We start from the raw sequence: 72,089 nt of genomic DNA on the forward strand, positions 1-72,089 counted from the left end.
ATGCCGAATTACTGCAGTTGCATTTTATAGCTGAATAAGAATTAGATGGGTGAGTACATTAGACAGGAGGTTTATAATACATATGCTCATACATATGGTATTGTGGAAAGAATGCCATTGGAAACAAAGACGTAAATTGTGCTGTGCAATTCCATATGGTTATTTATAAAAGTCCCAAGATTAATTTGTATTGCATTTACATATATTTTGTTATAGTGGAAAGTGAAGGAAAAGAAATGAAGTACATATTTCATTAAAAATTCATGTGAATTGGGCTGTTACCCAGGCCCTAATCCATAGCCTTGGGATTTATAGCATGCTAGCCTTGTAATACGTATGGCCCTATTCTCTGCTTTCTGTCTCCACAAAGATTTAAAGCATGAGAGAAGAATTGTGCCTCCTGAGCTACCATAGCAGAGGCTAAGAACATCTAATCCCATCCCCCTTATGCTTCTGCATTTATTGACACATAATGAATTTAGCAGAAGGCAGTCACAGCTGGTTTCACTAGCTCCTGCATGGCAGGGAAAATTATTCTACACTTGTTACCCATAATAACAGATTGGAATTGTTTATTTTATGTCACCGCACTATGGTCAATGCTGAGGTTTTGGTGCAAATATTAGATGTGTGAACATCTCCTGTACCTGCTAGCAAGAGGCGAACACTACAGTCAATCTCCTTTCTCTATTATACAAAAGGACTCTTTCATGTCTGAAGATGATTGGGTGGGGAAAGTGCCTTATCTGGCTATTCTTCAGCACTTGGGATCTGAAAAAAGCTTTTGGTAAGTCGCTTTTAGCTTTTGTGTTTTCATTGTGGTCATTGTGATGCATGTTGCCTCTGACACACACAACATGACGTATGTCAGTGCCTACTACACAAATCTTATGCAATTCCTATCTGGTAAATAAACTGAGTGTTAGTAGCATTACTGATAATAATATTATTAATAATATGAGTCTAATACTGCTTTAAAAGTGAGCTACAGTTCTAGACTATTCTGTAAATCATTGATTCTCTATGTAGTAGACAATAGAAATAGTAGGGCTTTATAAATTGTAATATGTAAAGACTTTGTTGTTGTCAATGTTTGTTTCTTTTATTTTTATTTGCATGACATTTCTATGTTAATATTTTATGCTGTTTATTATTATTTATAAATAATAGCCATAGTTTTATATTTATTTCCATTTATAACAGGTTACCTAGAAAATCATTCTATAGTTAGATTGGGTGGCGGAATACAATATTACATTGCTTTATGTCTCAGCCATGTGAAATATGTAGAAGAATGTCTCACAGTGTATACAGAATATATATATGACTCTTTATATGCCACACTTTTGCATAGTTGAATGGTTTATACATGTCACATGATTGAAGTATTCTTAACCAAACATATCAAATACTGCATGTAATGCTTGTATGCAGGTGTACGCACCATTTTTATACACTGAAGATTTCCCTTCTCTTGACTTTGGCTCACAAAACAGCAACAAAAACTGCAACAAAAATTGTAGTTTTTCCACAATGTGTGGCATTAGCCCTAGGCTGGTTTCACACCGTGATAATTCAGTTATTTTCTGTGATCTACTGTATATTTCAGTCACAACACTGGTTCTATTGAGCCAAGCTTAGGTCAACATAGAACCCTAAGATGATCTAAGTTTGGCGTAGCAGGACTGCAAAGAACCTGGGTTTTATGGCTACACAGTACAAACTGTGTAAACCCTAGTGTAAAAAAAAACAAAACAAAACAAAAAAAAAACATTAAGGCATTCTTCACATGAACAGGTTCAGAGAATGACATACATTGACCCTATTTCTTGGACCAAACCCTGAGCTAGGACCTGGTCTCCCATCATCATCTTTATCTATGAATCTAGGAGTCCCTGGATTTTATGGCTATAACAAGGTCACCAAAATGCCGCCATGTGAAACAAGCTTTAGGCTATGCATGAAATAGTCCTTGTTGAACAGGGCAGTTTTATTTCTGCTGTAATCATTTCTGCATAAGTAGATAGTTGCCCACTGCAGAGACATTAATAACTTCTGCTCTGCAGGCGCAAGGAACGGTTTAAGCTCCGGAGATAAATGACGGCTTTAGAAAACAACAGTAATGTATTGTGTCATTTACTATTGATTTGTCAATCCAATTACTGGGTATTGATGTTTGCACTGTCAAAGGAATTTAAGTAAAACATAAGAAACAGAATATCTTCCATGTTCATGCCTGGCATTTCGATCATCTAATCTGGGTATGCTGTGTAATTGTTGAATTCATTAGGATGTAAATGAATCTGTTCCAATGTGAGGAAGTCAATGGTAGTTATTTTTCAATTGGTATATGGAGTATCGGGTTTAGATTTATTTCTATAAATTGAGGGGCTGATGTATAAGGGTTGACACACATATATGGATTGAACTGTATTAGCAAGTTTATTCTTCCCGGTTGAATACTATTACATTAAATTACAACAATTTATAATATGCATACCTAATCTCCATAAACACATGCCACATCTCTGTGGATATAACACAGGTTTCTACAATTTAAAATGTACATAAATATATACATTTCTTGAAGATTATAGTAATGGCAACACTTCAGGAAGGCAACTCTGTATAAGTTATGGGGTCATAGTGTGTCGGTATTCTACAGAGCAATTGCTCTTTGGAGCAATTCGGGGGCATCATTAGTTCTGCAGACTCAGACTGAGAACACAGCGTTATCTTGAGGTTAATACTGTACCTAGAAATGTTCTTGGAGGAGTTAGGCTTCATGCACACATACATTGCTGTTTTTCATCTATGTAAGATGGAATGGATGGCACACAGATGCACCCACCAGGGGACTACATTAATTATTATTCATACATATCACTAATTGGAATTAAAGGGAATGCTACTGCTCATGAATAATCCAAACTGCAAGATATCAAATATTCAGTCATACATGATATGATCACAAGGTGACCAACCATAGAAATATGCTCCAAAGGCTGTGACATAACCCACACAAGAGTGAAGAGTTGCCTAGATAACAAAAGTACAAATATCATCATTCAACATCTGACAGTATGCAGAAACCTGTGTAAGGCTAAGGCTACTTGTAGCTAAATGCTGTGGAGAAAATGCATTTAATGAAACACAGCTAAAAAGCACTGCAGAAAAAAACTCTGCAAAAGTGGAGGGAGAAATGCAATCACAAAAATGCTTGTATATTTTTATTGCTTTTTTTTTTCCACTGCTTTTGCATTTTGGCCTCCCCATATAATATAAGTCTAGGAGAAAAATAATAATAATAATAATAATAATAATAATAATAATGATAATAATGATCTTTATTTATATACTGCCAACATATTCTGTAGCACTTTACAAATCGGAGGACACATGAACAGACAATATGAGACATTACAATGTGACAAAGAAATAAACATATCAAACAATAGAAGTGAGGACCCTGCTCGCAAGATGTTACAATATTTATGCTGGTACATAAAATAGGACCTTTCGCCTCCTCCACCAACTCTGTGTGGCCTAACCTACACAATGTTAGAGCTATGAAGTAGTAAAGTTTAAGCAAAGATTCTTTGGTGTACCTGTAAGATTGTGTGGACGCACAATAATGACTCAGTCTCCATTCTTCAATAGGTTCTGTTCCACTGATTCCAGCATAATTGGAATTTTTCTCTAACTACCACTGTTCCTGAGCAGTCAGTACTGAACTGGACATAACTAATATGCTAATTAGACTCTCTATTGTCAAACAGGCAGTTCTAGACAATGTGCTCCAGCCCAGGACCACCCACTTCACAGCAGAAAACCTATTTAATATATTGGTTGCTCAAATGAAGAGAACTAGAGATGAGCGAGTACTGTTCGGATCAGCCGATCCGAACAGCACGCTCCATAGAAATGAATGGATGCACCTGGTACTTCCACTTTGACGGCGGCCGGCCGCTTAACCCCCCGCGTGCCGGCTACGTCCATTCATTTCTATGCGAGCGTGCTGTTTGGATCGGCTGATCCGAACAGTACTTGCTCATCTCTAAAGAGAACCAATTGCTTAGAGAAAGTGGGAACTATAGAAAAAAATCCCAGCTGCTTCAGAATCAGTGGAGAGGTGCCTATTACAGCATGCATAGAGTTGGACTTGGTAGAGGTGGTGAAAAGTTCTTTTTAACAAGCAGCATTTTTTAATGCGTTTTTAAAAATATTGCATTTTCCACAATGTGGGGATGAGATTAAAGAGGACCTTTCAACACATAAAATAAGTCCAACTGTATATAACAATTAATATGTGCTGCTCCACTGATTCTGACACAGTTGGAATTTTGTTCTCTAGCCCCCATCATTCCCAAGCAATCAATGCTGTTAGTTTTTTTTTTTTTATCCCTGATGTGCTATTTAGTCTCTGTACTGTCAGAAGGGCGATGTCAGGCAGGAACAGGCAAGAGGTGTGAGTCTGAGATCTGAAACTGGCTGCCTCTGATTGGAGCTCTGAGTCAAGCCCCCCGTCTGACACCACCCTTCTGACATTACATCATAATAGTACATCAGGAATCCAAACTACCTCCTCGGAAATGGACAAGGCTAGACGAAAAAAATTCCACCTGTGCTGGAATCAGTGGAGCTTGGCCTATTAACAGATGCAAAGAATTAGAACTGGTTAAGGTGGCGAAAGGTCCACTTTAAATAAAATCACATTCACTTTGCAGGAACTATAAAAATGCTTCATTATTTCTACTGCATTACTACAGCAGTAAAAATGCTGAATCTCCACAATGTGTGGCCTTGGCTTCAAATTGCTTGAAAGAGCCTGCACCAAGGTCGGGGAAAACTATTGCATGGAGATGAAGTTATTACTGAGATAGAATACTGTGAATACTGACTAAGGGTGCATTCACACTGAGTATATGCTAAGCTCTTTCTGAACGTAAAACACGTTCAGAATGAGCGCGTACAAAGCAGATCCCATTCATTTCTATGGGAGCCGGCATATGTGCGCTCCCCATTGAAATACATGGGCTGCTTTTTTCCTTATTCCTTTCAATATGCTACGCGCGTACCACATTGTGTGGATGCACATCTTAAATAAATAGATAACTGCTCTCCCCTTGGTCTGCATGAACACTTGTGTAGATTGGCAGGGAGGTATTCAACTGTTGTTCACACACGGCTTGGTAGATGTGTAACCTCAGCACAATATGACATAACGTTGCCCATTACTTAAGTTGCATTTCATATTGTGTTGTGTTTGCACTGTGTGATGTACTGGTTAGTGTGCGTCACTTTGGCTGGTGCGGTTTATCACACAGTTATCGCTTTGGAAAGTTTATGGAAACCAGGCTGCATAATGGTTCTTAGTAAGTAGAATAGAGTTGGTCTCTAGAGTTGCATTGTGGGAGAAGTTGTTTGTTGCTCTCCATCTCTAGGTACAGCCGATTGAGGTTAGGAGTTGTGTAGGCCAACCATGGCAAAAAAGGAAATACTATTTAAGGGCTCATTCATACGCTGGGTAAAGGAGGAGTGGTTGCTCTCTGTCCGAGGATTTGCACACAAGGCCGATCAGCTGGAGGCATGGACGTACATCAGGGACCCTGGAATGGGGGCAGCATCTGCACTCAACTTAGGAGTACCACAGATTTTCAGTAGGTGGGCTTTCGATACTTTGTGCTAGTGGAAGGGAGTTGTCTGTATCTGGGAGCCAGAGAGCTGCCCCCCATTGCATCCACCAAGCGTTGCTGCTCAGCTGGTATACTGTCTTGTCTGCTGTAGTGTGAACATCTTCTACCTGTGGGGGTGGGGTGGTGTGGATGGGTGACCGCCATATTGCACACCTTCCTATCAGTGCAGCGGCAGGCCACCAGGGGCACCTGTATCATACCTATTACTATTAACAAGTGTAATGATGTATTGTGGATAACATGACCTACATTTACACTAAATAAGCAATGAGCATGTGCACTTTAGGTTCCTTGCTAAATTATATAGACATTCATTTAGCTGTATACGACTGTCATTTTAACAACAGTGCATTAGCTTCTATCCTTATTATAGGTGACCTTGCTGAGCCTCAAAGTCTAAGATCTGCTCAATTTCCAGAGAAAACAATGATATGCAGTTTGCAGACACTGAAATTACACTTCAGAATTGGTCTTTTAAAATCCATTTGCTGTACAATACTTCAGATCTTAATTCAATTCCTCTTGCTGTTTACTAAGCCATTGTATAAATGGAGCTTAAATGAGTTGCAGAATGAAAAGAATATTATTGCCAGTCTGCTATTCGACTGACTGCTCTTATCAGTACCATTTATATAATATACAGATGTGGCCTGTAAAGTGTAACTTCAGTATGGAGGTACATAGGCTATGAATAGACAAAACTGACACCGATAGGTAACCTTAAACTGGCAAACTAATAGTGAAACTGTAGAGAGGGCAATACCAACCAGTCCAGATAGCACCTCAGGCCTGGTTCACGTCTACGTTCAATATTCCATTCGAGGAATCCGCTTGGGAACCCCCCCAACTGGAAACCTATAAGCATTAAAAAGTGGTTAGCTAAGAAATCAGATGGACCTCATAGACTATAACGGTTTCCACACAAAACAGGCGGAACGAAAAGTGCTGCTTGCAGGAGGAGATTCCAAGGCTTTTAATGATTGATCTCTCTACTGTCAAGTGGGTGGTCTTGGGATAAATAACAGTTTCATTTTATATTATAGATCATTTCAAACTTATTATGTGTAGTTTTGTTATAAATGTTTCATTTTTTTATTGTGTAACATTGCATGAGTGAATGATTCGTTAGATTTTAGAAAATTCAGGTTGAATCTAAGGCTAATATGTCACTGTGAAGGGTCAAAAAAGGGACAGTAAAGTGTGTGACAGACAAAAAGAAGAGGGCAATATACCGTGTGAGAGTCAGTATAGGGGGGCACTTTTTTTTCTGAGAGAGAACTTCGATATGGATATCTATCATTGTGTTTTTGAAATCAATGGGAGTTCCAGAAGTTAAATACCCTACCAATAATAATGTTATTTCATATGTCAGTAATATGCCATAACATTTCAAGATGGAAAACTCCTTTAGGTTAAGGTCCCAAGGGACGATCCATGCGGCGGGAACACATCGTGATTCTTCCCATAGCGCTTTAAACAGAAAGTTCTCTGAGTTTTCCTCCACGGACTTTCTGTTACAATTATATCTACGGGGAAGCTGCCGATGTTTCCATAGATATAATCGACATGCTGTGATTTCCAAAACTACGCCATTTTTGGAAATGGCAGCGTGTCCATGCTGCGGTTTCTACTGCAAAGTGGACATGGGATTCACAAGAATCCCATCCATTTGCAATTACTGTAAAACGCTGCGTGTTACAGTTGCAGGCAAATTGCGACTTTCCACGGGCCGTGATCATATTGCGGTTCTTTTCGCAGCGCTTTAAAGAGAAAATTCACAGAGTTTTCATCCATGGACTTTCTCTTCCCATTATATCTACGGGAAAGCCGCCGGCGTTTCCGTAGATATAATTGACATGCTGCGATTTGCAAAGCCACAACGGCTTTGCAAATCACAGTGTTTCCGCACTACGTTTTTTCCGCAAAGTGGGCATGGAATTCGCATGAATCCCATCCCCTTTGCTTGCACTGTAAAACGCCACGATTTTTCCCACAGCGTCTCCACTGCGGGCAAATCGCGGCGTTTATGTCCCATGGAGCCCTGGCCTTAAAGGGTTTTGCAGAATCTTAAGATAATTGAAACTGTGGATAGGTCATCAGAATTGAATCAGTCAGGGTCCGACACCCTGACCCTGCACCGATTAGCTGATGTGGCTGCTGGAAGTCTTATATAGGGCATATGGCCAGAAGCAGCCCTGGATCTATTTGAGTGAATTAGAGTGGTACTATAGTTCCAGGCACCACCACTACAGTGTATGGAGCTCTGTACATTTTATATAGCTTGGGGGCCATACTGCATACTATTACACTTCTTAGCCATGAAACTTAAGATTAACTGTTATCTCAACTATTGTCAATAGTGATGAGTGTTAAAGAGAACTTTTCATCACAGTTGGAATTTTCTCTCTACCACCCAGCATTCTCAAGCAATCAATGCTGTTAGTTTTGGTGCCTGATATGCTTTTCAGTCTCTGTATGTCAGGAGGGCGGTGTCAGGCAGGAGTAGACAAGGGCTGTGATTCTGAGCTCTGATGTTGGACGCCTCTGATTGGAGCTCTGAATCACACCCCCTGCCTGACAACGACGTGCTGACATTACTGAGCTTAAATAGCACATCAGAAACCAACACTAACTATACATTTTGCTTTGGAATGGTGAGGACTAAAGAAAAAATTTCAACTGCGTGGAATCTGCGAAGTGGTGTCTGTTATAAGATGCTAGGAACTTGCATTGGTGGAGGTGGTGAAAGGTCCTCTTAAAGTGAGGTTATCTATAGAGGTGTTAGATTCAAAAGTAGCAGGATATAGTACTTTGAAAAATATAGAGCCATGAAAAACATAAAAAAAAATAAAATAAAAAATCTTCTGGTGACACAATCCCTTTAAAGGTGGTCATACAGAAAAACATACAAAAAACCTAACATGTGTTTCATCTGCAAACCCATGTGTCTAAACATTATTGTAAAACTGTAGCAACAGTAAAGCTATATGTGGCTTTGCCACCATAGCTCTCCTGGCTACTTTGTGTATTGACACCTTAACCTTTGTCAGGAATCTCAGTATAGCTGTTGTTACTTTACAGTTACTGTGCAAATCAGTGAAGTTTCTGCACTTTTAAGTACTTTCCTTTGCTGATCCAATCAGCAGCTGAAGAGGGATATTTAAACTCTGTTCCTTCCCACCCAGGCAGCGCCGTACCTCCCATGAGGCGATCTGAAGCGACCGCTTCAGGCGGCGCTATGCCAGGGCCCCAGGGAGGGCGGCATTTTTGCTTACCTAAGCCAGTCCAGGACAAGCTGTCCTGGACTGGCTTAGCACCGAGCAGTGGATTGGGGAGGCCACTCACGCTCAGGCAGAGAGCAGGTCCTCTCCCTGCCTGCTCTCTGCCTGCTAACACCGCTAAGCAATGCTCCCTTCGCTCTTCCCCGCCCCTTCGCTCCGCCCCACCCCCTCCGCTCCTCCCCTTCCTCCCGGGGGGGCAGCTTTCTGTCGTCTGTCTCGGGAGGCGAAAAATGCAGGTTCACCCCTGCACCCAGGTGCTTTTTATTTGGCTGTACTTTAGTGAGGCCCCCATACATTGATCATTGGGTTTGACTGCTCTAATGGTAAGTTCATACATGTTTTTTTGGGCCGGATGTTGTCGCGGAACCCGCGTCAGAATTCGGCTCCACAAAATGCCTCCCATTGACTTCAATGGGAGCCATTCATTTCTTTTTTCCGCTAGTGGTCTTGTGCCACTCGTGGAAAAAAGAAGCGACCTGCTGTTGCTTGCTGCTGATTTCGCTGTGGACTCTGCTACAGCATCCATGGCGCGACACCTCCCTCCAACTAGGCCCATTCATTGGGGCCTAATCCACCGGCATCCAGTCGCGGCTAGCCATTTTTTTGACCAGATTCTGAGGCAGCCTCCGCGTCAAAATCCAGTCCAAAAAACCCAGTGTGAACTTATCCTAATACTGACCTTATGATTCATCCCACTAGTTTTGATCTGCCTTGTGAATTTATCATGGACTCTGATCAGACACCAGTTTCTGTACAGCACATTTATCTGGTTTCGTAGCTGGTACTGGTGAAGATGCTTAGGTGCTCAGGATCTATTTTTCAGCACTGTGTGAGATTTAAATAGCTTATTCTACTATTCTTTGTTGTCAGCCAGTTCGTACAATTTCTGATATTTGCTTCAGAGATACTATCATAACAGTATTCATTTAAATTATACTTCTGAGCATTTGCCACAGGCTCTCATGTCAGGCAGTTTCTAACAGTGTATTAATATTCAATTAGACTTCTTATTAATATACTACTACCAACTGCTTGGAGACAGAATCACTTGTGACAGTTTAGCAGCTAAGTATCCCCAGAATCAATTTTAAGATATTGCCAAGTATAATCAGTGGGAAAATAAATTAGAAACCGTAACTGGCAAATGTAGTCAGCAAAGTTCTATACTTGCCTTTCCATCTCAATTAAAAGTTATGGAGCGTATAATAACTCTTCAGTGAATTTAGACTGATAGAGTTGACTGCAGTAACTGCATTTATTAGTCCTTAGTAGAGGGGTATTCCCATCCTAAATATCATGGCATATGGCTAAGATTTGAGTTAACACACATTGGGTGTGCAGCTTCTGGGACACCCTGTGATCTGAAAAACAAGGATACATCTATTTGGTAGTTTATAGCAGCTTACAAGTGATAGGTGTTGAGCAAGGTATAGTCATGAGTCATCTACTGTATGTGAATCATACCCTGCTCAGCAACTGGCAAGTCAATTATGGTCTCAGCTTTTTTCACCCCTTTTACGCTACACAGGGACTATGGTGTTGCTGTACTTATGGTGCCTCTGTCCTTTTTCTGTTAAACATTTTTAATAGGTATTATACCACTAGTTGGCTCCTAGCCTGTATTACTGGGAAAGTTCTAAAAGATTACATACGCTATTTAAGATGTGTAAATGGTCGGGACACACCTGATGTTATGTGTCTCCACCTTAACCTAATAAAAACTGATATAGGTGCAGATGCGCTTCTAAGGCTCCATTTCCACGGAGTAACGCGCCGTTCATTCAGACATGTTTACACATGTCAGAGTGTGAGTGCTCAAAACAGATGCCATTCATTTCATTTTTTCACCGGATCATGTGCACTACACATTGAAATCAATGGGTTAAAAAGCCTCCCATTGATTTCAACGTGTAGTGCGCGTGAGCCGGCATACATTGAAATGAATGGCATCTGTTTTGAGCACTCACACTCTGTGTATACGTGTCTGAATGCACGGCGCATTACTCCGTGGGAACGGAACCTAAGGCTGAGTTTAGACGTAGTTTTTTGGTCCGGAATTTGAGGTGGAGGCTGCCTCACATTCCGGACCAAAAAATCGGTAGCTGCGACTAGATGCCAGTGCAGAGCAAATGAATGGACCTAGTAGGGAGGGAGTGTCTTCAGGCAGACATCCGAGGCTGAACCGGCCACAACATCCGTCTGAAGAATGAGCATGTCGCTTCTTTTTTCCGGGACCCGGAACAGACCATTGATTTCAATGGGAGCCGGTTTTTGGTCAGGATTTTGAGGTGGATTTCGCCTCAAAATCCTGACCAAAAAACTCAGTGTAAACTCAGCCTAAAGGCTGGAGCCCATCATCTTGTCTCCAGCAACAGCAGTATGTCTGCACTTATATCGGTTTGACCTGCATACATCTATCGATATTATGAATAACATCAGGTGTGTCCCGATCACTTATACATCTTAAATCAGTCATAGTGGAATGTATGTCTTTCCTACTTCAGCTTGTCCAGTATTGATAATATTTATCATGTAGCCACTTTTTTACTGATTGATGTAAGGCTTTAAGGTCTTTATTTGACATTTTTTGAAGTTAAAATATGTGATAGATTGACTTCACTTCTCTGGTCTTTGTAACCCCTTCCCGCCGATGGCATTTTTTGATTTTCGTTTTTCGTTTTTGACTCCCCTCCTTCTAAACCCCATAACTTTTTTATTTCTCCGCTCCCAGAGCCATATGAGGTCTTAATTTTTGCGGGACAAATTTTTCTTCATGATGCTACCATTAATTATTCTATATAATGTACTGGGAAGCAAGAAAAAAATTCAGAATGGGGTGGATTTGAAGAAAAAATGCATTTCTGCGACTTTCTTACGGGCTTTGGTTTTACGGCGTTCACTGTGCAGCCAAAATGACATGTCCCCTATATTCTGTGTTTCGATACAGTTCCTGGGATACCAAATTTATATGGTTTTATTTACATTTTGACTCCTAAAAAAAATTCCAAAACTGTGTTAAAAAAAATTTTTTTCTAAAAGTCGCCATATTCCGACGGCCGTAACTTTTTTATACGTAAGTGTACGGGGATGCATAGGGCGTCTTTTTTTGCGGGGCCGGGTGTACTTTTTAGTTCTGTGATTTTCGGGAAATGTTATTGCTTTGATCACTTTTTATTCAAATTTTTATCAGACTCAAAACAGTGAAAAAACGGCGGTTTGGCAATTTTGACTATTTTTCCCGCTACGGCGTTTACCGAACAGGAAAAATATTTTTAAAGATTTGTAGAGCGGGCGATTTCGGACGTGGAGATACCTAACATGTATATGTTTCACAGTTTTTAACTACTTTTATATGTGTTCTGGGGAAAGGGGGGTGATTTGAACTTTTAATACTTTTTATATATATATTTTTTTTTTTTTACTTTTTTTTTTTTTTTTGCATTTATTAGACCCCCTAGGGGTGTTGAACCCCAGGGGGTCTGATCACTAATGCAATGCATTACAATGCTAATGCATTGTAATGCATTGCAAAAAATCATCCTTTCTTTTGCAGGCTGCATAGACCAGCCTGCAAAAGAGAGGATTTGCAGACAAGCCTGGGAGCCTTGTTCAGGCTCCCGGCTGTCATTGCAACGGGGGGTCGGCCCTGGAGCATGCTCCAGGAGCCGTTGATCCCGGGCAAAATGGCGGCGCCCATGCCTTTGACCGCGGCGCCGGAGGGGTTAATGCCTCCAATCGGTCCAGGGACCGATCGGAGGCATTAGAGCCGGTTGTCTACTGCTTAAAGCAGTAGACACCCGGCGGCTATGGCGGCCGCCCGGCTCCCGGACGGTCGCCATAGTTACAGACCCGACATGCGCCGTACTATTACGGCACATGTCGGGAAGGGGTTAATCTCGTATATTGGATGCTTTAACTAGGTCCAAACGTGCTAGTGACATTGTCCGATCTCCATATGTGTAAATAAAAAGGAGGTTCATTTCATTGACAATATGTGATCAGGCATGTTGTGGTTTATGCACTTTTATCGTTAGATGATTTATTTTGTATATTGGTCATCTTTTGACCAAGGGTAACAGTTTTAAACTTGTCCATTAAAAGTTATGTTATCTCACTTTCTATGAATACTGACTCTGGTGTGATAGCACCTCCCAAACTAACCATAGTGATAATCCTGAAGCTATCCTGTGTTCTCTTTACCAAAGAGCTCAAAACTAGTGCTTGTAAATGATTCCCCCTGAATTATTCTAAATAGCTGTGTTCTCACTCCATGACTATATAGTAGTACACAGTGACAGCTTTTCCAGTGCTGTTGGAAATGTATGCCAAAAATACTGCAAGCACACAGCATCAACATAGAATCATTTCTAATATTATGCCAGCCATATAACAGAGTCTACCAAATGAAAATAAATATGCCACCTAGAATAACAGGTAAGGAATATCCAAACAAGATGTGATTGCTGAAAAAGAGGAACTTGCTCCTAGTGTCACTTTATGGAGGGTAGGTCCCTATAGCTTAATGCAAGATTTTCAAAGACATCTAAGGGCATAATCTGGGAATAATAGCCAAACCAGAATAACTCCTCCAAAAGGAAGAGACCAACAACCTCAAAACAAGTGTCTGCGATTGGCACCCTCATCCTCCTGGAGGAGTTTTTTTAGCTTGGCCTCCCAGATTAAACTCTTAAGTTTATTAAAAAAAAACAACATGTATCTATGTATCGTCTCTCCGCAATGAGACACATTACCCCTTCTGAGCCAGAATAACATGCATACAAGTACAGCACTCAGAGTAGCGCTATAATACAGTACTTATCTCCTCATTGCTTGTCTTGTCTACATATAGGGATATCTGAACCATCATTTATAGCAAAAAGTGAAGACAGATTATTCAAGTACTTATTCCAACAACAAGATTACCAGAAGTGGGTTCGTCCAGTTGAACACTTAAATGACACAGTGAAAGTGAAGTTTGGCCTTGCGATAACACAGCTTGTGGATGTAGTATGTATAGTAATAAATTCACTGACTTCTCAATGTCTAGTACTTTTCTTTATACAAAATTCACTGAAGGGAGAATAATCCCAAAAACAAGTACCAAAAATAAAAATAAAACTTCACCTTTATTTTTTTGCAGATAAAAAACAACAAAAAAGGTAAAAACACATCTCCGGCAAACCAGGCAATGGAAACGCCAGATATTTACTGGGTGTGCACTAACCTTTGTGCCACATCCCCTCGGAGGGTAGGAAAAATATGGGCGAGTAAATGTAGTTTAAATTCACCTATTCAGCCCTTTTACTAGGAGATCCTACCTCCCTACAATATACAAAGTATGTCCGGAGTATATTGGAACTGAATTCAAAATAGTATCAACCTCCAAAACCCAATATTATAGTGCAAATAGTGGGAGTATCCACTTCCTCCCTGAGGATACTGGCCTAACGCCACACCAACAGGAAGGGATAGCGGAAAAACTACACCACTGGGTATGGAGGATTCAGTCCATAGCTCCCAGACATACATATAACTACTGCAACTTTACCCTACGCGTTTCGTCTCATGCGAGACTCCTCAGGGGTATATAGTATGTCAATTTGTTGCAAACAAGTGGCATAAGCCACACGATAGTGCAAGTGTCTGGCGGTACGATGCACTGACCGCCGGCAGGACCGCTCCACAGACAGCGGTGAAGTGCCCTGTTTCTGCCGGTCTTTTTAAATCAGTAACCACGCCCCCCGATATACTGCTCAGCCAATCTGGCGTCGCCTATAATGACACACCAGTAGCTCCGTATGTTGATAGAGTACACACCCCCTTCATGAATAGCTACGTACTGACAGGTACCTCCCTCCTTTTCTCTTGCCATATTACATCGCGGCATTGTCCGTAACCAATTGTCCAGCAGTTATCTTGTATCAATCGTCCTGCTCTTGAATGATAATAATTTATTCGATGCACATGTAATGCTACAGATATTATCGTGATCCTCCCAATATGTGTTGATAGAGGACTACACATCAACATGTTTACACAGGATGACATCACACGCATGCGCCAAAACTTAGTCCAGAACCAAGATTGTATCACAAATGACTTAACACGCATGCGCGGGACTTTGTTACGGAACCATTAGGTAAGTCGACTCGTACTGGCGGAGGTATTGCATCAAAGCCTGTCACCATTCCCGATCCTTATCATGGGGGTGTATGAACGAGACTTGGTGAGTCATACAATCGGGGGCTATACACGTATACTGAAAACAGCAAGACAAGGGATATATTCACCAGGTATTTGCATGCTTACAATATAGCATTACTGAGTATCAAAAAGTATATCGCAGCACAGAACGGACAAAAAGATATAACCCAATGTATCAATATGTGTGACATCTAGTTTACCAAACACAAACAAATGTATCGAGATACCAATAAAGAAGGCTACAAAGAAGAAACGGAGCAATCGTTTAGAGGTATTACAACCAAAATAGGGAAAAGAAATGGACAACTATACAGGTAAGTCGCAACAACCCACCATGTTTTTAAATGAAACAAGAAAAATCCATTTGTTCATTAAGTCCCTTAGGGGATACTGTGTCCAATCTATATATCCATTGTGTCTCTTTTTGTAAAATGAGACGGTCCCAATCCCCTCCCCGCCTTGGTGGTCTAATCACCTCAATCACCTGGACCTTTAAACCTGTCACCAAACCTGCGTGACAGGTATTGAAGTGACGTGCTACTGGTGTGTCCCTTTCATTAAGCACATCACATACATGGTCTCTCACTCTCCTTCTCAGCTGTCTAATAGTTTTTCCTACATATAACATTGGACATGGACAGCTAAGGAGGTAGACTACCCCCATGGTCGCACAGGTGGCAAAATCCCTACAAAATAATGTTTTTCCTGTTTGTTTATTCCCAAACTCCTTATTTCTATCAATGAATGGGCATGCTGTGCACCTCCCACAGCTATGTGTGCCACCCCTCCTACCACCGGAGAGCCAAGTCTCCCCTCTAGGAATTTCAGGAAGTAGGCTATGGACCAGCCTGTCCTTGAGGTTTCGACCTCGTCGAAATGTTATATCGGGTTTATCACCCAACAAGTCGCCTATTTCAGCATCAGCTTTAAGGATGCCCCAATATTTTTGTAGCAGGGATCGTATCTCCTTATGACAAGAATCAAAAGTGCCAATCACCCTGCAACTTTCTGACCCTTGTATACGTGGTTTTGGGACCAGGAGTGTTTTCCGTTCTGTCTTTTGTGCCTTTCTAAATGCTCCCTGAATCACTGGTCTTGGGAATCCTCGCTCCTCAAACCTCTGTGACAATTCCCTTGATTCTCGAATGAATTCCGAATCTGAGGAGCAATTACGCCTTGCCCTCAAAAATTGTCCTACAGGGATCCCTCTTTTAAGGGGGGTTGGATGAGAGCTCCCCCAATTTAAAAGGCTATTCGTTGCAGTTGGCTTACGAAAGACAGTTGTGGCTATCTTCCCATCCTGCATTTTTTCCAACCTAAGGTCCAGAAAGGTCATGGAGTGGAAATCAAACTCCGCAGTAAATCTCAACCCTAGTGTATTGATATTAAGTTGGCTAACGAACCGTTCAAACTGTTCTTTTGACCCCTTCCACAAAATCAACACGTCGTCGATGTAACGACACCAGAGGTCAATATGTTCAGTCCACCAACTGTCATCGTCCGAGAAAACCACGGTTTCCTCCCACCAGCCGAGGAAGAGATTGGCATACGTGGGAGCCACAGGGCTCCCCATCGCCGTCCCCCTCAGCTGGTGGAAGGTCCGCCCCTCAAACAGAAAAATGTTTCTCTCAAGGACGAAAGCCAGCAATTTCATAACCAATTCGTTATGAGGTTGTAGCTGAATCCTTCTGGACCTGAGATAATGCCATACTGCCTCATATCCCTTTGCATGTGGGATCGAGGAATATAATGCCTCGACATCCAGACTGGCAAACGCACTCCCTTCCTCCATCACCACACCATCCAATTTCTTTAGGACGTCCATAGTATCCCTAGTATATGATGTAAGTCCCAGAACAAATGGTCTCAGTATATTATCCAAATAAATACTTAAATTCTCTGTAAGACTGTCAATTTGGGACACTATGGGTCTACCCCTAAGAGGCTGCAGCCCCTTATGAATTTTGGGCAGTGCGTAAAAAGTAGCCAGTACTGGATGTCGAGGAAACAAAAAATCCTTCTCTTGTTGGTCAATAAGTCCATCCTGCAATGCATGGTCAAGGATTGCCTTCAGTTCAGACCTGTATTCACCCACTATCTCCTTATTGATTATCTCATAACAATCAGTGTTTTTTAGCATGCTCCAACACATATCTGTATATCTTTCCCTGTCCAGGGCTACCACATTGCCTCCTTTGTCAGCGCATTTTAGGACTAAATTATAGTCCCTTTCCAGTGCAAGTAGGGCTTCCACCTCATTTTTACTTAAATTAGACTGGTACAATTCGTTACTGTCATCCTGTGTAAACATGTTGATGTGTAGTCCTCTATCAACACATATTGGGAGGATCACGATAATATCTGTAGCATTACATGTGCATCGAATAAATCATTATCATTCAAGAGCAGGACGATTGATACAAGATAACTGCTGGACAATTGGTTACGGACAATGCCGCGATGTAATATGGCAAGAGAAAAGGAGGGAGGTACCTGTCAGTACGTAGCTATTCATGAAGGGGGTGTGTACTCTATTAACATACGGAGCTACTGGTGTGTCATTATAGGCGACGCCAGATTGGCTGAGCAGTATATCGGGGGGCGTGGTTACTGATTTAAAAAGACCGGCAGAAACAGGGCACTTCACCGCTGTCTGTGGAGCGGTCCTGCCGGCGGTCAGTGCATCGTACCGCCAGACACTTGCACTATCGTGTGGCTTATGCCACTTGTTTGCAACAAATTGACATACTATATACCCCTGAGGAGTCTCGCATGAGATGAAACGCGTAGGGTAAAGTTGCAGTAGTTATATGTATGTCTGGGAGCTATGGACTGAATCCTCCATACCCAGTGGTGTAGTTTTTCCGCTATCCCTTCCTGTTGGTGTGGCGTTAGGCCAGTATCCTCAGGGAGGAAGTGGATACTCCCACTATTTGCACTATAATATTGGGTTTTGGAGGTTGATACTATTTTGAATTCAGTTCCAATATACTCCGGACATACTTTGTATATTGTAGGGAGGTAGGATCTCCTAGTAAAAGGGCTGAATAGGTGAATTTAAACTACATTTACTCGCCCATATTTTTCCTACCCTCCGAGGGGATGTGGCACAAAGGTTAGTGCACACCCAGTAAATATCTGGCGTTTCCATTGCCTGGTTTGCCGGAGATGTGTTTTTACCTTTTTTGTTGTTTTTTATCTGCAAAAAAATAAAGGTGAAGTTTTATTTTTATTTTTGGTACTTGTTTTTGGGATTATTCTCCCTTCAGTGAATTTAGTATGTATAGTACCTTTCATTTTTACATTTGCATGTCCAAGATGTCTTCTCCCTCTTTTATGTTTAATTGTATATTTCCATGAAATATAGACCTTAGTGTTTCTGATAACTTTAGACTTCATACACAGGGTGACCAGAAAGTAAGTACACAAAATGAAAGGGTGGACTTTAGCCAGTATATGAAGCGTTTTTTATTAATGAACATGTGACCGGAAATACACCGTGGCGGCGATGCAGGTAGACCGACACAGTGCATTTCTGCAGGATGATTTGCCGGTATTGCTCGAAGACGTGCCTTTGAACATGAGGGCAAGGATGTGGTTCCAGCAGGATGGAGCACCTCCCCATTTTGGCCACATCGTCTGTGAACACATCAATGACCAATGGCCAAATTGGTGGATCGGACGCGGCGGACCTGTGCTGCGGCTCTCTCGCTCACCGGTTTTGACTCCACTTGATTTTTTCTTGAGGGGACATGTCAAGTCCATTGTGTACGCAACGCCTGTGCCAACCCGCGAAGAGCTTGTGAGCCACATCCATTGAGGGCCATGCCAGGAGTCTGTGAATGGGTGCATCAATCCATCTCCTGGCGTTGCACTGCTTGCATGGAGGCAGGCGGCCAGCACTTCGAGCAATTCTTCTAATAAGTAACAGTGCTTAAACTCATTTCCCATTAAAGCACTTTCTCTTCTTTGTTTCTCCTTTCACATGGTGCACGAGGGATAGGAAACCGGCATCTCGGTCTACCTGCAGCGCCACAACGGTGCATTTCTAGTAACATGTTCATTAATAAAAAACGCTTCATATAGCAGCTAAAGTCCACCCTTTCATTCTGTGTACTTACTTTCCGGACACCCTGTATACAGTGGGGCAAAAAAGTATTTAGTCAGTCACCAATAGTGCAAGTCCCACCACTTAAAAAGATGAGAGGCGTCTGTAATTTACATCATAGGTAGACCTCAACTATGAGAGACAAAATGAGAAAACAAATCCAGAAAATCACATTGTCTGATTTTGTAAGAATTTATTTGCAAATTATGGTGGAAAATAAGTATTTGGTCAGTAACAAAATTTCATCTCAATACTTTGTTATATATCCTTTGTTGGCAATGACAGAGGTCAAACGTTTTCTGTAAGTCTTCACAAGGTTGGCACACACTGTTGTTGGTATGTTGGCCCATTCCTCCATGCAGATCTCCTCTAGAGCAGTGATGTTTTGGGGCTGTCGCTTGGCAACACGGACTTTCAACTCCCTCCAAAGGTTTTCTATAGGGTTGAGATCTGGAGACTGGCTAGGCCACTCCAGGACCTTGAAATGCTTCTTACAAAGCCACTCCTTTGTTGCCCTGGTGGTGTGCTTTGGATCATTGTCATGTTGAAAGACCCAGCCACATTTCATCTTCAATGCCCTTGCTGATGGAAGGAGGTTTGCACTCAAAATCTCACGATACATGGCCCCATTCATTCCTTCATGTACCCGAATCAGTCGTCCTGGCCCCTTTGCAGAGAAACAGCCCCAAAGCATGATGTTTCCACCCCCATGCTTTACAGTAGGTATGGTGTTTGATGGATGCAACTCAGTATTCTTTTTCCTCCAAACACGAAAAGTTGTGTTTCTACCAAACAGTTCCAGTTTGGTTTTATCAGACCATAGGACATTCTCCCAAAACTCTTCTGGATCATCCAAATGCTCTCTAGCAAACTTCAGACGGGCCCGAACATGTACTGGCTTAAGCAGTGGGACTCGTCTGGCACTGCAGGATCTGAGTCCCTGGCGGCGTAGTGTGTTACTGATGGTAGGCTTTGTTACATTGGTCCCCGCTCTCTGCAGTTCATTCACTAGGTCCCCCCGCGTGGTTCTGGGATTTTTGCTCACCGTTCTTGTGATCATTTTGACCCCATGGGGTGAGATTTTGCGTGGAGCCCCAGATCGAGGGAGATTATCAGTGGTCTTGTATGTCTTCCATTTTCTAATTATTGCTCCCACAGTTGATTTCTTCAATCCAAGCTGGTTGCCTATTGCAGATTCAGTCTTCCCAGCCTGGTGCAGGGCTACAATTTTGTTTCTGGTGTCCTTTGACAGCTCTTTGGTCTTCACCATAGTGGAGTTTGGAGTCTGACTGTTTGAGGGTGTGCACAGGTGTCTTTTTATACTGATAACAAGTTTAAACAGGTGCCATTACTACAGGTAATGAATGGAGGAAAGAGGAGACTCTTAAAAAAGAAGTTACAGGTCTGTGAGAGCCAGAAATCTTGATTGTTTGTAGGTGACCAAATACTTATTTTCCACCATAATTTGCAAATAAATTCTTACAAAATCAGACAATGTGATTTTCTGGATTTGTTTTCTCATTTTGTCTCTCATAGTTGAGGTCTACCTATGATGTAAATTACAGACGCCTCTCATCTTTTTAAGTGGTGGAACTTGCACTATTGGTGACTGACTAAATACTTTTTTGCCCCACTGTAACTGATATTATTTAATATACATGTTTCTCACTTTACATATTTTTCACACAGACAGCTTACACTTCAAAGCACCAGGTGCCTGTATTAATATTCTGTATATACTATTCTCATTTACTTTGATTTAGTTTATTATCTTTGTTAAAATGACATGTTACAGAGTGAAATGAAATCATGAATTTATTATTTTCTTAGAGAAAAAAAGTAAACCTTCTATCTTGCCTGCTGAAAATACATCAATATTTACAATGCACATATATTACATATATTTATATATCAGATTCATTAATTATTCTTAAAGTGACAGTTTTCGATTTCAGATAATCAATACATTATTATTTTTTACAGGATGAGAAAAATCAATTGATGACCACTAATGTTTGGCTGAAACAAGTATGTATTAGTCTTTACATTGGATTGATATCTTATCGGTGACATTTCATTATGGAAATATAGTGAGATCAACTAATTGTTGTAGGTCCAGTAGCTGAAACTCCTCTCGATCATCTACAGGTGCCAGGGAAATTACAGGGACATGGCACCCATTCATATGTATATATATATAATACAAAGCCACAGTACTTCAGAGAGGGAGCAGGTGTTTCTAGTGACTCCTCACTCCAGGGTCAAATATGGCACCTCTATGACTACTATGTGCATTAATCCTACTAATCCTACTAATATTATAAATGTGAAAGTTTGTGGGTTTGGATGTTTGTGGTTTTGGATGTTTGTTCCTCAATCACGCAAAAATGGCTGAACGGATTTGCATGAAATTTGCCACATACATAGATAGGAACCCCGATTACAATATAGGCTACTTTTTATCCCGGTAAATGACATCACTACATGACTGCAGTGAAGGAATTTAGGTTCACACAACACTAAAGGACCTGTGATGACATCATCACAGGTCCTTGAGCCATTCTAGGATAGGATCATACTAGTCAGTGGGCGGAGCTGCATGCTATTTTGTGGGCGGAGCTATATAGGATGAAGCTGCACAGTGTGAAAGCTGAACAAAATAGAGTCTCATGGAAGATCAGGAGACTACAGAACATGTAGGCTGTGTGTGGGCAAGAGGAGTATATCGGGTGTAGAGTTGGGTGTAGAGTTTCAGTGAGTATGATGGGGAATGTGTTGTTCTGCCTCTGAGGGGGGAGAACTTTGGCACGTTTCAGCAACATCCATTCAGCCCTTTGTAACACAGAAGCTGCTCAGAGAGTCACTTAACAAAATCCCTGTAATCACAATTGCCCGACATGGCAGAGCTTAAGAGTGTCTGTCACCTGAACAGTCCCTACTGAACTAACCGCAGTCAGATTACTAGGGTTTACATGAATAAAATGCTTTTCTGCTTCCTAATCAGTACCTTTCCCTATATGCTGATGAGCAATTAGGTGCAATGAGGGCATCGCCATTACACTCCTCCTAGCAAAAAGCCAGTGCTCAGTCCCTATTATGCTATTATTGACATGTACATTGCCTGGCCCAGTCAATGATAGTCAGGGCTCATTCACATCTGCGTTCACTGTCCTTATTGCAGGTTTCCGTTTCCTGCATAAAACAGATGCAGGAGACGGAAGCCTGCAGGAGACTTTCTCACCCATTCATTTGAATTGGTGAGAAAGCTGTCCGGCCGTGAGCGGCAGTGAGCGTTTTGCGCTCTCCGCCGCGAAACCGGGTTTTTTAATCCGGACACAGAGTCGGACATGCAGTACTCTATGTCCGGATAAAAAAATCCGGTTTCGCGGCGGAGAGCCTAAAACGCTCACCGCCGCTCACGGCCGTACCCAGTCTATGGTTTCTGTCTTCTGCCATGCAGAAGACGGAAACCATAGAACGGAGACATGAACGCAGGTGTGAACCCAGCGTAAGAAGGTAGCTGTCTGGTGTGGTGAGAAGCAACAGTGACGCTCTAGTTGCACCAAAAAAGCTCATTAGCATATGAGGAAAAAAGCTAATATTTCATCAATGGAGGTACCGAACGGGAAACAGAGAAAAGTTTTTATTTTTGTGAAACTGTTGTGGGGAAAGGCTCCCTTTAAAGGAAGCTTTGCCACCAACTTATTGACAGCTTTTTATATACTATTACTTCACAAACAACTCTATTCTGCTTTTGATAAGCTAGTAGTTGTCCAACTGATAATAAGGGGGCTATTTATTAGGAGGATTTATTATTGATAAGGGCAGTTGGGGATCTACTATTAATAAAGGGGGCTATAAATTAAATAATATATATTTTTTGGAGGGCCTATTATTAAAGGGGTTGGCCACTGTCAGACCAATACTGACAAACAAATGAACAATAAAAACATATACAATTTTCCAATATACTTTCTGTATCAATTTCTCACGGTTTTCTAGATCTCTGCTTGCTGTCATTAATTCTGTTACTTCTAGAGCAGGGGTAGGGAACGTACGGCTCTCCAGATGTTGCAAAACTACAACTCCCAGCATGCATACTTGCTCTGCTTTGCTTCGAACTCCCATGGAAGTGAATGGAGCATGCTGGGAGTTGTAGTTTCACAGCAGCTGGAGAGCCGAAGGTTCCCTACCCCTGTTCTAGAGGATAAAACTCTGACCGTGGTCATGTGATTTACAGTCCATGGTCATGTGATGAGCACACAGGTGCCATTCGTTATAGTCACAGCACAATAATCAGACATCTGCCTGGTAAACAGCTGTGCACCTGTGTGCTCATCACATGACCATGGACCGTAAATCACATGACCATGGTCAGAGTTTTATCCTCTAGAAGTAACAGAATGAATGACAGCAAGCCGAAATCTAAAAAACGTGAGGAATTGATACAGAAAGTATATTGGAAAATTGTATATCTTTTTATTGTAAATTTGTTTGTCAATATTCGTCTGAAAGTGGCCAACACCTTTAATAAGGCAAGTGAGAGAACTATTGTTAATAAGGAAGTCTTATATTAGTAAGGCTGGAGAGACTATTATTGATAAGGGGGCTATATACAAAAGGAGGGCATATTATGAATAAGGTAAGGGGAATTATTATTCATAAGTGGGAACTATTAATAATATGGTTGAGGAGCGGGTATTTATAAGAGGGAACTATGAATAATAAGGCCAGTGGGTGAGCTATTGTTAATAAGTGGAGAGTTTTATTAATGAGGCTGCGGAGACTGTTATTTAGAAGGGGGGCTATTTGTAAGAAGCAACTATTACTTATAAGGGGAAACTATTACTGATGGGAGGAGTGTTATTTATAAGAAGGAACTATTAGTAAGAGGTATTGATTTATAGGGGGCAGTATAATAACTCATAAGGTGATATAAAGGTGCTCATTTTTATTGGGAAAAAGGGGGTTGTTATTACTGGGGGCAGAATCACTATTTTAAAGGAGTTTTCCAGCCGAAAACGGATTTATTTTTTATACTGATGACCATCCACAAGACTCAGTATGTGATCTGTTGGGACAGGATAGGACCTCAGTATCTGATCTGTCAGGGTCCAACTTTATTAGCAGCCTCTGGGTGTTGAAAGCTAATAGTGGACAGAATGCAGAACCACTACTATCCAAGTACTAGGAGTGGCACAACAGTCCCATACCCTGTATAGTGGTGTATAGCACTAGCAGGGCCTGGCACCTGGAAGCTGCTAGAACAGCTGATCTGTGTGGGGGTTCAAGTGTCAAATCCTGACAGATCACATACTGATGACCTGTGCTGTGGATAGGTTATCAGTATAACAAAAAAATCAATTTGTGGCCAGAAAACCTCTTTAATTGATCTGATGTGTGTTAGGTTAGAAGTCTGTTTAGTGTATGGCTATGGTCTTTACATCACTATGTAGTGTAATGGAGGTCATGTACTATCTGTGTAGGTAATTTATGTAATAAAAGGCATTTTAGTAACTTGCTTGTGATGGGATAATAAAGCCTGGCTCCAGAAACCCCATTAACACTAAAACGAAGATGCCCTGAACACAGAGAAGCTTTCTGTGACATTGTGTGAATGTAAAACATACCATATATTGTCACCTGTAGCAAATGCACCAGTGGTTAACAATTACAGCAACCAGAACACACAATCCTACACAAAATATACAATCTTATAATACATTTTTGAAACAAAATATTAAGAACATCATATAACTAACACATTTTCACTTCTTTTATTCCATTAGGAATGGGTAGATGTCAAACTAAGGTGGGCTCCAAGCGAGTTTGCTGGGATAACTTCAATCCGTGTTCCATCAGATTCTATCTGGATTCCTGATATTGTTCTTTATGATAAGTAAGTGCATTAAATGCATTAGACAAATATTGAGTTGTGCCCTGATCACTACAGTAACACACGTAGGCTATTATCTGCTGGAACTGTAAAAACGTCAATGGGGGTTTTAAAGAGGATCTTTCATCAGTTGGGGCACCTGCAGTTTTATATACACGATCTGTACCCCAGTGAAGAGTTATCGGTGACGGTACCGTAGCTGTTCACTGTCAGACAGTCAGTCAGGAACGCCCTTCCTCACAGCAGTGCCTATAGCGCTGTACTATGAGAGCGGGGGGGGGGGGCATTCTTCCGTGCTCACACAGTACAGTGCTATAGGCGCTACTGTGTGGAAGGGCGTTCCTGACTGACTGTACCAGCACCAATAGCTCTTCACCTGGGGCACAAATCATGAAAGCTGACAGTGTGCTGAATTCAGCGTACTGTCTGCATTCTAGCAGTATATAAAACCGCATGTGCCCCAACTGATGAAAGGTCCTCTTTAAATGCCATCTATACAATATGCCAGGCTCAGACTACTCAGAATATCTAATATATACTAGTAAATACATCATACAATGGCATAACATAAAGTATTACATACATATAAGCATTATCTAAAAGTTTTAAAGACTGAAACATTTTTGTTAGAGGTGTACCTTATCATTTAACTGATCTCAAGGTATTCCACTGTTGGGTCTCCAGCGCTCACGCAACAGCCTAAACACTTTCTCAGTTTCTCTGTGTCACTATCTCACTACACAGTTTTGTTGATATCACTTTGCTGTCTGAGGTCCATGTAATACATGTTTATGCTGGGTCTACCATGGAGAGCAACTTTATTAATAGGTTGTCACTTTTTTACCAGGTAACCCTTTAAAGAGGGCCTGTCACCATGTCTGAGAAGTCCAATGACATACATCATGTAATAGGTGCAGTTATCCTGTGCATTTTGGTGTTTTGTTTATCCAAATATGTTCAGCCATTCCACAGATATAAGCTCTTTTAATGTTAATACAAATTAGGATATACTAGCCCAGTGGGTAACACTGTGGTTTTTCTGGAAGCTGGGTATCTGGAAATATATATAGTGTTTCTGCTAACAGTGTTACTATATCAACAATAAAAGGGCTTATATCTGTGGAATGGCTAAATGGATTTGGATAAACAAAACACCAAGATGCTTAGGGTGAAAGTATTCATTTTACTTTTGAGACTCAGTGACAATTGTTATTTTAAGTATACTTCCCTTTGGCATACTAGGCAGGAGAAAAAATAAGTTATATAGACAAGCTGAACAAAATGGAAAGTATATATTGTAGTTGAAAAAGTGAAAGCTATGCACAACAATAAACTGTTCATCACTGTCTTATATTTTAGTGCAGATGGTCGCTTTGAAGGCTCTGTGACAAAAGCCGTAGTGAGATATGATGGCACAATAAACTGGACGCCACCTGCAAACTATAAAAGTTCTTGTACAATTGATGTAACGTTCTTTCCCTTTGACCTGCAAAACTGCTCCATGAAATTTGGTTCTTGGACTTATGATGGATCACAAGTTGATATCATCCTTGAAGACTTTGACGTGGACAAAAGAGACTTCTTTGATAATGGAGAATGGGAAATAGTAACTGCTACAGGAAACAAAGGGAACCGAACAGATGGCTGCTGTTGGTACCCCTTTATTACCTATTCCTTTATCATAAGGCGTTTGCCCCTATTTTATACACTTTTTCTCATTATTCCTTGTATTGGATTATCCTTTTTAACAATTCTGGTTTTTTATCTTCCTTCCAATGAAGGTGAAAAAATTTCTCTTTGCACTTCTGTGCTTGTGTCTCTGACTGTTTTTCTTCTGGTGATTGAAGAAATCATTCCATCTTCTTCCAAAGTTATTCCTCTTATTGGGGAATACTTAGTGTTTACCATGATATTTGTGACATTATCAATTGTTATAACAGTTTTTGCCATAAATATTCACAATCGGTCTTCTTCAACACACAATGCAATGGCACCCTGGGTACGAAAAATTTTCCTTCACAAACTTCCTAAATTGCTATGTATGAGGAGCCATGTGGACAGATACTTTACACGAAATGAAGATACTGGTATAGTGAATGGACCAGAGAAGTCTAGGAACACGTTAGAAGCAGCTTTGGATTCTATTCGTTATATAACAAGGCATGTGGTAAAGGAACATGAAGTTCGCGAGGTATGTATGCCTTTCTATTAAGTTATATGACTCACAGTACACTTCATTTTTAGCTGGTTAGAAGTACCATGAACACTGTAGATGACAAATACGTTGATGCTTTGTTTAGTTTGTCATCCCATGGACTTTATCCTCCGATGTTAGATGGTACTACAGTAGACAGCACAAGACATACCATAACCTTTAAATGTCATCTGTACAGCAGGGATCAATAATATGACTATGAGCATAACTCCTAGCAGTACATTTTCCATGAAAAATTCTTGAATTCTGCTCTATAATGTTTTATTAATATAGTATAGCGTCTTATCAAAACAAGTGATTCTGTTCATTTTGCAGGTTGTTGAAGACTGGAAGTTTGTTGCTCAGGTTCTGGACCGGATGTTTTTATGGACATTTCTTATGGTTTCTGTTATTGGGTCAATATTTCTATTTATCCCTGTTATACATAAATGGGCAAATATTATTGTGCCTATACATATTGGTAATATGCATGGGGACAGGACTACATAGGTTTTTTTATTGTAACAGTACAATATTGAATGCATACGTCATATATTTGCTGCTGTATTGTATATTATGAAAATGAATGCTTTGAAAGATGATATTTTTATTTCAATAGCTTGGATATTTAAATAAAAAAATAAAAATATATACATTTTGTTGTAGCAATATTTTTATGCCTATTTCAGAACACTTCATATATTTTGGTAATGCTTAAAGGGGTTGTGCAGTTCTATTTTATTAATAAAAGATCAGTGGGGGTACGCTGGTCTTATGTTTGAAGGGGCTTCTGTTTGTGCAGGTACTGTATACATTTGTTTCAAATCCATGAGATTTACAATCCCAATTCCGAAAAAATGGGCATGCTTTGTAATATGTAAGGCCCGGTTCACATCTGCTTTTGGTAATCCATTCTAGGGGTCCCCATGCCAGAATACCAAATGCATTGACAAGCGGTGAACAGTGAAAGCACATGGATCCCATAGACTATAATGGGGTCCGTGTGCTTTCTTTGCGCTGTCCGCACTAGTCATGCGGACACGAAAGTAGATCATAGAGTACTTTCCTGTCCGCATGTTCCGTGCGGACACCGCATGGAAAGCACACGGACCCAATTATACTCTATGGGGTCCATGTGCTTTCATAAGCTCTCTGCTTGCCAATGTGTTTGATATTCTGTTCGGGGAGGGTCCCCATGCGGACTCCCCGAACAGATTACCGAACGCATAATCACATTTTATTAGAAGAATATATTAGGACATAGAACACATATTTAAAGTTGAAAATTAAACATTTTTGCATTTTATCCACAAGATAGGTCATCATATGAGTATATGATCTGTGTTGGTCCAACAAACTATTTGTGGTCTGGAAACCCCTTTAACTCATTTAGAAAATGAGGGAACCGACACATCTAAAAAAGATTGGGACAGGATTAAATAATGGCTGGAATGGTAAGTGGAACTAATGAAAAACAGCCAAGGGTCAATTTTATTCATGGTAGAAAGGCAGAATTGCTCATAAGTGAAGAAGGTCAGAGATTCATCAATCTGTGAAAAACTGCATCTAAAAATTGTTGAACAATCTCAGAAAAATGTTCACCAATGTAAAACAGCAAAGATTATGAATATCCCACTATCTACAGTATATAATATCAAAAGATTTAGAAAATCTGCAGAAATCCATGTGCACAAGGGACAAGGCCAACAGTAGATATTAGATGCTCATGGACGATCTATAGGCCCTCAGACAGCAGGCATGAATCAGTAATGCACATCATTGCATGAATTCCGGAATACTTCCAGGGGACAATTTGCTGTGCAATCCACAAATGCAAGTTTAAGATGTATCATGCAAAGAAAAAGCCATGTATCAACCTAATCCAGAAACAGCATTTTCTTCACTGGGTCAAAGCTAATTTGAAATTGACTAAGACATTTTGTGAAGTGAGTGATGTATAATGCATTGCTTTGCTTCTTTGATTTTGGCCTGATTTGCTAGAAATTTTTAGTTTGCATTTCCTGTGATCTCCTGATATTTCGAAGATCTCTTAGCTTTGTTTCATTTTTTTTTTTTATTTTGGTGTATTTTTTATTTGTTTTTCGTTTTGTTTTATTCTTGCTTCATCTTCAATAGTCTGTTGGGTGTCTTTATACTTTTGTTTTTTAATATCGTATATACTCGAGTATAAGCCGACCCGAATATAAGCCGAGGCCCCTAATTTTACCACAAAAAACTGGGAAAACTTATTGACTCAAGTATAAGCCTAGGGGGGAAATGCAGCAGCTACTGGAAAATTTCAAAAATTAAAGTGGTCGGAGTTTTTGGGTGCAGTAGTTGCTGGGAAAGGGGAGGGGGGGGGTGTTTTGGTTGTCTGTCTGCCCCTTCCCTGAGCTTGAGTACTTTTTTTTTCCCCCACTTGGAATGGTTTTATTAGTGCCTATGGCATGTGGAGCTTACACATCTTTAAAGGCACTATCAATGCTGAACAGTATATAAAGGTTTTACAACAACATATGTTCCATCCAGACAATTTCTCTTTTACGGAAGGCCTTGCATATTTCACATACATCATCCATCACAACAGCATAGCTTCACAGAAAAGTCTGTCTGCTGAAATGGCCAGGCTTCTGTCCAGCCCTTTCATCAATAGTAAACATTTGGTACATTGTGACATGAAAAATCTGGCAAAGAAGACCCAGGAGTAGCTAGAATCCTAAATAAGACAAGAATGGAGCACAATTTCTTTCCCAACATAGTAACATAGTAGATGAGGTTGGATAAGGACACAGGTCAATGAAGCCCAATCTATAACTGTACAGTGTTGATCCAGAGGAAGGCAAATACAAAAACACATGAGGCTGAAGCCAATGTCAAGAGAAAAAAACTGGCAATCAGTATACATTCCTGGATCAAATTGTCTTTACCAAAAAATGTAATATGAATTTAATATTTTTCTGTTGAAGAAAGGCATCCAGGCCTTTTAGAACTTGCAAAGTGAATTCACAACACCCTGTAGCAGTGAGTTCCATAACCTTGTTGCTATTACAGTAAAGATTCTCTGTCTATGTTACTGGTGAAAAGAGGGGATGCTACACAATGGTAGGCATGACCCTGCCCCAACTTTTTGGACATGTGTTGCTGCCATCGATTTCTAGGTGAGGTAATATTTTCAGCTTTTGATATGTGTTTTATGTTGTTGTGTGAGTAAAATATGGTTATAGAAGATTTAGATGTTGGAACATGAGTTAAGGGTCTTGAAAAGCATATTCAGGATTATTTACATCTATGAAGACAAAACTGAGACTGCAAAGCAGTGAATAAAGTGAAAATTGGGAAAAGATAGAGCGCTAATAGCAACGTTGTCCATAATATATACTGTACAAGGGATTGAGTTAAAATGGTTCAGTTTATTGATTCCAAGGACATAAAAATAGCTGCGCGTTTCAACACTGGGCGGGTGTCTTCGTCAGGCCAAACAGAGGATGTCCAGCAACTACCTTAGAACCATATAACACCTTGTAGTGGCATAGGAGGTGTATGTATAGTATAGGGAGAGAACTTCAGCGCCACAAGAAGGTGCTGATGTAAGTGAGAGTCTCCATTATTTTGCACCACTGCCCAAATTGCGGGTCAAAGTTGCAATTGGCTTGGTGGGCTCCTGCCTGGAGTCTATTATTTCCACCAATGGGTGCCAGGTCACCATTTTCTTCTTTTTTTCAGTTGAGTCTGCAAAGCATTTTACAGCTCCCATGAACTGGAATTGAGAGAGCAGCTGCTAAGATCCCCTCAAAAGCAGCTGTTTCCCTATACCAGCTGTTCCGTAGACTTGAATGGGTCATTGTTATGGTTCTGTGTATATTTTAAAAATAATAATTTTAAACAACAGAACCTCTAGTCTGCAAGACACTGTAGCGAGGTCCACAGGCTCAATGGTGGGCGGCTGTATGTCTGAACTATGTGCTACCAGTTAAAACTGCACTGGCAGACAAGTGATGCAATACTTAAAGTGAACTAGCTGCAAGAAAGCCCTGCCAGTTAACCTCACTGGACAGGTTCACAGACAGCTAAAACCGCCAGGCTGCCAAGGGTTAACAGTCACCCCAGGTCAGCAACTAAACATGCTCCTGCAACAGCCAGGAGAGTAAAGGAAGTTTGACAGTATAGAGGGGCTATCTGAGAGACCAAACCTGCTGCAACTCTACAGGCTGGAACAATGTCTATTGCTCCTAGCCTTGGTGTAAAGCTGTCAGCTCAGGATTTACTGGTACTAAACTATAAAGCAGATAGAGGATAAGGAAAACCCCACACAGAAGCCTAGTCTGACACCTGCCTTAATACTGGAGCTAGCCCTAACCTACTGTCATGAACAAACTTCATTCAATCTGATTCAAAGTGTGAGCGCCGGGTGGGCGTCGGCTCACACCATTTAAAGGCAAGTCCCCGCCCAGCAGGGACGGCGGCCATGACACCACCGGTCATGCCCAGTATGGCCAAAATGGGACTTAGTCTGTGAGCGGCTCCATAATGTCCGAGCACGCTCAGTAGGGGAGAAATGGCACTTAGTCTGTGAGTGGCTCCAAAATGTCTGAGCATGCTCAGTAGGGAAAAAACTGGACTTATACTCCAGTCGCCTCACTGCATGAGGCCGAGAGTGAGAGTCGGATTGACCCGCAGGTGGCGCTGTGCGCCGTGATGAAAACCTGCGAGACCCGATCCTAACAGTCATCCACTGCAGTACTAATGAATGACTGCTATTTAAAATATGACGATTGAGGACTACAGCTTGTGCTGTCAGATGGGAACAGTTGATCTACAGTGTTTTGGCAGCTGGATCCCAACCAATGTAAAATTAATGTCCTATCCTCCTTAAGAAGAGACTGTTACATCTTCTCCTTCCCTAGTCATTGAGGAGAAGGAAACTAGAGTGAACTTAGAAAGGCTGACAACCTGTTTCCTATAGTCAGATTATGCATTTTTCTGTAGTCAGGAGACAGACCATTACCCTTCTCACATTATGGACTTTGCGTGCACAACAATGACTCTGAGCATAATTTTAGATGGACCTCATAACTACGATCCAACCGATGAACCATGTGCCAGGATGGACACTTTTTCATGACCTGCACCCTGAAGTCTGAGCATTAAAGGCAATTTTGTGGTTTTTGAGAGAGTCAAAGCAGACTTTTTTGAGGAGGAAACTGCCCCAGCAAAGAGAGACACTGACTGGCTTCAGTGAGACACAATTATAGCCATCTTCCACGCTGTAGGCTCTCTTTTCTCTGCACCAGCCCTGAGGATGACCCTGGTTGCTGACATCTTGAGCCACTATTGCCACTGCCTAATAGTGGCTGAAAAATACCTTTTGATTACCAATGATATCCTAGGCATGTGTTAGGATCACATCTTCCATCTTGTATTCTGTCAGCCATTTTGTAAGCTTTTTCTTATATGAGCTTCATAAGGATGTCTGTTTAGAGTTTAAGAGACCCCTTTAGGGGATAAGGTGTGTGGAATGTTGATGGTTGGGTTGTAACTCCTTATCTGTTTGTGGTGAGAATCTCATAACAGGTTCTATAACCAGTTGACCCTTAGCCACAAACCGGACTGGACAGATAGCATGTGATCATTATCTCTCGTGCTGTGATATATACATCTAGAATTAGTGTAAGATGTTGGTTTATACATAAATATTGTAAATTCTTCTGTATGTCATGAGAAAGGTCATCCCAGGTTGGAGTATAATAATGAGATGCAGAACTTATCCAATAGTCATGTGCCACAGCTTATGTATAACCAATCAGGTCAAAGTCCAACCTGCTTATGTTTGTATAAATGCTAACTTTCTGTAACAATAAATCAGAATCCATTTTGATACACGACCACCATGTGTCTTGTGGTTCTCCAGGCTAAGATGGCGGAGGCCGATCTTGGCCTGTTAATTAATTTTCCTTTACAGACAGCATATCTCTGGGGTATTATGATTTTTCCTCAACAGAAATTGGCGCCCAACGTGCGGCTTGAGAGATGAGGAGACGATTTGCTGATCCCCCGGACGACCAGATTACAGGAGTGCTTGGAAATACAGATCCAACAAAGTCAGCGCTGCAAGGTAAGAACTTTAATCTTACCAGTTTGATCTGTGTTTCTAAGAACTTTTGTTTTCCTGTCCGAGTGTGAGGTAAACACATATGTTCCTTATATAGATAGCTCAAGCTTTTTGCAAAGAACCTAAAAGAATATATTGTCTGTAAAGGGGGTGGGAATGTTATACCTCATTCTTTGTATACTGTCCATGCTGTGATTTGATTGATACATCTGTTATAAAGTGTATAGGGAGGCATAGAAGGGAGAGTCAGTCTCCATCCGTAATACTGAGTGATTGAAAAGTCCTTGTTTAAGCACTAAGGACTGAGTAGAATCCGCGCAAGTACGTGTAAAGATTCAGGGGTGTTCGGAATAGGTTTTGCCTTGAGCACAGATACCGGAAACTTGTACATTAGAGATTAGTTCAGTGAAAACAGAGTGACTGTTTGGGAGATCCCACTAAGAGAGGTCAGCATGACCCCCAGAGTGATCTGTGTGACCCTGGGGAGAAATATGTATGACCCTCGAGTAGTCAAGAGTGACCCTCTATTGTCTTAATTGCCCTAGAGGGGTGGGAAGCTCACAGCTGACTGGCCATCAGCTAGTATGGGGAAGGGACCCTCTGAGAAAGGGTACACCCCATATGAACTAATAGAGAGAGAGAGAGAGAGAGAAGTTGCCGCCCAAGTAAAAGAAAAAATAAATAAATAAATAAATAAATAAAAAAATCCTTAAGAGAGCAGGGGTTCCTAAGATAGGATTGTTTGATAGTAAATGTTGGGAACCAATGGAGATTAGATCATGCAGGACAGATACAGGAGCATAAGTTACAAAGGGAAATATAAGCTCTGATTGAAAAAAAAACAGAATGGGAGGAGTGCAGAGTCAGCCGGTATGGAAATCAACCCAAAAGATAGTTTAAGGAAAGAGCAGTTAGAAATGGAGGTGAGAAACTGCTGATAAGATGTTGGATAGTTGGATAAACATTAAGTAAGGAATGGTTACAGAAATAAGGTATTCAGTGTTTGTATATTTTCCTTAGTATAAGGGAATGTATAGTGAGCCCTCACTCACAGTCCAGCTAAAGGATTAAATGTGGTCTGCATTGTGATGTTAGCACTATATATGAGTGGTGACTAGATAAAGATATAGGGAGAGTCCGCTGAAGTATATTGTGGCAGACCACTCACCAAGGTAGTAGATTCTGGGTGAAATCAGGTCTATAATGCTTTGAAAAACACCATGATTGTTGAAGCATTTATGCAAGGAAAAATGGCAGAAAAAGATCAGAAGCTCCTGTGTGTCTCTAATGGAGGTCAGGATAATTCACAATGAATGTCAGGCCTCCCCCCCCCCCCCACCTCCTATTGTCCTCTGTATATCCACAGCAGAGGTATACAGGAGACAGGTTTTGCTAGGATTCAACAGAAGGGGGGAGGGGAGACACGGCAGGTAGCTAAGATTTCAGCTATGAGTGATACAATGTAACATCATTGGTATAATGTATGGAGAATTAGGAATATATGGTTTAATAATAAGTGAACTGTATAGTGTAAGCTGTTTCTAACCAGTATTTGACTTTGTGTAAGATTATTGTGATGTGTTACAATGGTAAAAACTTTGATTGGAATCTTGTAAAGTAAAGTGTCAAAAAGTCTTGCAGTCAGCCCTCAAGGCAAATCTCAGATATAGTGTAAGAGTTTCTGAGCATCTGTAGCAACTAGATGAGTGGGGTCTGCCATGGAAATATTCGAAGACTGCACAGAAATATTAATATGTAATGTTGGTATCAGTATTGGCTGTTTAAATCATATTTAATGTCTTTAGAATTGGATTAATGTCATAAATTTTAGATAATCATCATTATGTTTATTTTCCAGTGATATACACATTGAGGAGAAGACGAAGGCATCTAAATCACGTTTTGTTTATTTTTCTTCAATATTGAGCTGTGCAGGAATTATAACTAACCCTGTGATTACTTGTAGGAAAAAAAAAAAGAATAAGATGATATCACTGTACAAAATATATGAAAACTTGACAAGTTCTTTATGACTTAATGGATGTGTGTTGTCTGGAGCTCCAGTGTGAAGGTTGCATGTATGTATGAAGTAAATGGGCCCATATGTGTTACATGTACATGCTCTGTTTGCCTATGTCTGTATTGTTACATTTTCAGTCTCCACAGGGAGCAGATGAAGATATTGATAGCCCCACAGAGGGTGGTGATAAGTAGATATGAGTTCCTTTCCATCGTTGAATATATATACAGTATATGTCTTCTGGTGAATATGAGATGTACTTGATATACCTTGTACATGTGCTATGTACTCAATGTTTATTGGTTATGGGTTTATACTATAAATCTATGAATGTTAACAATCGGGAATTATTTTGTGAAAAAGTTTTATCTAATTAATGAATTAGTTTGTAATTCTGGAATAATTAGAAGTTTTAGAGAACTGAATTTATTTGGGATTGTCTAAACAAGCTGCTGGGATATGTAGTACTACAGGTATAACAAGTTTGGGAAAAGCCAGCTCAGCTGCTTCCATGATAAGACACAAGGGTTGCTTGCAGTGGAAACAAAGATAACAATCTCAGACTGCAGTGTGTCTTATTTATGTCTTCTAATGTAAGCTTTGCATTCTGTGCTGCACTACAAGTCCCATCTAAACCTGTTAACAATAGTTTCAGGGGAGGAAAAAGTCAGATAACTTAAAAATAATTTTATTTTTGCTAATTTGGTTATGTAAATGATGAATCTATTGTTAACTCTGATAAGAGTTCTTTCATTTTAGATGATTCTCGATTTAGGAATGATGGTGGATTCTGCACCAGATATGTCATGGTCACTGAATATGAGGTAAACCAAGGGTAAAACCAAGCACAAGTAGAACCATTATGGAACTGTATGGGTCTCAGCTCATGAAGCTGAACTAGAAGCCATCACTGAGACAGGGTACAAGGCCTGAGGGTAGGTGTTTGATATAGTGGGACTATGGTCCAATCTGGAGAGCGAGAGCTTTCTGTAGGGTTAATGTGAAGCCTAAAAGGATTTCCAGGCTGTTCAGATAGTGATGGACCCTGCTGCTGCCCCCACACAGGTGGGTATAGTCAGAAGTCAGGACACACACCAAGGCTGATATGAAAGGAAGTAGAGGTAACATATGGGCAGACACTGCCACTAACACAGCTGCAGAGGCCTAGGGGATATACTTTATTGATAATTGGTCACTATACTAGGCCCAAAAACCCCTTTTAGCTCTCTTTTCAGGTTTTACAACACTGAAGCACCAAAAATGGTCCAGGACTGAAAGAGGATGTACAAGTCCTGATCTCCGGTGGTAAGAGAGTATTGTTACTGATAGCATTTGTCCCCACTGATGGCATAAGCAGCTCATTTCTAAGTGCACTGTTTAGTAGTAGCCATGTGTGACCTGGTGAGCGGAGGATGGGCGGCTGCAGGATTTAGTATCACTACTGACAGATATATGTGAGCCTGCATGGCATGTCGTAAATGAAAAGTATCTTTGAGCCAGGCCCAGAGCCCTTGTACCTGTTCCAGAGATTGCAGGATAACTATATGCTATAACTATAACTTTAGTAACTACTAAAGGTGAGACGGTATAAGTACGTGCTTGTGTGTATAGTGATTTCTCTTCAGGATGGCCTGGGGCATATCTGGTGAAGAAAGCCATCACAAACGGGCTGCAGATACTGAAGATGTAGTGTGTCACTTGCATTTGTATTTTCTGTAAGGTATCTTCCTGATAGAAGAATTGGTTTTAGCCCATAGCAAACTTTCTTTGGGTCAGCCCCTAGGTTACAGTTGTATTATGGTGTACTGACTGACTATGTGATGTCTTGGCAAAAACATCTGACTAATGTATGGCTTTGAGTTTTCTCCTCCCTCTCAGATTTTAAGTTAGTGGACGGGACCTATTCATTTGAACCAAGAGATTGATGACACGTGAGAAATCCTCTTGAACCAAGATTTGATGATTCGCCCCAAGTGCTGCTAACTACTAATACTTCTATGAAACTTGAAGGACAGAGTAACTGTATCCATGCTTCACATTGCAAAGAAGTCTCTACACAAACAGCGATGAAGATTCTCCTGATGTTACTGTTATAGATTATTCTGGTGATAAGCCTGCATAGAACATTTGACAATGAGTGGGACAATAAGTTTTTTTTCTTTAAACATCATATGATCTTGAATGAAGATTTGAATGTGTCAGACTGTAGGATATGTACTCATAGCCCCATATTAGCCTCAGTCATGTTATATATAGCTGTTTTCATAACACAACAGGAAGTAATGATACATAGTGTTTGAAAAATACAAAGCAGACTGAAAATAACAGGCCAGAACTATGATTGAGATTAATTTGGAATACAGGAACATATGAGGGGAATCTGGAAAGGTCCAGCAGTAGACGTTAAGTCACTGAAGTACCTAAATATGAATTCCTGTATCCAATTATCTCAAAATGGGGGAATTGTTAGGATCACATCTTCCATCTTGTATTCTGTCAGCCATTTTGTAAGCTTTTTCTTATATGAGCTTCATAAGGATGTCTGTTTAGAGTTTAAGAGACCCCTTTAGGGGATAAGGTGTGTGGAATGTTGATGGTTGGGTTGTAACTCCTTATCTGTTTGTGGTGAGAATCTCATAACAGGTTCTATAACCAGTTGACCCTTAGCCACAAACCGGACTGGACAGATAGCATGTGATCATTATCTCTCGTGCTGTGATATATACATCTAGAATTAGTGTAAGATGTTGGTTTATACATAAATATTGTAAATTCTTCTGTATGTCATGAGAAAGGTCATCCCAGGTTGGAGTATAATAATGAGATGCAGAACTTATCCAATAGTCATGTGCCACAGCTTATGTATAACCAATCAGGTCAAAGTCCAACCTGCTTATGTTTGTATAAATGCTAACTTTCTGTAACAATAAATCAGAATCCATTTTGATACACGACCACCATGTGTCTTGTGGTTCTCCAGGCTAAGATGGCGGAGGCCGATCTTGGCCTGTTAATTAATTTTCCTTTACAGACAGCATATCTCTGGGGTATTATGATTTTTCCTCAACACATGACAGGTTGTCTACACCTGCTGCCCCACATGGATCTTCAGTTCCTGCTGCCACTGCATCATATGCCCTATGGTATTATTTGTGGACACTACTTCCTTGCACCCCCTCTTACTGGAGAAGCAAGATTTCTCCATTTAAATTGATGCCCATTTTCCCTTTATTTTACTGAGAGTTTGGACACTAAGTTTTGACACTATCTTGTGCATTAGTGCCATTGCTTGTGATCTTGATACCTATTCCCTTTCATATACAGTATGTTGTGCACACCAAAAACTGCATATTGTCCTGACAGTGACTCCTGGTTCACATTAGCGTACGTATTCCGTCCGGAAGAGTCCACATGGAGATCCCCCAGACAGAATACAATCGCAATTGCAAGCGCTGTGCTGTAAAAGCACACAGACCCCATATACTATAATGCTCTATGCAGCCTGCAAAAGAAATGACGATTTTTTTTGCAATGTATTGCAATGCATTAGCATTGTATTGCATTAGTGATCAGACCACCTGGGGTTCAAGACCCTTAGGGGGTCTAATAAATGCAACAAAAAAAAAATATATATATTAAAAAAATGTTGTGTACAGTTTTCTAAACTGGACAATCACTTTTCATGATAGTTTTCAAGTCTGATCATAACCGATGTCCACCTGGTTTACAACCAAGGTGTAATATTATGTAGTGAGTATATCAGGTACATTAGTACAGCCACTACTGCAGACGTATTCCCTTAATGAATGCCCTTGTTGTTAGATGATTGCTTATGTCGTTTAGCTATTTTTGTTTCATTAACACAGATTGCATGTTAATAAGTCTCTGGAGATTTTATTCCTATGGTACCATGTTCATGTTATAAATACACTGAATATTTTGCCATTTGAAAATGTTTTATGGTCTTTTGTTTGCAGGCCTATGCTAATATGAATATTGTGTGCATCCATAGAATATATATTTTATGTTTTTGAATCAACTCTTTATATTGTATCTTATAAGTTAACTATGAATTATTTATAACATCTGCCCTTCAATTGCAGAATTGTCTTCTTAGACACACTGATACTTCAGGTACTGTCGTCTCCAGATTACTGGATTTAGGAATATACTAACTGCAAAGTGATGTTTGTCTTTTCTATATAGAGATTAAATGTTTGCATTTCCTGTATATCAATAGAAACACTACTAAAGGGCTTACTGAAATAGAAACAAAAGAGCTACAAAATATCAGAACAGAGACTGGTCATGCACATTAGATTTGCGTCAGCTGAAATTACCAATTTCAATCATTTCAACAATCAGCCATGTAAATTGTGCGAGCAATTGATGGTGGATTTTAATATCCCAAAAGAAGATCAGCCATGCTGGATATAATGTTTGATATGATTGGCTGCTTATGGCCAGTCATCAGTAATATTATATACTGTAGACTCACTGCAGTGTAGGGGTTTTCCCTAACAAGTAAACTGCCCCCTGTTAAGACAGTTTAGATGTTCAAGTTGATGGTGGGATCATTCATAAGGTAACATTTGTTCAATTTAGGTGCAAAACGGCTATGAAAAACATCAATTTTTCGCATCCATTTTTCACCAAGTGGTGGCTGTTTCCACGGATTCCACGTTCTATTTTTTGACAGTCTTTCCTTCACATCCTGTTTTTGCAGTCTGTTACAGTGTAAACAATGAAACATTTATATTTTTTTCAAAATCAATGCAAAGGGATACATTTTTATGCAAGTGTGTCCATTTTCTCAATGCATATGTCATAGCTGTGTGCATGCATTCTTTGGGCTAGCATAGAGGTGTGTATCATAGAGAAGAGTCAACAAATCATTCAAAAAAATACAGATAGAAAAATAGACACATAAATGGATGCTAGCATAAGGATTACATTTGCATACATTTTCTAAAAAACGGTAATGTAAAAAAAAGGTATGATATGTCATGGACTCATCTCTTTGAAAAACAAAAAGTGTAGCAGACTACGCTATTGTAGTCCTTGAAAAGAATTTAGCAAACAGAGTATTTCAAGCCGTTTCAGTATCCTGTTAAAGTGGACAGATACATTGGATACATAAAGTGGACAGATACATTGGATACATAAAGTGGATAGATACATTAGATACATAAAGTGGACAGATACATTGGATACATAAAGTGGACAGATACATTGGATACATAAAGTGGACAGATACATTGGATACATAAAGTGGACAGATATATTTTATACATAAACTGATCAGATACATTGGATACATAAAGTGGACAGATACATTGGATACATAAAGTGGATAGATACATTAGATACATAAAGTGGACAGATACATTGGATACATAAAGTGGACAGATACATTGGATACATAAAGTGGACAGATACATTGGATACATAAAGTGGACAGATATATTTTATACATAAACTGATCAGATACATTGGATACATAAAGTGGACAGATACATTGGATACATAAAGTGGACAGATACATTGGATACATAAAGTGGTCAGATACATTGGATACATAAAGTGGACAGATATATTTTATACATAAACTGATCAGATACATTGGATACATAAAGTGGACAGATACATTGGATACATAAAGTGGACAGATACAGTGGCAGTACATTAGGAACAGTCCATTCTAAAAATCCTTACCTGAAAACAATATTTCAGGCTAAACCAATTGTGGAAATTTTGATTAAAAGTTAATATATAGATTATAATTATCCAAATAATCCAAGTTATGTTAATCTGGTTAGCAGGGCACACATATATGTATCAGCTCACACATATGTATGTATGTATATTTATATCTCTATAGCATATATAGCACAATATTATTCATAGTTACCAAATGTTAACTTGACTGTTTTTCAGCATAACAAGATGAAGATGTGGGCTCTTTCTTATTTTATTTTCTTATTAAGGAAAATGTAGCAGCAGTTTATTACTGCCAGCAATGTAAGCTATCATGTAAAATGTTTATAGTATTCACACCATTATTTTCTATATAATATCTTTATTTTCTTTCATTCTCTACATCGGGGAGACCTGTCAATAGCTTTGATATCATTCTTTGTATACAGTATTATTCTTTATGTAGGTGTCTCTATAAGAGGGAGCACTTTTGTGCTCCCTCTTTTTTTTGGAGATGTCAAAGATGTCATTCTTGGGCTTATTTTTAAGCCTTTTTAGTATTGTGTTAATCCGAAACACTAACTTTTTGTTTTATAGTGTTTTTATTCTTGCAGGAACCAGTGAGCATGGAGACTGTGAATTTCACTTCAGTTACAGAATTCCTTTTGTTGGGATTAATGGAGGATCCCAAATGGAATCTTCTTTCTTTCTTCATCTTTTTGCTGACGTATATAGTGACAGTAGCAGGTAATATGTGCATGATCATTTTAATTTGCTTCTCTTCCAAACTTCACAATCCCATGTACTTCTTTCTGGGTCACTTATCTTTTTCAGACCTTTGCTACTCTTCTGTAATAACCCCAAAGTTTCTGTACAACTTGTTCACCAATCAGATGGCTATATCCTTCAAAGGTTGTGGCACCCAACTCTTCTTTTTTGGCTTGTTTGTGGGTGCAGAATGCTTCCTTGTCACTGTTATGGCCTATGACCGCTATGTTGCCATTTGTAACCCACTACTATATATCATCATCATGAGCAAGAACCTCAGAATGCAGTTGGTTGGGGCTGCCTATACTGGGGGTTTGCTTAGTTCTGCCGTACATACAAGTTGTACTTTCCATTTGTCCTTCTGTAACTCAAACAAGGTAAACCATTTTTTCTGTGATATTCCTCCACTACTTCAGCTTTCCTGCACTGATACATTTCTAAGTGAAATCTTTACATTTCTCTTATCTTCTGTTCTTGGAAGTTTTTCTGCAATTGTAATAGCTTTTTCCTATGCAAAAATTCTTTCCTCCATCCTAAAAATGAAAACTTCAGAAGGAAGGCGAAAATCTTTCTCTACTTGCTCCTCACACCTCACAATAGTAACCTTGTTTTTTGGGACAGCAATATTTATGTATGCAAGACCTATGTCTAGTTACTCAGTGAAGGATAAAGTGATTTCATTGGTGTATACCGTGGTAATACCCATGTTAAATCCTATCATTTATAGTCTAAGGAACACTCAAGTGAAGAATGCTTTTATTACTGCCTTGTATAAAACAGTCTACAAGTAATAAACTGATGTATATAAGTGACACTTTATGTATCTACTGTGTATAATGTGATTCATGCTCTTGTTCAGACAGAATATTGGAGTGTCCGTCCAACATAAAAGTGCTGCAAGCCCAACTTTTTCATCACGCAATTTCAGTTAAAAAAAAGGGACATCTGACTATAATGGGGTCCATCAGACTCCATTCATGTCTGTCTTAGAAAAGATCGGGTTTTTTTGTCTCTTTTTTTCTTCTTGTGGTCCTTTGATGGACCAGAAAAACAGAAAGCAAAAAGTGAATGTAGCGTAAGACGGATAAGCCAGCGCCCGCACCTGAGTCAGACAAATGCTCTGACCGGGTAACGCTGGGTTTACATCTGCACCTCGGTCTCCGTTCTCAGGTTCCCGTCTTCTGCAGACAGAAGACGGAAACCTGTCAGACCATGTCCGGTTGTGAGCGCCAGTAAATAGAGATGAGCGAACACTAAAATGTTCGAGGTTCGAAATTCGATTCGAACAGCCGCTCAATGTTCGTGTGTTCGAACGGGTTTCGAACCCCATTATAGTCTATGGGGAACAGATACTCGTTAAGGGGGAAACCCAAATCCGTGTCTGGAGGGTCACCAAGTCCACTATGACACCCCAGGAAATGATGCCAACACCTCTGGAATGACACTGGGACAGCAGGGGAAGCATGTCTGGGGGCATCTAACACACCAAAGACCCTCTATTACCCCAACATCACAGCCTAACAACTACACACTTTACACACTCAATACCACCTCTCTGACAGTAGGAAAACACCTTGAAACATGTGTATTTGGCACTTGCAGTGAGGAGAGCTTGTCACCAGCAGTGAATTTGGCCCTTGTAGTAAGTTGAGGTTGGCACCAACATTTGTTTTGAAAATCAGGGTGGATTGAGCCTCTAACCAGCAGAGTTTGGGCAAATTCATGGTGGAGGGAGCCTCTAAAAACCCCAGTTTGGACCAATTCATGGTGGAGGGAGCCTCTAACCAGCCCAGTTTGGGCAAATTCATGGTGGAGGGAGCCTCTAAAAAACCCAGTTTGGACCAATTCATGGTGGAGGGAGCCTCTAACCAGCCCAGTTTGGGCAAATTCATGGTGGAGGGAGCCTCTAACCAGCCCAGTTTGGACCAATTAATGGTGGAGGGAGCCTCTAACCAGCCCAGTTTGGACCAATTAATGGTGGAGGGAGCCTCTAACCACCCCAGTTTGGACCAATTCATGGTGGAGGGAGCCTCTAAACAGCCCAGTTTGGGCAAATTCATGGTGGAGGGAGCCTCTAAAAAACCCAGTTTGGACCAATTCATGGTGGAGGGAGCCTCTAACCAGCCCAGTTTGGACCAATTAATGGTGGAGGGAGCCTCTAAACAGCCAAGTTTGGACCAACTCATGGTGGAGGGAGCCTCTAAAAACCCCAGTTTGGACCAATTCATGGTGGAGGGAGCCTCTAACCAGCCCAGTTTTTGCAAATTCATGGTGGAGGGAGCCTCTAAACAGCCCAGTTTGGGCAAATTCATGGTGGAGGGAGCCTCTAACCAGCCCAGTTTGGACCAATTAATGGTGGAGGGAGCCTCTAACCAGCCCAGTTTGGACCAATTAATGGTGGAGGGAGCCTCTAACCAGCCCAGTTTGGACCAATTAATGGTGGAGGGAGCCTCTAACCACCCCAGTTTGGACCAATTCATGGTGGAGGGAGCCTCTAACCAGCCCAGTTTGGACCAATTCATGGTGGAGGGAGCCTCTAAAAAACCCAGTTTGGACCAATTCATGGTGGAGGGAGCCTCTAAACAGCCCAGTTTGGGCAAATTCATGGTGGAGGGAGCCTCTAAAAAACCCAGTTTGGACCAATTCATGGTGGAGGGAGCCTCTAACCAGCCCAGTTTGGACCAATTAATGGTGGAGGGAGCCTCTAAACAGCCAAGTTTGGACCAATTCATGGTGGAGGGAGCCTCTAAAAACCCCAGTTTGGACCAATTCATGGTGGAGGGAGCCTCTAACCAGCCCAGTTTGGACCAATTAATGGTGGAGGGAGCCTCTAACCAGCCCAGTTTGGACCAATTAATGGTGGAGGGAGCCTCTAACCACCCCAGTTTGGACCAATTCATGGTGGAGGGAGCCTCTAAACAGCCAAGTTTGGACCAATTCATGGTGAAGGGAGCCTCTAAAAACCCGTTTGGACCAATTCATGGTGGAGGGAGCCTCTAACCAGCCCAGTTTGGGCAAATTCATGGTGGAGGGAGCCTCTAAACAGCCCAGTTTGGGCAAATTCATGGTGGAGGGAGCCTCTAACCAGCCCAGTTTGGACCAATTAATGGTGGAGGGAGCCTCTAACCAGCCCAGTTTGGACCAATTAATGGTGGAGGGAGCCTCTAACCACCCCAGTTTGGACCAATTCATGGTGGAGGGAGCCTCTAAACAGCGAAGTTTGGACCAATTCATGGTGGAGGGAGCCTCTAAAAACCCCAGTTTGGACCAATTCATGGTGGAGGGAGCCTCTAACCAGCCCAGTTTGGACCAATTAATGGTGGAGGGAGCCTCTAAACAGCCAAGTTTTGGGAAATTCATGGTGGAGGGAGCCTCTAACCAGCCCAGTTTGGACCAATTCATGGTGGAGGGAGCCTCTAAACAGCCCAGTTTGGGCAAATTCATGGTGGAGGGAGCCTCTAAAAAACCCAGTTTGGACCAATTCATGGTGGAGGGAGCCTCTAACCAGCCCAGTTTGGACCAATTAATGGTGGAGGGAGCCTCTAACCAGCCCAGTTTGGACCAATTAATGGTGGAGGGAGCCTCTAACCACCCCAGTTTGGACCAATTCATGGTGGAGGGAGCCTCTAAACAGCCAAGTTTGGACCAATTCATGGTGGAGGGAGCCTCTAAAAACCCCAGTTTGGACCAATTCATGGTGGAGGGAGCCTCTAACCAGCCCAGTTTGGGCAAATTCATGGTGGAGGGAGCCTCTAAACAGCCCAGTTTGGGCAAATTCATGGTGGAGGGAGCCTCTAAAAAACCCAGTTTGGACCAATTCATGGTGGAGGGAGCCTCTAAACAGCCAAGTTTGGACCAATTCATGGTGAAGGGAGCCTCTAAAAACCCGTTTGGACCAATTCATGGTGGAGGGAGCCTCTAACCAGCCCAGTTTGGGCAAATTCATGGTGGAGGGAGCCTCTAAACAGCCCAGTTTGGGCAAATTCATGGTGGAGGGAGCCTCTAACCAGCCCAGTTTGGACCAATTAATGGTGGAGGGAGCCTCTAACCACCCCAGTTTGGACCAATTCATGGTGGAGGGAGCCTCTAAACAGCCAAGTTTGGACCAATTCATGGTGGAGGGAGCCTCTAAAAACCCCAGTTTGGACCAATTCATGGTGGAGGGAGCCTCTAACCAGCCCAGTTTGGACCAATTAATGGTGGAGGGAGCCTCTAAACAGCCAAGTTTTGGGAAATTCATGGTGGAGGGAGCCTCTAACCAGCCCAGTTTGGACCAATTCATGGTGGAGGGAGCCTCTAAACAGCCCAGTTTGGGCAAATTCATGGTGGAGGGAGCCTCTAAAAACCCCAGTTTGGACCAATTCATGGTGGAGGGAGCCTCTAACCAGCCCAGTTTGGACCAATTAATGGTGGAGGGAGCCTCTAACCAGCCCAGTTTGGACCAATTAATGGTGGAGGGAGCCTCTAACCACCCCAGTTTGGACCAATTCATGGTGGAGGGAGCCTCTAAACAGCCAAGTTTGGACCAATTCATGGTGGAGGGAGCCTCTAAAAACCCCAGTTTGGACCAATTCATGGTGGAGGGAGCCTCTAACCAGCCCAGTTTGGGCAAATTCATGGTGGAGGGAGCCTCTAAACAGCCCAGTTTGGGCAAATTCATGGTGGAGGGAGCCTCTAAAAAACCCAGTTTGGACCAATTCATGGTGGAGGGAGCCTCTAACCAGCCCAGTTTGGACCAATTAATGGTGGAGGGAGCCTCTAAACAGCCAAGTTTGGACCAATTCATGGTGGAGGGAGCCTCTAAAAACCCCAGTTTGGACCAATTCATGGTGGAGGGAGCCTCTAACCAGCCCAGTTTGGGCAAATTCATGGTGGAGGGAGCCTCTAAACAGCCCAGTTTGGGCAAATTCATGGTGGAGGGAGCCTCTAACCAGCCCAGTTTGGACCAATTAATGGTGGAGGGAGCCTCTAACCAGCCCAGTTTGGACCAATTAATGGTGGAGGGAGCCTCTAACCAGCCCAGTTTGGACCAATTAATGGTGGAGGGAGCCTCTAACCAGCCCAGTTTGGACCAATTAATGGTGGAGGGAGCCTCTAACCAGCCCAGTTTGGACCAATTAATGGTGGAGGGAGCCTCTAACCACCCCAGTTTGGACCAATTCATGGTGGAGGGAGCCTCTAACCAGCCCAGTTTGGACCAATTCATGGTGGAGGGAGCCTCTAAAAAACCCAGTTTGGACCAATTCATGGTGGAGGGAGCCTCTAAACAGCCCAGTTTGGGCAAATTCATGGTGGAGGGAGCCTCTAAAAAACCCAGTTTGAACCAATTCATGGTGGAGGGAGCCTCTAACCAGCCCAGTTTGGACCAATTAATGGTGGAGGGAGCCTCTAAACAGCCAAGTTTGGACCAATTCATGGTGGAGGGAGCCTCTAAAAACCCCAGTTTGGACCAATTCATGGTGGAGGGAGCCTCTAACCAGCCCAGTTTGGACCAATTAATGGTGGAGGGAGCCTCTAAACAGCCCAGTTTGGGCAAATTCATGGTGGAGGGAGCCTCTAAAAAACCCAGTTTGGACCAATTCATGGTGGAGGGAGCCTCTAACCAGCCCAGTTTGGACCAATTAATGGTGGAGCGAGCCTCTAACCAGCCCAGTTTGGACCAATTAATGGTGGAGGGAGCCTCTAACCAGCCCAGTTTGGACCAATTCATGGTGGAGGGAGCCTCTAAACAGCCCAGTTTGGGCAAATTCATGGTGGAGGGAGCCTCTAAAAAACCCAGTTTGGACCAATTCATGGTGGAGGGAGCCTCTAACCAGCCCAGTTTGGACCAATTAATGGTGGAGGGAGCCTCTAAACAGCCAAGTTTGGACCAACTCATGGTGGAGGGAGCCTCTAAAAACCCCAGTTTGGACCAATTCATGGTGGAGGGAGCCTCTAACCAGCCCAGTTTGGGCAAATTCATGGTGGAGGGAGCCTCTAAACAGCCCAGTTTGGGCAAATTCATGGTGGAGGGAGCCTCTAACCAGCCCAGTTTGGACCAATTAATGGTGGAGGGAGCCTCTAACCAGCCCAGTTTGGACCAATTAATGGTGGAGGGAGCCTCTAACCAGCCCAGTTTGGACCAATTAATGGTGGAGGGAGCCTCTAACCACCCCAGTTTGGACCAATTCATGGTGGAGGGAGCCTCTAACCAGCCCAGTTTGGACCAATTCATGGTGGAGGGAGCCTCTAAAAAACCCAGTTTGGACCAATTCATGGTGGAGGGAGCCTCTAAACAGCCCAGTTTGGGCAAATTCATGGTGGAGGGAGCCTCTAAAAAACCCAGTTTGGACCAATTCATGGTGGAGGGAGCCTCTAACCAGCCCAGTTTGGACCAATTAATGGTGGAGGGAGCCTCTAAACAGCCAAGTTTGGACCAATTCATGGTGGAGGGAGCCTCTAAAAACCCCAGTTTGGACCAATTCATGGTGGAGGGAGCCTCTAACCAGCCCAGTTTGGACCAATTAATGGTGGAGGGAGCCTCTAACCAGCCCAGTTTGGACCAATTAATGGTGGAGGGAGCCTCTAACCACCCCAGTTTGGACCAATTCATGGTGGAGGGAGCCTCTAAACAGCCAAGTTTGGACCAATTCATGGTGAAGGGAGCCTCTAAAAACCCGTTTGGACCAATTCATGGTGGAGGGAGCCTCTAACCAGCCCAGTTTGGGCAAATTCATGGTGGAGGGAGCCTCTAAACAGCCCAGTTTGGGCAAATTCATGGTGGAGGGAGCCTCTAACCAGCCCAGTTTGGACCAATTAATGGTGGAGGGAGCCTCTAACCAGCCCAGTTTGGACCAATTAATGGTGGAGGGAGCCTCTAACCACCCCAGTTTGGACCAATTCATGGTGGAGGGAGCCTCTAAACAGCCAAGTTTGGACCAATTCATGGTGGAGGGAGCCTCTAAAAACCCCAGTTTGGACCAATTCATGGTGGAGGGAGCCTCTAACCAGCCCAGTTTGGACCAATTAATGGTGGAGGGAGCCTCTAAACAGCCAAGTTTTGGGAAATTCATGGTGGAGGGAGCCTCTAACCAGCCCAGTTTGGACCAATTCATGGTGGAGGGAGCCTCTAAACAGCCCAGTTTGGGCAAATTCATGGTGGAGGGAGCCTCTAAAAAACCCAGTTTGGACCAATTCATGGTGGAGGGAGCCTCTAACCAGCCCAGTTTGGACCAATTAATGGTGGAGGGAGCCTCTAACCAGCCCAGTTTGGACCAATTAATGGTGGAGGGAGCCTCTAACCACCCCAGTTTGGACCAATTCATGGTGGAGGGAGCCTCTAAACAGCCAAGTTTGGACCAATTCATGGTGGAGGGAGCCTCTAAAAACCCCAGTTTGGACCAATTCATGGTGGAGGGAGCCTCTAACCAGCCCAGTTTGGGCAAATTCATGGTGGAGGGAGCCTCTAAACAGCCCAGTTTGGGCAAATTCATGGTGGAGGGAGCCTCTAAAAAACCCAGTTTGGACCAATTCATGGTGGAGGGAGCCTCTAAACAGCCAAGTTTGGACCAATTCATGGTGAAGGGAGCCTCTAAAAACCCGTTTGGACCAATTCATGGTGGAGGGAGCCTCTAACCAGCCCAGTTTGGGCAAATTCATGGTGGAGGGAGCCTCTAAACAGCCCAGTTTGGGCAAATTCATGGTGGAGGGAGCCTCTAACCAGCCCAGTTTGGACCAATTAATGGTGGAGGGAGCCTCTAACCAGCCCAGTTTGGACCAATTAATGGTGGAGGGAGCCTCTAACCACCCCAGTTTGGACCAATTCATGGTGGAGGGAGCCTCTAAACAGCCAAGTTTGGACCAATTCATGGTGGAGGGAGCCTCTAAAAACCCCAGTTTGGACCAATTCATGGTGGAGGGAGCCTCTAACCAGCCCAGTTTGGACCAATTAATGGTGGAGGGAGCCTCTAAACAGCCAAGTTTTGGGAAATTCATGGTGGAGGGAGCCTCTAACCAGCCCAGTTTGGACCAATTCATGGTGGAGGGAGCCTCTAAACAGCCCAGTTTGGGCAAATTCATGGTGGAGGGAGCCTCTAAAAAACCCAGTTTGGACCAATTCATGGTGGAGGGAGCCTCTAACCAGCCCAGTTTGGACCAATTAATGGTGGAGGGAGCCTCTAACCAGCCCAGTTTGGACCAATTAATGGTGGAGGGAGCCTCTAACCACCCCAGTTTGGACCAATTCATGGTGGAGGGAGCCTCTAAACAGCCAAGTTTGGACCAATTCATGGTGGAGGGAGCCTCTAAAAACCCCAGTTTGGACCAATTCATGGTGGAGGGAGCCTCTAACCAGCCCAGTTTGGGCAAATTCATGGTGGAGGGAGCCTCTAAACAGCCCAGTTTGGGCAAATTCATGGTGGAGGGAGCCTCTAAAAAACCCAGTTTGGACCAATTCATGGTGGAGGGAGCCTCTAACCAGCCCAGTTTGGACCAATTAATGGTGGAGGGAGCCTCTAAACAGCCAAGTTTGGACCAATTCATGGTGGAGGGAGCCTCTAAAAACCCCAGTTTGGACCAATTCATGGTGGAGGGAGCCTCTAACCAGCCCAGTTTGGGCAAATTCATGGTGGAGGGAGCCTCTAAACAGCCCAGTTTGGGCAAATTCATGGTGGAGGGAGCCTCTAACCAGCCCAGTTTGGACCAATTAATGGTGGAGGGAGCCTCTAACCAGCCCAGTTTGGACCAATTAATGGTGGAGGGAGCCTCTAACCAGCCCAGTTTGGACCAATTAATGGTGGAGGGAGCCTCTAACCAGCCCAGTTTGGACCAATTAATGGTGGAGGGAGCCTCTAACCAGCCCAGTTTGGACCAATTAATGGTGGAGGGAGCCTCTAACCACCCCAGTTTGGACCAATTCATGGTGGAGGGAGCCTCTAACCAGCCCAGTTTGGACCAATTCATGGTGGAGGGAGCCTCTAAAAAACCCAGTTTGGACCAATTCATGGTGGAGGGAGCCTCTAAACAGCCCAGTTTGGGCAAATTCATGGTGGAGGGAGCCTCTAAAAAACCCAGTTTGGACCAATTCATGGTGGAGGGAGCCTCTAACCAGCCCAGTTTGGACCAATTAATGGTGGAGGGAGCCTCTAAACAGCCAAGTTTGGACCAATTCATGGTGGAGGGAGCCTCTAAAAACCCCAGTTTGGACCAATTCATGGTGGAGGGAGCCTCTAACCAGCCCAGTTTGGACCAATTAATGGTGGAGGGAGCCTCTAAACAGCCCAGTTTGGGCAAATTCATGGTGGAGGGAGCCTCTAAAAAACCCAGTTTGGACCAATTCATGGTGGAGGGAGCCTCTAACCAGCCCAGTTTGGACCAATTAATGGTGGAGGGAGCCTCTAAACAGCCAAGTTTGGACCAATTCATGGTGGAGGGAGCCTCTAAAAACCCCAGTTTGGACCAATTCATGGTGGAGGGAGCCTCTAACCAGCCCAGTTTGGACCAATTAATGGTGGAGGGAGCCTCTAACCATCCCAGTTTGGACCAATTAATGGTGGAGGGAGCCTCTAACCACCCCAGTTTGGACCAATTCATGGTGGAGGGAGCCTCTAAACAGCCAAGTTTGGACCAATTCATGGTGGAGGGAGTCTCTAAAAACCCCAGTTTGGACCAATTCATGGTGGAGGGAGCCTCTAACCAGCCCAGTTTGGACCAATTAATGGTGGAGGGAGCCTCTAAACAGCCAAGTTTTGGGAAATTCATGGTGGAGGGAGCCTCTAACCAGCCCAGTTTGGACCAATTCATGGTGGAGGGAGCCTCTAAACAGCCCAGTTTGGGCAAATTCATGGTGGAGGGAGCCTCTAAAAAACCCAGTTTGGACCAATTCATGGTGGAGGGAGCCTCTAACCAGCCCAGTTTGGACCAATTAATGGTGGAGGGAGCCTCTAACCAGCCCAGTTTGGACCAATTAATGGTGGAGGGAGCCTCTAACCACCCCAGTTTGGACCAATTCATGGTGGAGGGAGCCTCTAAACAGCCAAGTTTGGACCAATTCATGGTGGAGGGAGCCTCTAAAAACCCCAGTTTGGACCAATTCATGGTGGAGGGAGCCTCTAACCAGCCCAGTTTGGGCAAATTCATGGTGGAGGGAGCCTCTAAACAGCCCAGTTTGGGCAAATTCATGGTGGAGGGAGCCTCTAAAAAACCCAGTTTGGACCAATTCATGGTGGAGGGAGCCTCTAAACAGCCAAGTTTGGACCAATTCATGGTGAAGGGAGCCTCTAAAAACCCGTTTGGACCAATTCATGGTGGAGGGAGCCTCTAACCAGCCCAGTTTGGGCAAATTCATGGTGGAGGGAGCCTCTAAACAGCCCAGTTTGGGCAAATTCATGGTGGAGGGAGCCTCTAACCAGCCCAGTTTGGACCAATTAATGGTGGAGGGAGCCTCTAACCACCCCAGTTTGGACCAATTCATGGTGGAGGGAGCCTCTAAACAGCCAAGTTTGGACCAATTCATGGTGGAGGGAGCCTCTAAAAACCCCAGTTTGGACCAATTCATGGTGGAGGGAGCCTCTAACCAGCCCAGTTTGGACCAATTAATGGTGGAGGGAGCCTCTAAACAGCCAAGTTTTGGGAAATTCATGGTGGAGGGAGCCTCTAACCAGCCCAGTTTGGACCAATTCATGGTGGAGGGAGCCTCTAAACAGCCCAGTTTGGGCAAATTCATGGTGGAGGGAGCCTCTAAAAACCCCAGTTTGGACCAATTCATGGTGGAGGGAGCCTCTAACCAGCCCAGTTTGGACCAATTAATGGTGGAGGGAGCCTCTAACCAGCCCAGTTTGGACCAATTAATGGTGGAGGGAGCCTCTAACCACCCCAGTTTGGACCAATTCATGGTGGAGGGAGCCTCTAAACAGCCAAGTTTGGACCAATTCATGGTGGAGGGAGCCTCTAAAAACCCCAGTTTGGACCAATTCATGGTGGAGGGAGCCTCTAACCAGCCCAGTTTGGGCAAATTCATGGTGGAGGGAGCCTCTAAACAGCCCAGTTTGGGCAAATTCATGGTGGAGGGAGCCTCTAAAAAACCCAGTTTGGACCAATTCATGGTGGAGGGAGCCTCTAACCAGCCCAGTTTGGACCAATTAATGGTGGAGGGAGCCTCTAAACAGCCAAGTTTGGACCAATTCATGGTGGAGGGAGCCTCTAAAAACCCCAGTTTGGACCAATTCATGGTGGAGGGAGCCTCTAACCAGCCCAGTTTGGGCAAATTCATGGTGGAGGGAGCCTCTAAACAGCCCAGTTTGGGCAAATTCATGGTGGAGGGAGCCTCTAACCAGCCCAGTTTGGACCAATTAATGGTGGAGGGAGCCTCTAACCAGCCCAGTTTGGACCAATTAATGGTGGAGGGAGCCTCTAACCAGCCCAGTTTGGACCAATTAATGGTGGAGGGAGCCTCTAACCAGCCCAGTTTGGACCAATTAATGGTGGAGGGAGCCTCTAACCAGCCCAGTTTGGACCAATTAATGGTGGAGGGAGCCTCTAACCACCCCAGTTTGGACCAATTCATGGTGGAGGGAGCCTCTAACCAGCCCAGTTTGGACCAATTCATGGTGGAGGGAGCCTCTAAAAAACCCAGTTTGGACCAATTCATGGTGGAGGGAGCCTCTAAACAGCCCAGTTTGGGCAAATTCATGGTGGAGGGAGCCTCTAAAAAACCCAGTTTGAACCAATTCATGGTGGAGGGAGCCTCTAACCAGCCCAGTTTGGACCAATTAATGGTGGAGGGAGCCTCTAAACAGCCAAGTTTGGACCAATTCATGGTGGAGGGAGCCTCTAAAAACCCCAGTTTGGACCAATTCATGGTGGAGGGAGCCTCTAACCAGCCCAGTTTGGACCAATTAATGGTGGAGGGAGCCTCTAAACAGCCCAGTTTGGGCAAATTCATGGTGGAGGGAGCCTCTAAAAAACCCAGTTTGGACCAATTCATGGTGGAGGGAGCCTCTAACCAGCCCAGTTTGGACCAATTAATGGTGGAGCGAGCCTCTAACCAGCCCAGTTTGGACCAATTAATGGTGGAGGGAGCCTCTAACCAGCCCAGTTTGGACCAATTCATGGTGGAGGGAGCCTCTAAACAGCCCAGTTTGGGCAAATTCATGGTGGAGGGAGCCTCTAAAAAACCCAGTTTGGACCAATTCATGGTGGAGGGAGCCTCTAACCAGCCCAGTTTGGACCAATTAATGGTGGAGGGAGCCTCTAAACAGCCAAGTTTGGACCAACTCATGGTGGAGGGAGCCTCTAAAAACCCCAGTTTGGACCAATTCATGGTGGAGGGAGCCTCTAACCAGCCCAGTTTGGGCAAATTCATGGTGGAGGGAGCCTCTAAACAGCCCAGTTTGGGCAAATTCATGGTGGAGGGAGCCTCTAACCAGCCCAGTTTGGACCAATTAATGGTGGAGGGAGCCTCTAACCAGCCCAGTTTGGACCAATTAATGGTGGAGGGAGCCTCTAACCAGCCCAGTTTGGACCAATTAATGGTGGAGGGAGCCTCTAACCACCCCAGTTTGGACCAATTCATGGTGGAGGGAGCCTCTAACCAGCCCAGTTTGGACCAATTCATGGTGGAGGGAGCCTCTAAAAAACCCAGTTTGGACCAATTCATGGTGGAGGGAGCCTCTAAACAGCCCAGTTTGGGCAAATTCATGGTGGAGGGAGCCTCTAAAAAACCCAGTTTGGACCAATTCATGGTGGAGGGAGCCTCTAACCAGCCCAGTTTGGACCAATTAATGGTGGAGGGAGCCTCTAAACAGCCAAGTTTGGACCAATTCATGGTGGAGGGAGCCTCTAAAAACCCCAGTTTGGACCAATTCATGGTGGAGGGAGCCTCTAACCAGCCCAGTTTGGACCAATTAATGGTGGAGGGAGCCTCTAACCAGCCCAGTTTGGACCAATTAATGGTGGAGGGAGCCTCTAACCACCCCAGTTTGGACCAATTCATGGTGGAGGGAGCCTCTAAACAGCCAAGTTTGGACCAATTCATGGTGAAGGGAGCCTCTAAAAACCCGTTTGGACCAATTCATGGTGGAGGGAGCCTCTAACCAGCCCAGTTTGGGCAAATTCATGGTGGAGGGAGCCTCTAAACAGCCCAGTTTGGGCAAATTCATGGTGGAGGGAGCCTCTAACCAGCCCAGTTTGGACCAATTAATGGTGGAGGGAGCCTCTAACCAGCCCAGTTTGGACCAATTAATGGTGGAGGGAGCCTCTAACCACCCCAGTTTGGACCAATTCATGGTGGAGGGAGCCTCTAAACAGCCAAGTTTGGACCAATTCATGGTGGAGGGAGCCTCTAAAAACCCCAGTTTGGACCAATTCATGGTGGAGGGAGCCTCTAACCAGCCCAGTTTGGACCAATTAATGGTGGAGGGAGCCTCTAAACAGCCAAGTTTTGGGAAATTCATGGTGGAGGGAGCCTCTAACCAGCCCAGTTTGGACCAATTCATGGTGGAGGGAGCCTCTAAACAGCCCAGTTTGGGCAAATTCATGGTGGAGGGAGCCTCTAAAAAACCCAGTTTGGACCAATTCATGGTGGAGGGAGCCTCTAACCAGCCCAGTTTGGACCAATTAATGGTGGAGGGAGCCTCTAACCAGCCCAGTTTGGACCAATTAATGGTGGAGGGAGCCTCTAACCACCCCAGTTTGGACCAATTCATGGTGGAGGGAGCCTCTAAACAGCCAAGTTTGGACCAATTCATGGTGGAGGGAGCCTCTAAAAACCCCAGTTTGGACCAATTCATGGTGGAGGGAGCCTCTAACCAGCCCAGTTTGGGCAAATTCATGGTGGAGGGAGCCTCTAAACAGCCCAGTTTGGGCAAATTCATGGTGGAGGGAGCCTCTAAAAAACCCAGTTTGGACCAATTCATGGTGGAGGGAGCCTCTAAACAGCCAAGTTTGGACCAATTCATGGTGAAGGGAGCCTCTAAAAACCCGTTTGGACCAATTCATGGTGGAGGGAGCCTCTAACCAGCCCAGTTTGGGCAAATTCATGGTGGAGGGAGCCTCTAAACAGCCCAGTTTGGGCAAATTCATGGTGGAGGGAGCCTCTAACCAGCCCAGTTTGGACCAATTAATGGTGGAGGGAGCCTCTAACCAGCCCAGTTTGGACCAATTAATGGTGGAGGGAGCCTCTAACCACCCCAGTTTGGACCAATTCATGGTGGAGGGAGCCTCTAAACAGCCAAGTTTGGACCAATTCATGGTGGAGGGAGCCTCTAAAAACCCCAGTTTGGACCAATTCATGGTGGAGGGAGCCTCTAACCAGCCCAGTTTGGACCAATTAATGGTGGAGGGAGCCTCTAAACAGCCAAGTTTTGGGAAATTCATGGTGGAGGGAGCCTCTAACCAGCCCAGTTTGGACCAATTCATGGTGGAGGGAGCCTCTAAACAGCCCAGTTTGGGCAAATTCATGGTGGAGGGAGCCTCTAAAAAACCCAGTTTGGACCAATTCATGGTGGAGGGAGCCTCTAACCAGCCCAGTTTGGACCAATTAATGGTGGAGGGAGCCTCTAACCAGCCCAGTTTGGACCAATTAATGGTGGAGGGAGCCTCTAACCACCCCAGTTTGGACCAATTCATGGTGGAGGGAGCCTCTAAACAGCCAAGTTTGGACCAATTCATGGTGGAGGGAGCCTCTAAAAACCCCAGTTTGGACCAATTCATGGTGGAGGGAGCCTCTAACCAGCCCAGTTTGGGCAAATTCATGGTGGAGGGAGCCTCTAAACAGCCCAGTTTGGGCAAATTCATGGTGGAGGGAGCCTCTAAAAAACCCAGTTTGGACCAATTCATGGTGGAGGGAGCCTCTAACCAGCCCAGTTTGGACCAATTAATGGTGGAGGGAGCCTCTAAACAGCCAAGTTTGGACCAATTCATGGTGGAGGGAGCCTCTAAAAACCCCAGTTTGGACCAATTCATGGTGGAGGGAGCCTCTAACCAGCCCAGTTTGGGCAAATTCATGGTGGAGGGAGCCTCTAAACAGCCCAGTTTGGGCAAATTCATGGTGGAGGGAGCCTCTAACCAGCCCAGTTTGGACCAATTAATGGTGGAGGGAGCCTCTAACCAGCCCAGTTTGGACCAATTAATGGTGGAGGGAGCCTCTAACCAGCCCAGTTTGGACCAATTAATGGTGGAGGGAGCCTCTAACCAGCCCAGTTTGGACCAATTAATGGTGGAGGGAGCCTCTAACCAGCCCAGTTTGGACCAATTAATGGTGGAGGGAGCCTCTAACCACCCCAGTTTGGACCAATTCATGGTGGAGGGAGCCTCTAACCAGCCCAGTTTGGACCAATTCATGGTGGAGGGAGCCTCTAAAAAACCCAGTTTGGACCAATTCATGGTGGAGGGAGCCTCTAAACAGCCCAGTTTGGGCAAATTCATGGTGGAGGGAGCCTCTAAAAAACCCAGTTTGGACCAATTCATGGTGGAGGGAGCCTCTAACCAGCCCAGTTTGGACCAATTAATGGTGGAGGGAGCCTCTAAACAGCCAAGTTTGGACCAATTCATGGTGGAGGGAGCCTCTAAAAACCCCAGTTTGGACCAATTCATGGTGGAGGGAGCCTCTAACCAGCCCAGTTTGGACCAATTAATGGTGGAGGGAGCCTCTAAACAGCCCAGTTTGGGCAAATTCATGGTGGAGGGAGCCTCTAAAAAACCCAGTTTGGACCAATTCATGGTGGAGGGAGCCTCTAACCAGCCCAGTTTGGACCAATTAATGGTGGAGGGAGCCTCTAAACAGCCAAGTTTGGACCAATTCATGGTGGAGGGAGCCTCTAAAAACCCCAGTTTGGACCAATTCATGGTGGAGGGAGCCTCTAACCAGCCCAGTTTGGACCAATTAATGGTGGAGGGAGCCTCTAACCATCCCAGTTTGGACCAATTAATGGTGGAGGGAGCCTCTAACCACCCCAGTTTGGACCAATTCATGGTGGAGGGAGCCTCTAAACAGCCAAGTTTGGACCAATTCATGGTGGAGGGAGTCTCTAAAAACCCCAGTTTGGACCAATTCATGGTGGAGGGAGCCTCTAACCAGCCCAGTTTGGACCAATTAATGGTGGAGGGAGCCTCTAAACAGCCAAGTTTTGGGAAATTCATGGTGGAGGGAGCCTCTAACCAGCCCAGTTTGGACCAATTCATGGTGGAGGGAGCCTCTAAACAGCCCAGTTTGGGCAAATTCATGGTGGAGGGAGCCTCTAAAAAACCCAGTTTGGACCAATTCATGGTGGAGGGAGCCTCTAACCAGCCCAGTTTGGACCAATTAATGGTGGAGGGAGCCTCTAACCAGCCCAGTTTGGACCAATTAATGGTGGAGGGAGCCTCTAACCACCCCAGTTTGGACCAATTCATGGTGGAGGGAGCCTCTAAACAGCCAAGTTTGGACCAATTCATGGTGGAGGGAGCCTCTAAAAACCCCAGTTTGGACCAATTCATGGTGGAGGGAGCCTCTAACCAGCCCAGTTTGGGCAAATTCATGGTGGAGGGAGCCTCTAAACAGCCCAGTTTGGGCAAATTCATGGTGGAGGGAGCCTCTAAAAAACCCAGTTTGGACCAATTCATGGTGGAGGGAGCCTCTAAACAGCCAAGTTTGGACCAATTCATGGTGAAGGGAGCCTCTAAAAACCCGTTTGGACCAATTCATGGTGGAGGGAGCCTCTAACCAGCCCAGTTTGGGCAAATTCATGGTGGAGGGAGCCTCTAAACAGCCCAGTTTGGGCAAATTCATGGTGGAGGGAGCCTCTAACCAGCCCAGTTTGGACCAATTAATGGTGGAGGGAGCCTCTAACCAGCCCAGTTTGGACCAATTAATGGTGGAGGGAGCCTCTAACCACCCCAGTTTGGACCAATTCATGGTGGAGGGAGCCTCTAAACAGCCAAGTTTGGACCAATTCATGGTGGAGGGAGCCTCTAAAAACCCCAGTTTGGACCAATTCATGGTGGAGGGAGCCTCTAACCAGCCCAGTTTGGACCAATTAATGGTGGAGGGAGCCTCTAAACAGCCAAGTTTTGGGAAATTCATGGTGGAGGGAGCCTCTAACCAGCCCAGTTTGGACCAATTCATGGTGGAGGGAGCCTCTAAACAGCCCAGTTTGGGCAAATTCATGGTGGAGGGAGCCTCTAAAAAACCCAGTTTGGACCAATTCATGGTGGAGGGAGCCTCTAAACAGCCAAGTTTGGACCAATTCATGGTGGAGGGAGCCTCTAAAAACCCCAGTTTGGACCAATTCATGGTGGAGGGAGCCTCTAACCAGCCCAGTTTGGGCAAATTCATGGTGGAGGGAGCCTCTAAACAGCCCAGTTTGGGCAAATTCATGGTGGAGGGAGCCTCTAAAAAACCCAGTTTGGACCAATTCATGGTGGAGGGAGCCTCTAACCAGCCCAGTTTGGACCAATTAATGGTGGAGGGAGCCTCTAAACAGCCAAGTTTGGACCAATTCATGGTGGAGGGAGCCTCTAAAAACCCCAGTTTGGACCAATTCATGGTGGAGGGAGCCTCTAACCAGCCCAGTTTGGGCAAATTCATGGTGGAGGGAGCCTCTAAACAGCCCAGTTTGGGCAAATTCATGGTGGAGGGAGCCTCTAACCAGCCCAGTTTGGACCAATTAATGGTGGAGGGAGCCTCTAAACAGCCCAGTTTGGGCAAATTCATGGTGGAGGGAGCCTCTAAAAAACCCAGTTTGGACCAATTCATGGTGGAGGGAGCCTCTAACCAGCCCAGTTTGGACCAATTAATGGTGGAGGGAGCCTCTAAACAGCCAAGTTTGGACCAATTCATGGTGGAGGGAGCCTCTAAAAACCCCAGTTTGGACCAATTCATGGTGGAGGGAGCCTCTAACCAGCCCAGTTTGGACCAATTAATGGTGGAGGGAGCCTCTAAACAGCCCAGTTTGGGCAAATTCATGGTGGAGGGAGCCTCTAAAAAACCCAGTTTGGACCAATTCATGGTGGAGGGAGCCTCTAACCAGCCCAGTTTGGACCAATTAATGGTGGAGGGAGCCTCTAAACAGCCAAGTTTGGACCAATTCATGGTGGAGGGAGCCTCTAAAAACCCCAGTTTGGACCAATTCATGGTGGAGGGAGCCTCTAACCAGCCCAGTTTGGGCAAATTCATGGTGGAGGGAGCCTCTAAACAGCCCAGTTTGGGCAAATTCATGGTGGAGGGAGCCTCTAACCAGCCCAGTTTGGACCAATTAATGGTGGAGGGAGCCTCTAAACAGCCCAGTTTGGGCAAATTCATGGTGGAGGGAGCCTCTAAAAAACCCAGTTTGGACCAATTCATGGTGGAGGGAGCCTCTAACCAGCCCAGTTTGGACCAATTAATGGTGGAGGGAGCCTGTAAACAGCCAAGTTTGGACCAATTCATGGTGGAGGGAGCCTCTAAAAACCCCAGTTTGGACCAATTCATGGTGGAGGGAGCCTCTAACCAGCCCAGTTTGGACCAATTAATGGTGGAGGGAGCCTCTAAACAGCCCAGTTTGGGCAAATTCATGGTGGAGGGAGCCTCTAAAAAACCCAGTTTGGACCAATTCATGGTGGAGGGAGCCTCTAACCAGCCCAGTTTGGACCAATTAATGGTGGAGGGAGCCTCTAAACAGCCAAGTTTGGACCAATTCATGGTGGAGGGAGCCTCTAAAAACCCCAGTTTGGACCAATTCATGGTGGAGGGAGCCTCTAACCAGCCCAGTTTGGACCAATTAATGGTGGAGGGAGCCTCTAACCATCCCAGTTTGGACCAATTAATGGTGGAGGGAGCCTCTAACCACCCCAGTTTGGACCAATTCATGGTGGAGGGAGCCTCTAAACAGCCAAGTTTGGACCAATTCATGGTGAAGGGAGCCTCTAAAAACCCGTTTGGACCAATTCATGGTGGAGGGAGCCTCTAACCAGCCCAGTTTGGGCAAATTCATGGTGGAGGGAGCCTCTAAACAGCCCAGTTTGGGCAAATTCATGGTGGAGGGAGCCTCTAACCAGCCCAGTTTGGACCAATTAATGGTGGAGGGAGCCTCTAACCAGCCCAGTTTGGACCAATTAATGGTGGAGGGAGCCTCTAACCACCCCAGTTTGGACCAATTCATGGTGGAGGGAGCCTCTAAACAGCCAAGTTTGGACCAATTCATGGTGGAGGGAGCCTCTAAAAACCCCAGTTTGGACCAATTCATGGTGGAGGGAGCCTCTAACCAGCCCAGTTTGGACCAATTAATGGTGGAGGGAGCCTCTAAACAGCCAAGTTTTGGGAAATTCATGGTGGAGGGAGCCTCTAACCAGCCCAGTTTGGACCAATTCATGGTGGAGGGAGCCTCTAAACAGCCCAGTTTGGGCAAATTCATGGTGGAGGGAGCCTCTAAAAAACCCAGTTTGGACCAATTCATGGTGGAGGGAGCCTCTAACCAGCCCAGTTTGGACCAATTAATGGTGGAGGGAGCCTCTAACCAGCCCAGTTTGGACCAATTAATGGTGGAGGGAGCCTCTAACCACCCCAGTTTGGACCAATTCATGGTGGAGGGAGCCTCTAACCAGCCAAGTTTGGACCAATTCATGGTGGAGGGAGCCTCTAAAAACCCCAGTTTGGACCAATTCATGGTGGAGGGAGCCTCTAACCAGCCCAGTTTGGGCAAATTCATGGTGGAGGGAGCCTCTAAACAGCCCAGTTTGGGCAAATTCATGGTGGAGGGAGCCTCTAAAAAACCCAGTTTGGACCAATTCATGGTGGAGGGAGCCTCTAAACAGCCAAGTTTGGACCAATTCATGGTGAAGGGAGCCTCTAAAAACCCGTTTGGACCAATTCATGGTGGAGGGAGCCTCTAACCAGCCCAGTTTGGGCAAATTCATGGTGGAGGGAGCCTCTAAACAGCCCAGTTTGGGCAAATTCATGGTGGAAGGAGCCTCTAACCAGCCCAGTTTGGACCAATTAATGGTGGAGGGAGCCTCTAACCAGCCCAGTTTGGACCAATTAATGGTGGAGGGAGCCTCTAACCACCCCAGTTTGGACCAATTCATGGTGGAGGGAGCCTCTAAACAGCCAAGTTTGGACCAATTCATGGTGGAGGGAGCCTCTAAAAACCCCAGTTTGGACCAATTCATGGTGGAGGGAGCCTCTAACCAGCCCAGTTTGGGCAAATTCATGGTGGAGGGAGCCTCTAAACAGCCCAGTTTGGGCAAATTCATGGTGGAGGGAGCCTCTAAAAAACCCAGTTTGGACCAATTCATGGTGGAGGGAGCCTCTAACCAGCCCAGTTTGGACCAATTAATGGTGGAGGGAGCCTCTAAACAGCCAAGTTTGGACCAATTCATGGTGGAGGGAGCCTCTAAAAACCCCAGTTTGGACCAATTCATGGTGGAGGGAGCCTCTAACCAGCCCAGTTTGGGCAAATTCATGGTGGAGGGAGCCTCTAAACAGCCCAGTTTGGGCAAATTCATGGTGGAGGGAGCCTCTAACCAGCCCAGTTTGGACCAATTAATGGTGGAGGGAGCCTCTAACCAGCCCAGTTTGGACCAATTAATGGTGGAGGGAGCCTCTAACCAGCCCAGTTTGGACCAATTAATGGTGGAGGGAGCCTCTAACCAGCCCAGTTTGGACCAATTAATGTTGGAGGGAGCCTCTAACCAGCCCAGTTTGGACCAATTAATGGTGGAGGGAGCCTCTAACCACCCCAGTTTGGACCAATTCATGGTGGAGCGAGCCTCTAACCAGCCCAGTTTGGACCAATTCATGGTGGAGGGAGCCTCTAAAAAACCCAGTTTGGACCAATTCATGGTGGAGGGAGCCTCTAAACAGCCCAGTTTGGGCAAATTCATGGTGGAGGGAGCCTCTAAAAAACCCAGTTTGGACCAATTCATGGTGGAGGGAGCCTCTAACCAGCCCAGTTTGGACCAATTAATGGTGGAGGGAGCCTCTAAACAGCCAAGTTTGGACCAATTCATGGTGGAGGGAGCCTCTAAAAACCCCAGTTTGGACCAATTCATGGTGGAGGGAGCCTCTAACCAGCCCAGTTTGGACCAATTAATGGTGGAGGGAGCCTCTAACCAGCCCAGTTTGGACCAATTAATGGTGGAGGGAGCCTCTAACCACCCCAGTTTGGACCAATTCATGGTGGAGGGAGCCTCTAAACAGCCAAGTTTGGACCAATTCATGGTGAAGGGAGCCTCTAAAAACCCGTTTGGACCAATTCATGGTGGAGGGAGCCTCTAACCAGCCCAGTTTGGGCAAATTCATGGTGGAGGGAGCCTCTAACCAGCCCAGTTTGGACCAATTAATGGTGGAGGGAGCCTCTAACCAGCCCAGTTTGGACCAATTAATGGTGGAGGGAGCCTCTAACCACCCCAGTTTGGACCAATTCATGGTGGAGGGAGCCTCTAAACAGCCAAGTTTGGACCAATTCATGGTGGAGGGAGCCTCTAAAAACCCCAGTTTGGACCAATTCATGGTGGAGGGAGCCTCTAACCAGCCCAGTTTGGACCAATTAATGGTGGAGGGAGCCTCTAAACAGCCAAGTTTTGGGAAATTCATGGTGGAGGGAGCCTCTAACCAGCCCAGTTTGGACCAATTCATGGTGGAGGGAGCCTCTAAACAGCCCAGTTTGGGCAAATTCATGGTGGAGGGAGCCTCTAAAAAACCCAGTTTGGACCAATTCATGGTGGAGGGAGCCTCTAACCAGCCCAGTTTGGACCAATTAATGGTGGAGGGAGCCTCTAACCAGCCCAGTTTGGACCAATTAATGGTGGAGGGAGCCTCTAACCACCCCAGTTTGGACCAATTCATGGTGGAGGGAGCCTCTAAACAGCCAAGTTTGGACCAATTCATGGTGGAGGGAGCCTCTAAAAACCCCAGTTTGGACCAATTCATGGTGGAGGGAGCCTCTAACCAGCCCAGTTTGGGCAAATTCATGGTGGAGGGAGCCTCTAAACAGCCCAGTTTGGGCAAATTCATGGTGGAGGGAGCCTCTAACCAGCCCAGTTTGGACCAATTAATGGTGGAGGGAGCCTCTAACCAGCCCAGTTTGGACCAATTAATGGTGGAGGGAGCCTCTAACCAGCCCAGTTTGGACCAATTAATGGTGGAGGGAGCCTCTAACCACCCCAGTTTGGACCAATTCATGGTGGAGGGAGCCTCTAACCAGCCCAGTTTGGACCAATTCATGGTGGAGGGAGCCTCTAAAAAACCCAGTTTGGACCAATTCATGGTGGAGGGAGCCTCTAAACAGCCCAGTTTGGGCAAATTCATGGTGGAGGGAGCCTCTAAACAGCCCAGTTTGGGCAAATTCATGGTGGAGGGAGCCTCTAACCAGCCCAGTTTGGACCAATTAATGGTGGAGGGAGCCTCTAACCAGCCCAGTTTGGACCAATTCATGGTGGAGGGAGCCTCTAAACAGCCCAGTTTGGGCAAATTCATGGTGGAAGGAGCCTCTAACCAGCAGAGTTGTGGGAAAGCAGGGTGGAGGGAGCCTCTAACCAGCAGAGTTGGTGGAAATCAGGGTGGAGGGAGCCTCTAACCAGCAGAGTTGGGGGAAATCATGTTGGAGGGAGCCTAGTATTAGCAGAATTGTGCAACGCTTATGGTGGATGAGTATGAGGATGCGGAGGAATTGGAGAGGTTGAGTACAGACATGGAGTTTCATGTTGGGGTGCTTTACACAGGTGGGCACAAAAATGAAGGCTCTATCCAGTGGTGGTTCATTTTTATCAAAGTGAGCCGGTCGGCACTCTCAGCTGACAGACGGGTGCGCTTGTCAGTGATGATGCCACCGGCTGCACTGAACACCCTCTCAGATAGGACGCTGGCGGCAGGACAGGACAGCACCTCCAAGGCATATAGGGCAAGTTCAAGCCACAGGTCCAACTTCGACACCCAATACGTGTAGGGCGCAGAGGGGTCGGAGAGGACAGGGCTGTGGTCGGAAAGGTATTCCCGCAACATGCGCCTATACTTCTCACGCCTGGTGACACTAGGACCCTCCGTGGCGGCACTTTGGCGAGGGGGTGCCATCAAGGTGTCCCAGACCTTAGACAGTGTGCCCCTCGTTTGTGTGGACCGGTGAGAACTTGGTTGCCTACTGGAGGAACTGCCCTCCCTGCCGCCAACGTCACATGCTGGAAACATCTCCATCATATTCTGCACCAATTGCCTGTGGCAAGCATTGATGCGATTGGCCCTCCCCTCTACCGGAATAAAAGACGAGATGTTGTTTTTATACCGGGGGTCAAGGATAGCAAAGATCCAGTACTGGTTGTCCTCCATGATTTTGACAATACGCTTGTCGGTTGTAAAGCACCCCAACATGAACTCAGCCATGTCTGCCACAGTGTTAGTTGGCATGACTCCTCTGGCCCCACCGGAAAGTTCAATCTCCATTTCCTCCTCATCCTCCATGTCTACCCATCCGCGCTGCAACAATGGGACGATTCGAAGTTGCCCGGAAGCCTCCTGTATCACCATCACATCATCGGACAACTCTTCTTCCTCCTCCTCCTCCTCCTCCTCCTCCATTAAACGCAGTGAAGCGGACAGATGTGTGGACCTACTCTCCAGCTGTGACGGATCGGATGCTATCCCTAACTCCTCTGTGTGATCTGAGTTATCCCTGATGTCAATCAGGGATTCTCTCAGAACACACAAGAGCGGGATTGTAAGGCTCACCATCGCATCCTCAGAGCTCACCCTCCTTGTGGACTCCTCAAAGACCCGTAGGATGTCACAAAGATCTCTCATCCATGGCCACTCATGGATGTGAAACTGAGGCAGCTGACTTTGTGGCACCCTAGGGTTTTGTAGCTGGTATTCCATCAAAGGTCTCTGCTGCTCAACCACTCTATTCAACATCTGAAACGTTGAGTTCCAGCGTGTGGGGACGTCGCACAAAAGCCGGTGTTGTGGCACATGCAGGCGTTGCTGGAGAGATTTTAAGCTAGCAGCGGCTACTGTCGACTTGTGAAAGTGGGCGCACATGCGCCGCACTTTCACCAGTAGCTCTGGAACATTGGGGTAGCTCTTTAGGAAACGTTGCACCACTAGGTTGAAGACGTGGGCCAGGCATGGAACATGTTGGAGTCCGGCAAGCTCCAGAGCTGCTACCAGGTTCCGGCCGTTATCACAAACGACCATGCCTGGGCCCAGGTGCAGCGGCTCAAACCATATTGCCGTCTCATCGAGGAGGGCATCCCTCACCTCGGAGGCAGTGTGCTGTCTGTCCCCCAAGCTGATCAGCTTCAGCACAGCCTGCTGACGTCTACCAACGCCAGTGCTGCAACGTTTCCAACTCGTAGCTGGGGTCAATCTAACAGCGGAGGAGGAGGCGGTGGCGGAGGAGGAGGCGGTGGCGGAGGAGGAGGCGGTAGAGGAGGAGGAGGAGGGGGGTGTTCTTCTCGTGTCCCTGCCAGGAATGTTAGGCGGGGAGACGAGGTACACCGGGCCAGTTTGGGAAGCAGTCCCAGCCTCAACTACATTCACCCAGTGTGCCGTCAGTGAAATGTAGCGTCCCTGTCCGCATGCACTTGTCCACGCGTCGGTGGTCAAGTGGACCTTTGTGCAAAGCGCGGAACTAAGGGCCCGCCTGATGTTGAGTGACACGTGCTGGTGCAAGGCGGGGACGGCACACCGGGAGAAGTAGTGACGGCTAGGGACGGCATAGCGAGATGCCGCAGTTGCCATCAGGTCCAGGAAGGCGGGAGTTTCAACAAGCCGGAACGCCAACATCTCCTGGGCCAGCAGTTTAGCGATGTTGGCGTTCAAGGCTTGCGCGTGTGGGTGGTTAGCAGTGTATTTCTGCCGCCGCTCCAATGTCTGAGAGATGGTGGGTTGTTGTAAAGAAACGCCTGATGGTGCCTTTGATGGTGCAGGAGAAGGAGATAAGACAGGACCAGGGGAGGATGAGGTAGAAGTCAACAAAGTGGCGGAGGCAGATGAAGTGGTGTCCTGGCTCGTCCTCTGGAGTGCATCGCCAGCACAGTCAGCAGTGGCAGTGGCAGAGGCAGAGGCAGTGGCAGAGGCAGTGGCAGTGGCGTGAACGGCAGGCGGCCTTTGTCCTGCTGTTGCTGCCTGCCACTGATTCCAGTGCTTGGATTCCAAATGACGGCGCATTGAAGTGGTGGACAGGTTGCTCTTCTCAGAGCCCCTAATCAATTTCGAGAGGCAAATTGTGCAGACAACACTATATCTGTCCTCGGCGCATTCCTTGAAAAAACTCCACACCTTCGAGAAACGTGCCCTCGAGGTGGGAGTTTTTCGGGGCTGGGTACGAACTGGAACATCTTGGGAGATTTCGGGTGTGGCCTGGCTTCGCCTAAGCTGCTGACCTCTGCCTCTGCCTCTGCCTCTAGCTACCCTTTTTGGTGCTGCACCTGCCTCAACATCCACACTACTTTCCCCGCTTGACATCCCCCCTGTCCAGGTCGGGTCAGTGTCCTCATCATCCACCACTTCCTCTTCCAACTCCTGTCTCATCTCCTCCTCCCGCACAATGCGCCGGTCAACTGGATGCCCTGACGGCAACTGCGTCACATCATCGTCGATGAGGGTGGGTTGCTGGTCATCCACCACCAAATCGAACGGAGATGGAGGAGACTCTAGTGTTTGAGCATCTGGACACAGATGCTCCTCTGTTAGGTTCGTGGAATCGTGACGTGGAGAGGCAGGTTGAGGGACAATGAAAGGAGCGGAGAACAGCTCTGGGGAGCAGGGACAGTTTGGGTTATTGTTCTGTAAAGCTTCGGAATTTTGGGAGGAAGGAAGACAAGACTGTTGGGTAATAGGAGGAGAGGAGGCAGAGTCTGACTGGCTGCTGGACAATGTGCTGTAAGCGTTCTCTGACAGCCATTGCAAGACCTGTTCCTGGTTCTCGGGCCTACTAAGGTTTGTACCCTGCAGTTTAGTTAATGTGGCAAGCAACCCTGGCACTGTGGAGTGGCGCAATGCTTGCTGTCCCACAGGAGTAGGCACGGGACGCCCTGTGGCTTCACTGCTACCTTGCTCCCCAGAACCATTCCCCCGACCTCGCCCACGGCCTCGTCCACGTCCCTTTCCGGGAGCCTTGCGCATTTTGAATTCCTAGTTAGAAATTGGCACTGTATACCAGTAGTAAAAATTGTGGGTGCACGTAACCCCAATATATTCTTTGAATTCCCAGTCAGACACTGGCACTATATGGCAGTAGCAAGAAATGAGGGTATTTGTATTCCCAATATACTCTTTGAATTCCCAGTCAGACAATGGCACTGTATACCAGTAGTAAAAATTGTGGGTGCACGTAACCCCAATATATTCTTTGAATTACCAGTCAGAAACTGGCACTATATGGCAGTAGCAAGAAATGAGGGTATTTGTATTCCCAATATACTCTTTGAATTCCCAGTCAGACAATGGCACTGTATACCAGTAGTAAAAATTGTGGGTGCACGTAACCCCAATATATTCTTTGAATTACCAGTCAGAAACTGGCACTATATGGCAGTAGCAAGAAATGAGGGTATTTATAACCCCAATATATTCTTTGAATTCCCAGTCAGACAATGGCACTGTATACCAGTAGTAAAAATTGTGGGTGCACGTAACCCCAATATATTCTTTGAATTCCCAGTCAGAAACTGGCACTATATGGCAGTAGCAAGAAATGAGGGTATTTGTATTCCCAATATACTCTTTGAATTCCCAGTCAGACAATGGCACTGTATACCAGTAGTAAAAATTGTGGGTGCACGTAACCCCAATATATTCTTTGAATTACCAGTCAGAAACTGGCACTATATGGCAGTAGCAAGAAATGAGGGTATTTATAACCCCAATATATTCTTTGAATTCCCAGTCAGACAATGGCACTGTATACCAGTAGTAAAAATTGTGGGTGCACGTAACCCCAATATATTCTTTGAATTCCCAGTCAGAAACTGGCACTATATGGCAGTAGCAAGAAATGAGGGTATTTGTATTCCCAATATACTCTTTGAATTCCCAGTCAGACAATGGCACTGTATACCAGTAGTAAAAATTGTGGGTGCACGTAACCCCAATATATTCTTTGAATTACCAGTCAGAAACTGGCACTATATGGCAGTAGCAAGAAATGAGGGTATTTGTATTCCCAATATACTCTTTGAATTCCCAGTCAGACAATGGCACTGTATACCAGTAGTAAAAATTGTGGGTGCACGTAACCCCAATATATTCTTTGAATTACCAGTCAGAAACTGGCACTATATGGCAGTAGCAAGAAATGAGGGTATTTATAACCCCAATATATTCTTTGAATTCCCAGTCAGACAATGGCACTGTATACCAGTAGTAAAAATTGTGGGTGCACGTAACCCCAATATATTCTTTGAATTCCCAGTCAGAAACTGGCACTATATGGCAGTAGCAAGAAATGAGGGTATTTGTATTCCCAATATACTCTTTGAATTCCCAGTCAGACAATGGCACTGTATACCAGTAGTAAAAATTGTGGGTGCACGTAACCCCAATATATTCTTTGAATTCCCAGTCAGAAACTGGCACTATATGGCAGTAGCAAGAAATGAGGGTATTTGTATTCCCAATATACTCTTTGAATTCCCAGTCAGACAATGGCACTGTATACCAGTAGTAAAAATTGTGGGTGCACGTAACCCCAATATATTCTTTGAATTACCAGTCAGAAACTGGCACTATATGGCAGTAGCAAGAAATGAGGGTATTTATAACCCCAATATATTCTTTGAATTCCCAGTCAGACAATGGCACTGTATACCAGTAGTAAAAATTGTGGGTGCACGTAACCCCAATATATTCTTTGAATTCCCAGTCAGAAACTGGCACTATATGGCAGTAGCAAGAAATGAGGGTATTTGTATTCCCAATATACTCTTTGAATTCCCAGTCAGACAATGGCACTGTATACCAGTAGTAAAAATTGTGGGTGCACGTAACCCCAATATATTCTTTGAATTACCAGTCAGAAACTGGCACTATATGGCAGTAGCAAGAAATGAGGGTATTTATAACCCCAATATATTCTTTGAATTCCCAGTCAGACAATGGCACTGTATACCAGTAGTAAAAATTGTGGGTGCACGTAACCCCAATATATTCTTTGAATTACCAGTCAGAAACTGGCACTATATGGCAGTAGCAAGAAATGAGGGTATTTGTATTCCCAATATACTCTTTGAATTCCCAGTCAGACAATGGCACTGTATACCAGTAGTAAAAATTGTGGGTGCACGTAACCCCAATATATTCTTTGAATTACCAGTCAGAAACTGGCACTATATGGCAGTAGCAAGAAATGAGGGTATTTGTATTCCCAATATACTCTTTGAATTCCCAGTCAGACAATGGCACTGTATACCAGTAGTAAAAATTGTGGGTGCACGTAACCCCAATATATTCTTTGAATTACCAGTCAGAAACTGGCACTATATGGCAGTAGCAAGAAATGAGGGTATTTATAACCCCAATATATTCTTTGAATTCCCAGTCAGACAATGGCACTGTATACCAGTAGTAAAAATTGTGGGTGCACGTAACCCCAATATATTCTTTGAATTCCCAGTCAGACACTGGCACTATATGGCAGTAGCAAGAAATGAGGGTATTTGTATTCCCAATATATTCTTTGAATTCCCAGTCAGACAATGGCACTGTATACCAGTAGTAAAAATTGTGGGTGCACGTAACCCCAATATATTCTTTGAATTACCAGTCAGACACTGGCACTATATGGCAGTAGCAAGAAATGAGGGTATTTGTATTCCCAATATATTCTTTGAATTCCCAGTCAGACAATGGCACTGTATACCAGTAGTAAAAATTGTGGGTGCACGTAACCCCAATATATTCTTTGAATTCCCAGTCAGACACTGGCACTATATGGCAGTAGCAAGAAATGAGGGTATTTGTATTCCCAATATATTCTTTGAATTCCCAGTCAGACAATGGCACTGTATACCAGTAGTAAAAATTGTGGGTGCACGTAACCCCAATATATTCTTTGAATTCCCAGTCAGACACTGGCACTATATGGCAGTAGCAAGAAATGAGGGTATTTGTATTCCCAATATATTCTTTGAATTCCCAGTCAGACAATGGCACTGTATACCAGTAGTAAAAATTGTGGGTGCACGTAACCCCAATATATTCTTTGAATTACCAGTCAGAAACTGGCACTATATGGCAGTAGCAAGAAATGAGGGTATTTGTATTCCCAATATATTCTTTGAATTCCCAGTCAGACAATGGCACTGTATACCAGTAGTAAAAATTGTGGGTGCACGTAACCCCAATATATTCTTTGAATTCCCAGTCAGACACTGGCACTATATGGCAGTAGCAAGAAATGAGGGTATTTGTATTCCCAATATATTCTTTGAATTCCCAGTCAGACAATGGCACTGTATACCAGTAGTAAAAATTGTGGGTGTATATAGCCCCAATTCTATTGCTAGGGGACTTGCAGGGTATTTCTGGGGTGAAGGTGGGGGGGCACACCGTTGGAACGGGTATCGGGGTATATATCGGGTATACGGGAATACACTGACAGTGTATTCCATTCAGGATCCTGGGAAAGCTGGGTTGCGGCGATTGAGCCCGTCAGTGCCACGTTACACTGACAAGCTTCTCCCTGGAATTTAGCTCTTACAAGAGCTGTTGGTTGTCTTCTCCTTCCTATCCTAGCCTGTCCCTGCCTACCCAGAATCTAAGCCCTAGCTAGCTGGACGGAAACCTCCGTCCTCGGTGAATTGCAAGCTCAGAATGACGCGAACCTGGGCGGCGCTGTTCTTTTAAATTAGAGGTCACATGTTTTCGGCAGCCAATGGGTTTTGCCTACTTTTTTCAACGTCACCGGTGTCGTAGTTCCTGTCCCACCTACCCTGCGCTGTTATTGGAGCAAAAAAGGCGCCAGGGAAGGTGGGAGGGGAATCGAGTAATGGCGCACTTTACCACGCGGTGTTCGATTCGATTCGAACATGCCGAACAGCCTAATATCCGATCGAACATGAGTTCGATAGAACACTGTTCGCTCATCTCTACCAGTAAACATTTTGTGCTCTCCGCGGCGAAACCGTTTTTTTTTTTAACCGGACACAAAGTCCTGCATGTCCAACTTTGTGTCCGGTAAAAAAAAACGGTT

The 72,089-nt window shown here is 44.3% G+C and overlaps 2 protein-coding genes across 2 annotated transcripts; both read left to right on the forward strand.

The window, feature by feature from the left end:
* The first annotated feature begins 483 nt into the window (after positions 1 to 483).
* Positions 484 to 27,934, forward strand: LOC142203111 (neuronal acetylcholine receptor subunit alpha-5). Its single transcript, XM_075273602.1, has 6 exons — positions 484 to 787; positions 13,827 to 13,984; positions 21,273 to 21,317; positions 25,079 to 25,188; positions 26,545 to 27,376; positions 27,716 to 27,934. The coding sequence occupies exons 1-6, from the start codon at positions 721 to 723 to the stop codon at positions 27,887 to 27,889; spliced, it is 1,386 nt and encodes a 461-aa protein (XP_075129703.1). The 5' UTR covers positions 484 to 720; the 3' UTR covers positions 27,890 to 27,934.
* Positions 27,935 to 41,831: 13,897 nt separating this feature from the next.
* On the forward strand, positions 41,832 to 42,764 carry LOC142204890 (olfactory receptor 5AP2-like). The gene has a single exon (XM_075276218.1). The coding sequence runs from the start codon at positions 41,832 to 41,834 to the stop codon at positions 42,762 to 42,764; it is 933 nt and encodes a 310-aa protein (XP_075132319.1).
* The last annotated feature ends 29,325 nt before the right edge of the window (positions 42,765 to 72,089 follow it).

The sequence above is a fragment of the Leptodactylus fuscus genome, chromosome 5 (genome assembly GCF_031893055.1).
Source record: "Leptodactylus fuscus isolate aLepFus1 chromosome 5, aLepFus1.hap2, whole genome shotgun sequence".
NCBI classification, from domain to species: domain Eukaryota; kingdom Metazoa; phylum Chordata; class Amphibia; order Anura; family Leptodactylidae; genus Leptodactylus; species Leptodactylus fuscus.

Bases quoted from the DNA above. Each gene is read 5' to 3' on its own strand.
- LOC142203111 (XM_075273602.1), top strand. From the start codon at position 721: ATGATTGGGTGGGGAAAGTGCCTTATCTGGCTATTCTTCAGCACTTGG. The intron at 788-13,826 runs GTAAGTCGCTTT...GTCTACATATAG, and splicing joins GGATCTGAAAAAAGCTTTTG to GGATATCTGAACCATCATTT. The intron at 21,318-25,078 runs GTATGTATTAGT...TTATTCCATTAG, and splicing joins CTAATGTTTGGCTGAAACAA to GAATGGGTAGATGTCAAACT.
- LOC142204890 (XM_075276218.1), top strand. From the start codon at position 41,832: ATGGAGACTGTGAATTTCACTTCAGTTACAGAATTCCTTTTGTTGGGA.